Source organism: Nicotiana tomentosiformis, chromosome 1, assembly GCF_000390325.3.
Source record: "Nicotiana tomentosiformis chromosome 1, ASM39032v3, whole genome shotgun sequence".
NCBI lineage: Eukaryota > Viridiplantae > Streptophyta > Magnoliopsida > Solanales > Solanaceae > Nicotiana > Nicotiana tomentosiformis.
In genome coordinates, this window is record NC_090812.1 from 111982441 (window position 1) to 112053131 (window position 70691).

At 39.0% G+C, this 70691-nt stretch overlaps 9 protein-coding genes and 1 pseudogene across 11 annotated transcripts in view; 5 read left to right on the plus strand and 5 right to left on the minus strand.

The window, feature by feature from the left end:
- Positions 1-6373: 6373 nt before the first annotated feature.
- LOC138908818 (uncharacterized) lies at positions 6374-7301 on the minus strand. Its single transcript, XM_070199444.1, has 2 exons — positions 7197-7301; positions 6374-6979 (listed from the first exon to the last, which is right to left on the minus strand). The coding sequence occupies exons 1-2, from the start codon at positions 7299-7301 to the stop codon at positions 6374-6376; spliced, it is 711 nt and encodes a 236-aa protein (XP_070055545.1).
- Positions 7302-26363: 19062 nt separating this feature from the next.
- On the plus strand, positions 26364-35092 carry LOC104119693 (probable GPI-anchored adhesin-like protein PGA55). The gene is made up of 3 exons (XM_070189788.1): positions 26364-27015; positions 32772-32858; positions 32935-35092. The coding sequence occupies exons 1-3, from the start codon at positions 26659-26661 to the stop codon at positions 34693-34695; spliced, it is 2205 nt and encodes a 734-aa protein (XP_070045889.1). The 5' UTR covers positions 26364-26658; the 3' UTR covers positions 34696-35092.
- Positions 35093-36810: 1718 nt separating this feature from the next.
- Positions 36811-46581, plus strand: LOC104119689 (uncharacterized). Of its 2 annotated transcripts, XM_009631263.4 has the most exons (9): positions 36811-37077; positions 41550-41762; positions 41866-42057; positions 42139-42339; positions 42514-42594; positions 43684-43822; positions 44716-44805; positions 44899-45006; positions 46451-46581. In XM_009631263.4, exons 1-8 carry the CDS (start codon positions 36973-36975, stop codon positions 44976-44978), a joined length of 1101 nt encoding a protein of 366 aa, XP_009629558.1. In that variant the 5' UTR covers positions 36811-36972; the 3' UTR covers positions 44979-45006; positions 46451-46581. The 2 variants fall into 2 exon arrangements, with proteins under 2 accessions (XP_009629558.1, XP_009629557.1); XM_009631262.4 differs by lacking the exon at positions 46451-46581 and having other exon boundaries at positions 44899-45369.
- LOC104119690 (ammonium transporter 1 member 1-like) lies at positions 45489-48653 on the plus strand (annotated as a pseudogene).
- Positions 48492-53119, minus strand: LOC104119691 (alcohol dehydrogenase class-3). The gene is made up of 9 exons (XM_009631265.4): positions 52905-53119; positions 52584-52720; positions 51865-51911; positions 51424-51749; positions 50443-50525; positions 50286-50361; positions 49335-49492; positions 48913-49074; positions 48492-48810 (listed from the first exon to the last, which is right to left on the minus strand). Exons 1-9 carry the CDS (start codon positions 52936-52938, stop codon positions 48694-48696), a joined length of 1140 nt encoding a protein of 379 aa, XP_009629560.1. The 5' UTR covers positions 52939-53119; the 3' UTR covers positions 48492-48693.
- Positions 53120-55964: 2845 nt separating this feature from the next.
- LOC108949140 (uncharacterized mitochondrial protein AtMg00240-like) lies at positions 55965-56423 on the minus strand. Its single transcript, XM_018778866.1, has one exon. The coding sequence runs from the start codon at positions 56421-56423 to the stop codon at positions 55965-55967; it is 459 nt and encodes a 152-aa protein (XP_018634382.1).
- Positions 56424-56649: 226 nt separating this feature from the next.
- On the minus strand, positions 56650-60188 carry LOC104119694 (uncharacterized). Its single transcript, XM_070199445.1, has 4 exons — positions 59222-60188; positions 58767-59131; positions 58287-58610; positions 56650-56979 (listed from the first exon to the last, which is right to left on the minus strand). Exons 1-4 carry the CDS (start codon positions 60186-60188, stop codon positions 56650-56652), a joined length of 1986 nt encoding a protein of 661 aa, XP_070055546.1.
- Positions 60189-63691: 3503 nt separating this feature from the next.
- On the plus strand, positions 63692-64132 carry LOC138908820 (secreted RxLR effector protein 161-like). Its single transcript, XM_070199446.1, has one exon. It carries the CDS (start codon positions 63692-63694, stop codon positions 64130-64132), a length of 441 nt encoding a protein of 146 aa, XP_070055547.1.
- A 3764-nt stretch (positions 64133-67896) lies between these two features.
- On the plus strand, positions 67897-68743 carry LOC104119688 (uncharacterized). Its single transcript, XM_070189819.1, has 2 exons — positions 67897-68179; positions 68302-68743. Exons 1-2 carry the CDS (start codon positions 68064-68066, stop codon positions 68522-68524), a joined length of 339 nt encoding a protein of 112 aa, XP_070045920.1. The 5' UTR covers positions 67897-68063; the 3' UTR covers positions 68525-68743.
- Positions 68744-69749: 1006 nt separating this feature from the next.
- The window catches only part of LOC104119687 (WD repeat-containing protein WDS homolog), a 10038-nt gene continuing 9096 nt past the window's right edge, over positions 69750-70691 (minus strand). For both annotated transcript variants that reach the window (XM_009631260.4, XM_009631259.4), the window contains 2 exons: positions 70519-70691; positions 69750-70197 (listed from right to left, as the gene is read on the minus strand). The exon at positions 70519-70691 is cut by the window's right edge. In XM_009631260.4, the coding sequence (XP_009629555.1) occupies positions 70030-70197; positions 70519-70691 (341 nt within the window). In that variant the 3' untranslated portion in view covers positions 69750-70029. The remainder of the gene's footprint in view (positions 70198-70518) is intronic.

Sequence of the window (70691 nt, forward strand, 5' to 3'; positions counted from 1 at the left end):
CTACATGATTGCTTTTTTTGACAGGCTTACAAGTAGTTAAGTTTCATTTATTTAAAAAATTGATAAATAGAGAGTTAAATGAATAAAATGAAAGCATCTGAATGAAACCATAAATATGTAAATACTCTAAAATCATAAAGTCTACTAGTGTGTGTGTCAAGACCTGGTGTCACAAGTATATGAGCAACTAGTAGAATATACAAAACTCTAACTATTGTCCGAAATAAAGTACACAGAATATAAATACAAAAGAGAGACTCTAGGGGTTGCAGAACGGCTCAGGAAGCAACTCACCACTAGGCCTCAAGATATCTGGGACGCGCGCCGGTAAGACCGCCAGATGCACCTGCCTCAGATCATGCACGGTTAGTGCAGAAGTGTAGTGTGAATACATAAACAACGTGTACCCAGTAAGTATCAAGTCTAACCTCGAAAAAGTAGTGACGAGGGGTCGACATCGATACTTACTAAGGGTTAATAGTAAAGAAATATGGAATTCTAAATGAGCATGGGTTATGTATTTAATAACAATAACTAAATATTAAGCAAAAGTAAATAAACCTTTCACACATGGTAAGTCCCAAATAAATTTCCATCTTATAATATTTTTTTTGCCTCTCAAGTCAGGGAAGGATATCAAATATATGATTACACATTGAGTGTTATCACGCACGATTATGCCAAGGTCATATGGCCCGATCCAGAATAATGTGTACACTGCCGAGGGTCGAGCGGCACGAACCATAGATGCATCTATCTATTGCCGAGGCATTCGGCCCGCTTCACAAGAAGAGACGATACTTTATAATTATTTGACTTAAACGTTATAAAAATTTAATACACAATGTAATACAAATTCCATTAACGGTCTTTCACAATTCCTCTAACAAGTTTCAATATAATTTAGGTACTTTAATTAACAAGTAGGGTGCACACATCTCGAATAATTCATGATTTGGGTCCTAACACAACCGGACATAAGCATAATTAGTAGCTACGCACGGACTCTCGTCACCTCGTACATACATAATCCCCAAAATTAGAAGGAAACATTAATTTAAATCACTTATGGGGTAAATTCCCTCTTACAAGATTAGAGAAGAGACTTACCTCGTCTCAAGGCTGACTTTCCGGTCACAATTTTGCTCTAAAGCCTCAACTTGGTGCCGAACAATCCAAATCTAGTCAAATGTTATATAGATTAATCAATACATGTTCAAATGTTCATATTCTAACTATTAGAGTGATTACCCAACCCCAATATTAGGATTCTTAAAAATTCATCTCCGGGCCCACGTGCCCGGATTCCGGAAATTTTCAAAGAAATTTTTTACCCATAACCTCACGAACTCATATATATAATTTTTACTAAATTCCCTAACCACTTTTGTGGTTAAATTCTATTTTTATCAAAACCTAAGTTTTTCATCTAAACCCATGATTTCATAAATTTTACATGTTAAATTTACCCATAATCTATGTATTTAACTCACATTGTACAAAAATTACTTACCTCAAAGTTCTAGGTGAAAAACCCTCTCTAAGAGCTCCAAAAATCGCTCAAGGAATGCAATAAATGAATTCAAAATGCTTAAGTCTCGACTTAAATGAAGGTTCTGCCCAGCTGTTTTTCCGCTTCTGTGGTTCATTGGCTGCATCTGTGACTTCGCATCTACAGAAGTCTCATCGCAGATACGGTCCTCCCTTGGCTGGCCTAAATCCGCATTTGCGGAATAATGGCTCGCTTCTGCGATGCCACTTTTGCGGCAGACGAGACGCACCTGCGCTTGCTCCCACTTCTGCGGTCGCGCATCTGCGCCCACCTTGTCCGCATATACAGTTTCTGGGATGCCTATGCTACGCCGCTTCTGCGGTTGCTATCTCACTTCTGCGAGCTCGCACCTACGGCTAGGCCTCCGCATGTGCGATTACACCAAAAGCCTAGTGCTTCAGTTGTTCTTCCAAGTCCAAATGAGTTATGCGCCTCGTCCGATTAACACCCGAGGCCCCCGGGGCCCCGCCCAAACATACCAACAAGTTTGAAATCATAAAACGAACTCGCTCGAAACCTTGGAACACATAAAACAACATCAAAACTAAGAATCACACCCCAAACCAAATTGAATCAACTTATGAACTTCAAGTTCTTCCAACCTACTTCGAATGCGTCGAAACATACTTAAACTACTCAGAATGATACCAATTTTTGCGTGCAAGTCTCAAATCACTATACGAAACTATTCCCATTCTCGGAATCCCAAACGGACCTCGATAACACCAAAACCTACTCCAAACCAAATTTAAAGAACTTTAAAAACTTTCAAGGTGCCAACTATCAATATTTAAGCGTCGAAACGCTCCCGGGTCATCCAGAACCCGATCCGAACATATACCCAAGTCCAAAATCATCATACCAACCTATTAGTCCGTCAAATCCCGATTCGATGTCGTTTACTCAAAACGTTGACTCAAGTCAAACTTAGCCTTATTTAGCCCACATTAAGGAACTAAGTGTTTCGATTTCAACCCGAACCCTTCCAAACCCCGAACTAACCATCCCTGCAAGTCATAAAACAGTAAAAGAACATACGGGGAGTCTTATTTAGGGGAATGGGAATCTAGAAGGCAAAATGATCGGTCGGGTCGTTACATTCTCTAACTCTTAAACAAACGTTCATCCTCGAACGGGTCTAGAATCATACCTGAAGTGCCAAATGGGTGTGGATATCTGCTCTGCATGTCCTCCTCGGCCTCCCAAGTCATCTCCTCGACTGGTTGGCCCCTCCACTGAACTTTTACCGCAGAAATCTTCTTGGACCTCAACTGGTGAACCTGCCTATCAACAATGGCAACTGGCTCCTCCTCATAACCCAGGCTATCATCTAACCGAATCGTGTTGTAGTCTAACATATGCGACCTGTCGGCATGATACCTCCAGAGCATACACACGTGGAAAACCGGATGAACTCCCGATAGACTGGGAGGCAAGGCAAGATCATAAGCAACCTCCCTAACTCGCCTCAACACCTCAAATGGACCTATAAACCTTGGACTCAACTTGCCCTTCTTCCCGAACCTCATGATCCCCTTCATCGGCGAGACCTTCAAGAGGACTTTCTCGCCCACCATAAATGATAAATCACGCGCCTTCTGAACTGCATAACTCTTATATCTTGACTGTGCTGTGCGAAGTCACTCCTGAATCAACTTTACCTTTTCCAAGGCATCCTTCACCAAATCAATACCATATAACTTAGCCTTGCCGGGCTCAACCCATCCGATGGGAGAACGACATTGCCGACCGTATAAAACCTCAAATGGAGCCACCTCAATGTTGGAATGATAACTATTGTTGTAAGAAAACTCGGCCAAAGGCAAGAATCGATCCCACTACCCTCCAAAGTCTATCACACATACTCTAAGCATATCCTCCAAGATCTGAATTGTCTGCTCTGACTGCCCGTCGGTCTACGGATGAAAGGTTGTGTTAAGCTTAACACGGGTCCCCAACTCACTCTGTACTGCTCTCGAGAAATGCAAAGTAAACTGAGGGACCCTATATGATATGATGGAAACAGGCACACCATGCAACCGAACAATCTCCTGAAAATAAATCTGGGCCAACCACTCTGAAGAATACGTGGTCACAACCGGAATAAAGTGTGCTGACTTGGTCAGCCTGTCGACAATGACCCAAACTGCATCAAACTTCCGCAAGGTCCGCGGCAACCCAACTACAAAGTCCATAATAATGCGCTCCCATTTCCACTCAAGTATAGTCATCTAGTGAAGTAGGCCATCTGGCCTTTGATGCTCATACTTGACCAGCTAGCAATTTAGACACCTCGCAACATTCTCAACTATGTTCTTCTTCATCCGCCGCTACCAATAATGCTGCCTCAGGTCGCGATACATCTTTGTAGCCCCTAGATGAATAGAATATCAAGAGTTGTGTGCCTCCTCTAGGATCTTCTGCCTCAATCCATCAATATTAGGAACAACATAGATGACCCTGGAGTCACAGAACACCATCCTCACCGAGAGTAAACCTTCTTGGCACCATCTTGTAGTACCGTCTCTCTGAGAACTAACAAGTGTGGATCATCAAACCGGCGAGTATTGATCTACTCGAATAGTGAAGACTGAGTGACGACGCATGCAAGAACTCAGTTGGGCTTTAAAATATCCAACCTCACAAGTTTGTTAGCTAACAACTGAATGCCCAAAGCTAGTGGCCTCTCCTCCGCTGAAATGAATGCCAAACTACCCATACTCTCCGCCTTTATACTCAAGGCATCTGCAACTAAATTCACCTTGCCCGGATGATAAAGGATGGTAATATCATAATCCTTCAGTAACTCAAGCCACTTGCGCTGCCTCAAATTGAGATCTCTCTGCTTGAACAAATGTTGCAGGCTGCGATGATCGGTGTAAACCTCACATGACACCCCATAAAGATAATGCCTCCACATCTTATTATCATGAACAATCACGGCCAACTTCAAATCATGTACAGGATAATTCTTCTCGTGGGGCTTCATCTGACATGAAGCATATGCAATAACTCGCCCCTCCTACATCAGTACACAACCCAAACCAATGCATGAAGCATCGCAATACACAGTATACATTGCTGAACCGGAAGGCAACACTAGCATTGTGCTGAATTTAATACAGTCTTGAGCTTCTGAAAGCTCGCCTCGCAATCATCGGACCATCGGAACAGAGCACCATTTTGGGTCAATCTAGTCAAAGGTGTTGCAATAGATGAGAAGCCCTACACAAACCAACAATAATAACCTGCTAACCCCAGGAAACTCCTGATCTCAATCGCTGTGGTAGGACGAGGCCAACTCTGAACTGCCTCGATCTTCTTGGGATTAGCCTTAATACCCTCGCTTGATACAACATGTCCCAAGAATGCCATAGAATCTAGCCAAAACTCACACTTAGTGAACTTAGCATATAGCTTCTATTCCCGCAAGGTCTGAAGTACCACTCCCAAATGTTGCTCATACTCCTCCATGCTACGCGAGTAGATCAAAATATCATCAATGAAGACAATGACAAATAAATCGATATATGGCCTGAACACCCTGTTAATCAAATACATAAACGTCGTCGGGGCATTAGTCAAGCCTAAGGACATCACTAGAAACTTATAATGACCATATCTAGTCCGGAAAGTCATCTTTGAGACATCAGAATCCCAAATCTTCAGCTGATGGTACCCCAATCTCAAGTCGATCTTACAGAACAACCTAACACCCTTCAACTAGTCAAACAAGTCATTAATACGGGCACTTGTTCTTAATTGTAATTTTGTTCAATTGGCAGTAATCAATGCACATCCACATAGTCCCATCTTTCTCTTTCACAAATAACATTGTGCACCCCAAGGAGATATACTCAGTCTGACAAACTCTTTTGCGAGCAACTCCTCAAGCTGCTCCTTCAACTCTCTCAGAGCCATGCGGTAAGGTAGAATAGATATAGGCTGGGTACCATGAGCCAAATGAATACAGAAATCGATATCGTGATCTGGTGGCATGCCTAGAAGAACAAAAGGAAACACATCGAAGAACTCCCGGACCACAGGCACTGAATCAATCATCGGAGTCTCTGTGGTAGTATCCCTAACATAGGCTAGATAAGCCAATCAACCCTTCTCGGTCATGTGTCAAGCCTTCAGAAAAGAAATAACCCGACTAGGTGTACTGACAGACGAACCCTTCCACTCCAATATAGGCAACTCTGGCATCGCCAAGAAAACAGTCTTGGCATGGCAATCAAGGATGGCGTGATATGGAGATAACCAATCCATGCCCAAAATGACCTCAAAGTCGGTCAGATCAAGCAACAGAAGATCAGCTCTAGTCTGATAACCACAGAATGTAACAATGCAGGACTGATAGATCCAATCCACAACAAAAGAATTGCCCCCGGTGTGGACACATTAATAGGAGTACCCAAGGACTCACGAGGAACACCCAAGTAATGAGCAAACATAGATGAAACATATGAATATGTAGACCCTAGATCAAATAGTACTGAAGCATCCCTACCGTAGATAGAAACAGTACCTGTGATCACGACATCTGAGGCCACTACATCTGGTCGGGCTGAAAAGGCATAGAATCTAGCTGGAGCGCCTCCTGGGTGGCCTCCACCTCTAGGACGGTCCCTACCCACCTGCCCTCCGCCTCTGGGAGGTCGGATAGCCGGTGGGGCAACTGGTGGTGGAATCATAGGCTATTGACCCTACTGTACTGCCTTGCCCCGAAGCCTGGGGTAGAACCTTCGCATATGACTAAGGTCCCCCCCACTTGAAATAACCTCTCGGTACGGTGGACTGCTGACTTGAAGTCTGGCCCTAATGGCCTAAATACCCACTTGAGGATCCCTGAATAGCTGGTGAGTGGTAAGAAGTCTCTGGCATGGTGCTAAAATAAGGTCGCGCTGGATCACCCCGAGGAGGCGGCGGTGCTGGATATGTGGGCTTGCTAGACTGACCCCTCACAAACTGACCCTTACCCCCAGCCGGGGCACCACTGAACTCTCCAGAATATCGGAACTGCTTATCCCTCATAGCCTGCTCCTGACCACGCTGACGTGCACCCTCGATCCTCCGAGTTATCTCTACAACTAGCTCGTAAGAAGTCCCCATCTTCACCTCTCGGGCCATAGTGGCCTGGCTAGTAGAGTGAAAACCGTCAACACACCTCTGCACTCTCTCTACATCGGTCAGAAGTATCATAAGTGCATGGTGAGACAACACATAGAATCTCGCCTCATAGTCAGTCACTAACAGTTGGCCCTGTTGGAGTTGCTCGAACTGAAATCGTAGCTCTTCCCTTTGAGAGGGTGGAATATACTTGTCCAAGAAGAGGCGTGTGAACCGGTCCCAAGTCATGGGAGGAATACCTGCTGGTCTGTTGAGAAGATATGACTGCCACCACCTACGAGCCCTGCCCTCCAGCTGGAAAGTAGTAAAATGCACCCCATGGCACTCCAATATCCTCATGTTGTGCAGTTTGTCCCTACACCGGTCAATAAAGTCTTGGGGGTCCTTGTGTCGCTCACCTCCAAAGACAGGAGGTTGTAGCCTGGTCCATCTGTCCAATAGCCTATGCGGATCACCAGCCACAGCTGGTATGGGCTCTGCCCACGGGTAGTGCGCCCGGGGTCTGATATACGGCAGTTGCGTGCACTGGAGCCTGAGCAGTAGGGTATGTGCTCACTCCTGCTTGAGATGTGGCAAGGTCTACTGGAAATAAACCAGCATGAGTCAAAGAATCCATGAACCGTAGCATATGGCCCATGACCTCCTGGAATCCCGGTGCAGACATGAAATCCACCGAGGCTCGTCCTGCTACAGGCACCTCACTCTGCTCCTCAATAATGGGATCCTCTACTAGATCCACTAGTGTTGTAACTGGAGAAACTCTAGGATGCCCTCGTCCTCTACCACAAACTAGAGCCCTCCCTCAGCCTCTGCCTCCGCCTCTAGCAACAGGGGGAGAAGCTCCTCCATGGTCTGGAACATCCGATGCGCGCATTCTCACCATCTGTGAGAGAATGAAAGAAAAATACAAAGGACTACATTCACTGCACGATAGGAGATGAAGAAAGAGTAGTTTCCTAACACCTTATAGCCTCTCGAAGAAAAGTACAGACGTCTCTGCATCGATCCACAAGACTCTATTAGGCTTGCTCATAACTTGGGGGACCTACGTAAACCTAGTGCTTTGATACCATATTGTCACGACTCAATTTCTCCTATAGGCCATGATGGCGCCTAACGTCATCGCTAGGCAAGCCTACAATAAATTTACTACGTGATTACTTCTTTTGAAAGGCTTACAGGTAGTTAAGTTAGATTTATTTAAATATTTGAGAAATAGAGAGTCAGATGAATAAAATGAAAGCATCTGAATGCAAGCATAAATATGTAAATACGCCAAAACCACAAAGTCTACTGGTGTGTGTGCCAAGACCTGGTGTCACAAGTATATGAGCAACTAATAGAATATACAAAACTCTAATTATTGTCTGAAATAAAGTAGACAGAATATAAATACAAAAGAGAGACTCTAGGGGCTGCAGAACGGCTCACCACTAGGCCTCAAGATATCTGGGATGCGTGCCGGTAAGACCGCCAGATGCACCTGCCTTAGATCCTGCACGGTTAGTGCAAAAGTATAGCATAAGTACATAAACAACATGTACCCAGTAAGTATCAAGTCTAACCTCGAAGAAGTAGTGACGAGGGGTCGACATCGACACTTACTATGGGCTAATAGTAAAGAAATACGAAATTCTAAATGAGCATGGGTTATGTATATAATGACAATAACTAAATATTAAGCAAAAGTAAATAAACCTTTCACACATGGTAAGTCCCAAATAAATTTTCATCTTATAATATTTATTTTTTGCCTCTCAAGTCAGGGAAGGATATCAAATATATGATTACACATCGAGTGTTATCACGCTCGATTATGCCGAGGTCGTACGGTCCGATCCAGAATAATCTGTACACTGCCGAGGGTCGAGCGGCATGAACCATAGATGAATCTATCTATTGCCGAGGCATTCAGCCCGCTCCACAAGAAGAGAAGATACTTTATAAGCATTTGACTTAAACGTTATTAAAGTCTAATACACAATGTAATACAAATTCCATTAACGTTCTTTCACAATTCCTCTAACAAATTTCAATATAATTTAGGCACTTTAATTAACAAGTAGGGTGCAAACATCTCAAATAATTCATGATTTGGGTCCTAAGACTACCCGGGCATAAGCATAATTAGTAGCTACATACGGACTCTCGTCACCTCGTACGTACGTAGCCCCTACAATTAGAAGCAAACATTAATTTAAATCACCTATGGGGTAAATTCCCTCTTACAAGGTTAGACAAGAGACTTACCTCGTCTCAAGGCTCACTTTCCGGTCACAATTTCGCTCTAAAGCCTCAAGTCGGTGCCGAACAATCCAAAACTAGTCAAATATTATATAGATTAATCAATATATGTTCAAAAGTTTAAATTCTAACTATTAGAGTGATTACCCAACCTCAATTGTAGGATTTCTAAAAATTCATCCTCGGGCCCACGTGTCTGAATTCCGGAAATATTCAAAGAAAGTGGTTACCTATAACCTCACGAACTCAAATATATAATTTTCACTAAATTCCCTAACCATTTTCGTGATTAAATCCCATTTTTATCAAAACCTAGATTTTTCATCTAAACCCATGATTTCACAAATTTTACATGTTAAATCTATCCATAATCAATGTATTTAACTCACATTGTATACAAATTACTTACCTTAAAGTGCTAGGTGAAAACCCCTCTCTAAGAGCTCCAAAATTCACCCAAAGAATTCAACAAATGAATCCAAAATGCCCAAGTCTCGACTTAAATGAAGGTTTTGCCTAGCGGTTTTTCCGCTTCTGCGGTTCATTAGCCGCATTTGTGACTCCGCATCTACGGAATTCTCATCACAGATGCGGTCCTCCCTTGGCTGGCCTAAATCCGCATTTGCGGAATAATGGCTCGCTTTTGCGATGCCACTCTTGCGGCAAACGAGCCGCACATGCGCTAGCTCCCGCTTCTGCGGTCCGTTGACCGCTTCTACGGTCGCTCATCTGTGCCCACCTTGTCTGCATCTGTGGTTTCTGGGCTGCCTATGTTGGGACACTTCTGCGGTTGTTGTCTCACTTTTGCGAGCTCGCACCTACGGCTAGGCCTCCCGCAAGTTCGATTACACTAGAAGTCTGATGCTTCAACTGTTCTTTCAAGTCCAAATGAGTTCTACGCCTCGTCTGATTAACACTCGAGGCCCCCGGGGCCCCGCCCAAACATACAAACAAGTTTGAAATCATAAAACGAACTCGCTCAAACCCTCGGAATGCATAAAACAACAACAAAACTAAGAATCATACCCCAACCCAAATTGAATCAACTTATGATCTTCGAGTTCTTCCAACTTACTCCGAAAGCGCCGAAACATACTTAAACTACTCGGAATGATATCAAATTTTATGTGCAGGTCTCAAATCACCATACAGAACTATTCCCATGCTCGGAATCCTAAATAGACCTCGATAACACCAAAACCTACTCCAAACCAAATTTAAAGAACTTTAAGAACCTTTAAGGTGCCAACTATCAATTTAAAGCGCCGAAACGCTCCCGGGTCATCCAGAACCTGATCCAAACATAAGCCCAAAAATCATCATACGAACCTATTGGAACCGTCAAATCCCGATTTCGGGGTCGTTTACTCAAAACGTTGGCTCAAGTCAAACTTAGCCTTATTTAGCCAACATTAAGGAACCAAGTGTTCCGATTTCAACCCGAACCCTTCCAAACCCCGAACTAACCATCATTGTAAGTCATAAAATAGTAAAATCACATACGAGGAGTCTTATTTAGGGGAACGGGAATCTAGAAGGAAAAATAATTGGTCGGGTCGTTACATGCACCTACTTCAGATCCTGCACAGTTAGTGCATAAGTGTAGCGTAAGTACATAAATATGTACCCAGTAAGTATCTAGTCTAACCTCGAAAAAGTAGTAACGAGGGGTCGACATCGACACTTACTATGGACTAACAATAAGAATACAAAAAATTTAAATGAGCATGGTTTTTGTAAATAATAATAATAATATCGCAATAACAAGCAGGAAATAATTAATTCTTTCACAAATGGTAAATCCCAAGTCAGTTTCAGTCATATATAATTTTCTTAACCTCTCAGGCCAAAAAATAATATCAAATATAATTAAGCTCTGAATATTATCACGCACGATTATGCCCAGGTCGTACGGCCTGATCCAGAATAATGTGTACATTGTCGAGGGTCGAGCGACACGAACCATAGATGTATCTATTCTACTGTCGAGGCGTTCGGTCCATAAGAAGAGATGATACTTTATGAACATCCAATTTAAAAGCTATTACAAGGCTGATACACGAACAAGCACAATTTCTATTAATGGTCAAATAACCCGCCAAAGCTCAAGTAAGTGAAATTCGGTCTTTTACAGTTCTTTTATCAAGTTCCAATATAATTTAGGCGCTTTAATTAACAAGTAGGGTGCAAACATTATAAATATTTCATGATTAAGGTCCTACACTACTCGGACATAAGCATAATTAGTAGCTACGCACAAACTCTCATCACCTCGTATGTACGTAGCCCACACAATTAGAAGCAAATAGTAATTTAAATTACTTATGGGGTAAATTCCCTCTTACAAGGTTAGGCAAGAGACTTACCTTGTCGCAAAGCTCGCTTTCCGGCCTCAAATTCACTCTAAAGCCTCAACTCGGTGCCAAACAATTCGAAACTAGTTAAATGTTGTGTAAATTAATCTTCATAATCTAACTATTAGAGTGATTATCCAACCCCAATTGGAAGTTTCCTAAAATTTATCCTCACGCTCACGTGCCCGGATTCTGAAAAATTTCGAAGATAATTGTTACCCATAAACTCACGAACTCAAATATATAATTTTCACCCAATTCCATAACCAACTTCGTGGTCAAATCCTATTTTAATCAAAACTTTGGTTTTTCATCTAAACCCAAAAGTTTTACAATTTTTCATGTTATAATTTACCCATAATCTATGTATTTAACTTACATTGGATAGAAATTACTTACCTCCAATAGCTAGGTGAATCCCTCTCTCTAAGAGCTCCAAAATCGCCCAAGGAATGCAATAAATGAACTCAAAATGGCCTAAGTCCCGTATTAAAAGGACATCACTACCTCTAGCATTTCCGCTTATGCAGACCTGGGGCCGCATCTGCGGCGCCGCACCTGAGGAAAAGTCATTGCAGGTGCGGTCCTAGCCCAGGCTAGCTAACTCCGCTTCTGCGGAGGGTGGAGTGCATCTGCGGCCTTCTCACACATGCAAACTTCTCATCGCAAAAGCGTTTGTGGACCACTGCCCAAATGTCTAAAACCGCTTCCGCGGCCAAGAGCTCGCACCTGCAGCCAAAAGCTCGCAGGTGCGGGCACACCAGAACTGGTGCACCAACAACCTCTTTTGAGCTCTAACTCGATCTGTGCAATGTTCGAATAGCACCCGAGGCCCTCTAGGCCTCGTCCAAACATACCAACAAGTTTGTAAACATAATACAGACTCTCTCAAACCCTCGGAACGCGGAAAACAACACCAAAACTAAGAATCGCACCCCAAACCAAATCGAATCAACTTATGAACTTCAAGTTCTTCCAACTTGCTCCGAACGCGCTGAATCATACTAAAACTGCTCTAAATGATACCAAAATTTGCGTGCAAGTCTTAAATCACCATACAAAACTAACCACGGGCTCGAAATCCCAAACAAACCTCGATAACACCAAAACATTCTCCAAACCAAATTTAAAGAACTTAAAGACCTTCAGTAAACCAACTTTCAACTTTAGGCGCCGAAACGCTTCTGGGTCACCCCAAAACCCGATCCGAACGCACGCCCAAGTCCGAAATCATCATACAAACCTATTGGGGCCGTCAAATCCCGATTTCGTGGTTGTTTACTAGAAATATTAACCCAAGTCAAACTTGGCCCCTTTAAAGCCAATAAAAAGGAATTAAGTATTCCGATTTTAACCCGAACTAACCATCCCCTCAAGTCATAAAACAGTAAAAGAATATATGGGGAGTCTTATTTAGGAGAATAGGGATCTAGAAAGCAAAACGACCGGTCGAGGCGTTACATTCTCCACCTCTTAAACAAACGTTAGTCCTCAAACGGGTCTAGATTCGTACCTGGAGAGCCGAATAAGTGTTGATATCTGCTCTGCATGTCCTCCTTGGTCTCCCAAGTCGCCTCCTCGACTGGTTGACCCCTCTACTGAACATTTGCCGCTGAAATATTTTTGGATCTCAACAGCAAACTTGCATGCCAACAATGGCAACTGGCTCTTCCTCATAACCCAGGCTCTCATCTAACTGAACTGTGTTGTAGTCTAACACATGCGACCTGCCGGCATGATACTTCTGGAGCATAGACACGTGGAAGACCGGATGAACTCCCGATAGACTGGGAGGCAAAGCAAGCTCATATGCAACCTTCCCAGCCCTCTCAACACCTTAAATGGGCCTATAAACCTTGTCTCAACTTCCTATTCTTCCCGAACCTCATGATTCCCTTCATCCGTGAGACTTTAAAGAGAACCTTCTCGCCGACCATAAATGATAAGTCACATGCCTTCTGATTCGCGTAACTCTTATGTTTGGACTGTGCTGTGCGAAGTCGCTCCTGATTTAACTTTATGTTTTCTAAGGCATCCTTCATTAAATCAGTACCATATAACTTAGCCTCATCGGGCTCAAACCATATGATGGGAGAACGATATCGCTGACAATATAAAGCCTCAAATAGAGCCATCTCAATGTTGGACTGATAACTGTTGTTGTACGTAAACTCGGCCAAAGGCAAGAATCGATCTCACTGCCCTCCGAAGTAATGACCGGAATGAAGTGTGCCGACTTGGTCAACCTGTCGACAATGACCCAAAATGCATCAAACTTCCGCAAGGTCCGCGGCAACCCAACTACAAAATCCATAATAATGCGCTCACATTTTGTCTCAAGTATAACCATCTGCTGGAGTTGGCCACCTGGCCTCTTATGCTCGTACTTAACCTGCTGGCAATTAAGGCACCTCGCTATATACTCAACTATGTCCTTCTTCATCCATTGCCACCATTAATTTTGCCTCAGGTCGTGATACATCTTTGTAGCACCTAGATGAATAAAAAACCTAGAACTGTGTGCTCCTCTAGAAACTTTTCCCATAATCCATCAACATTAGGGACACATAGGCGATCCTGGAGTCGCAGAACACCACTCTCATCGACAGTAACCTCCTTGGCACCACCCGATAGTACCGTCTCTCAGAAAACTAACAGGTGTGGATCATCAAACTGACATGCCTTGATCTGCTCGAATAGTGAAGACCGGGCGACGACGCATGCAAGAACTCGGCTGGGCTCTGAAATATCCAACCTCACAAGTTTGTTAGCCAATGACTGAATGTACAAAGCTAGTGGCCTCTCCTCTGCTGAAATGAATGCCAAACTACCCATACTCTCTGCATTCCTGCTCAAGGAATCCGCAACTACATTCGCCTTGCCCGGATGATAAAGGGTGGTAATATCATAATCTTTTAGTAACTCAAGCCACCTACGCTGCCTCAAATTGAGATCCATCTGCTTGAACAAATGCTGCAAGCAACGATGGTCGGTATAAACCTCACAGGACACCCCATAAAGATAATGCCTCCAGATCTTGAGAGCATGAACAATCGCGGCCAACTGCAAATCATGTATGGGGTAATTCTTCTCGTGGGGCTTCAGCTGACGTGAAGCATATGCAATAACTCGCCCCTCCTAGATCAATACGCAACCTAAACCAACGCGTGAAGCGTCGCAATACACAGTATACATCCCTTAACCGAAAGGCAACATTAATACCAGTGTTGAAGTCAATGTGGTCTTGAGCTTCTAAAATATTGCCTCACAATCATCGGACCATCAGAACGGAGCACCCTTATGGGTCAATCTAGTCACAAGTGTTGTAATAGATGAGAAGCCCTCCACAAACCGACGATAATTACCTGTTAACCCCAAGAAGCTCCTAATCTCGATCGCTGTGGTAGGACGAGGCCAACTCTGAACTGCCTCGATCTTCTTGGGATCTACCTTAATACCCTCGCCTAATACAACATGTCCCAAGAATCCCACATAATCTAACCAGAACTCACACTTTGAGAACTTAGCATATAGATTTTATTCCCGCAAGGTCTGAAGCACCACTCTTAAATGTTGCTCGTGCTCCTCCATGCTACGCGAGTAGATCAAAATGTCATCAATGAAGACAATGACAAATGAATCAATATATGGCCTGAACACCTGATTCATCAAATCGATAAACGTCGTTGGGGCATTAGTCAAACCGAAGGACATCACTAAAAACTCATAATGGCCATATCTAGTCCGAAAGCCATCTTCGGAACATCCAAATCCCGAATCTTCAATTGATGGTACCCCGATCTCAAGTCGATCTTAGAGAACACCCTGGCACCCTGCAATTGGTCAAACAAATCATTAATACGTGGCAACGGGTACTTGTTCTTATTGGTAAATTTTTTCGATTGGCGATACTCAATGTACATCCGCATAGTCCCATATTTCTTCTTCACAAATAACATCGGTGCACCCCAAGGCGATACACTAGGTCTGATGAACCCTTTTGCTAGCAACTCCTCAAGCTGTTCCTTTAACTCTTTCGGCGCCATGCGGTATGGTGGAATAGAGATAGGGTGGGTACCTGGAGCCAAGTCAATATAGAAATCGATATCACGATCTGGTGGCATGCCTGGAAGATTAGAATAAAACACATCGGAGAACTCCTATATCACGGGCACTGAATCAATCACCGGAGTCACTATGGTAGTATCCCTAACATAGGCTAGATAAGCCCAAAACCCTTCTCGACAATGTGTCGAGCCTTCAGAAAGGAGATAACCCGACTAGATGCACTGATAGATGAACCCTTTCACTACAATCTAGGAAGCTCTAGTATCGCCAAGGTAACAGTCTTGGCATGACAATCAAGGATGAAGTGATATGGGGACAACCAATCTATGCCCAGGATGACCTCAAAGTCGGCCATATCAAGCAACAGAAGATCTGCTCTAGTCTCATAACCACATAAAGTCACGATACAGGACCGATAGACCCAATCCACAATAACAGAATCGCCCACTGGAGTGGACACATAAACAGGAGTACCCAAGGACTCACGAGGAACTCCTAGGAAATGAGCAAAGAGGGATGAAACATATGAATATGTAGACCCTAGATCAAATAGTACGAAAGCATCCCTACCGCAGATAGAAATAATACGTGTGATCATGGCATCTGAGGCTATTGCATCTGGTCTGGCTGGAAAGGCATAGAATCTGGCTGGAGCGCCACCTGGATGGCCTCCACCTCTAGGACAGCCCATACCCACATACCCTCCGCCTGTGGGCGGCCGGATGGTTGGTGATGTAATCATAGGTTGCGGACCTTGCTACACTGCCTTACCCCGAAGCTTGGGGCAGAGCCTCCTCACGTGACCAAGATCCCCGCACTCGAAACAACCTCTCGGTACGGCAGACTGCTGACTTGAAGTCTGACTCTGATGGCCTGAAGGCCCACTAGGGGAGCCCTAAATAGCTGGTGGACTGTAGGAGCTCTCAGGAATGGCACTGAAATAAGGTCGCACTGGAGCACCCCGAGGAGGCGGTGGTGCTGGATATGTGGGCCTTCTAGACTGACCCCTCACAAACTAACCCCTGCCCCCCAACTGGGGCACCATTGAACTCTCCAGAATATCAAAACTGTTTATCCCTTGTCGCCTACTCTCAGCTTCGCTGGCGGACACCCTCGATTCTCTAAGCTATCTCCACAACTAGCTTGTAAAAAGTTCCCATCTCAACCTCGCGGGCCATAGTGGCCTGAATGCCAGAGTGCAACCCTGCAATAAACCTACACACTCTCCCTGCATCGATAGGAAGTATCATAATTGCATGTTAAGATAACTCAGAAAGTCTCGCCTCATAGTCGGTCAATGACATCTGACCCTACTAGAGCTTCTCGAACTGAAACCGCAACTCTTCCCTATGAGAGGGTGGAATATATCTGTCAAAGAAGAGGCGTGTGAACCGGTCCAGAGTCATGGGAGGAGAACCTACTGGTCTGCTAAGAAGATAGGACTTCCACTATCTACGGGCCCTGCCCTCCAGCTGAAAGGTGGTAAAGTCCACCCCGTGGGACTCCAATATCCTCATGTTGTGCAGTCTGTACCCGTACCGATCAATAAAATCCTGGGGGTCCTCATGTCGCTCACCCCCAAGGAAAGGAGGATGTAGCCTAGTCCATCTGTCCAATAGCTTCTGCGGATTGCCGGCCGCAGCTGGTCTAGGCTCAGGTATAGCTACTGCAACTGGCTGAGCTCCGCCCACGGGTAGTGCGTCGGAGGTCTGATAGCAGCTGCATGCCCTGGAGCCTGAGCAGTAGGGGTATGTGCTCCCCCTCCCACCTGAGATGTGGCTGGGTCTGCTGGAAAAAATCCAGCCTTAGTCATAGAATCCATGAACCACAACATACGGCCCATGACCTCCTGGAATCCCGGTGCGTACATGAAATCCATCGGGGTTGGCTCTGATGCAGGCACCTCGCCCTGCTCCTCAATAATAGGATCCCCTACTGGATCCACTAGTGGCATGACTGGAACAACTCTAGGACGCCCTCATCCTCTACCACGCGCTCGGCCTATGCCTCGGCCTCTAGCAATAGGGGGAGCAACTCTTCCATGATCGGGTACATCTATCGTGCGCGTTCCCACCATTTGTGAGAGAATAAGAGAAAGATACTTAGCACAACATCAACTGCATGATAGGAGATGAAGAAAGAGTAATTTCCTAACACCCTATAGCCTCTCGGAGATAAGTACGGACATCTTCGCACCAATCTGCAAGACTCTATTAGGACTGCTCATAACTTGTGAGACCTACATGAACCTAGTGCTCTGATACCATGTTGATATGACCCAATTTATCTTATACGCAGTGATGGCGCCCAACATCGTCACTAGGCAAGCCAGCGGTAAACTAACCATATGATTGCTCTTTTTAATTAGTTTCCAAGTAATTAAATTCCATTTATTAAGAAATTAAGGAATAGAAAGCACATACGGGGAGTCTCATTTAAGGGAACAGGGTACTAGAAAGCAAAACGACTGGTTAGATCGTTACATTCTCCACCTCTTAAACAAACTTTCGTCCTCGAACGGGTCTAGAATCATACCTAGAGTGCCAAATAAGTGTGGATATTTGCTCTGCATGTCCTCCTCGGTCTCCCAAGTTGCCTTCTTGACTTGATGACCCCTCCACTGAATTTTTACCATAGAAATCTTCTAGGACCTTAACTGGCAAACCTGTCTGTCAACAATGGCAATTGGCTCCTCCTCATAACCCATACTCTCATCTAGCTGAACCGTGCTGAAGTCTAACACATGCGACTTGCCGACATGATACCTCCGAAGCATAGCCATGTGCAAGACTAGATGAACTCCTGATAGACTGGGAGTAAAAGCAAGCTCATAATTAACCTCCCTAACTCGCCTCAACACCTCAAATGGACCTATAAACCTTGGGCTCAACTTGCCATTCTTCCTAAACCTCATGATTCCCTTCATCGGCAAGACTTTTAAGAGAACCATCTCGCCCACCATAAATGATAAATCACGTGCCTTCAGATCCGCGTAACACTTCTGTTTGGATTGTACTGTGCGAAGTCGCTCCTGAATCAACTTTACCTTTTAAGGCATCCTTCACCAAATCAGTACAGTATAACTTAGCCTCGTCGGGCTCAAACTATCCGATGGGCGAACGACATTGCTGACCATATAAAGCCTCAAAGGGAGCTATCTCAATGCTGGACTGATAAATGTTGTTGTAAGCAAACTCGACCAAAGGCAAGAATCGGTCCTACTGCCCTCCGAAATCAATCACACATGCTCTGAGCATATCCTCCAAGATCTTAACCGTCCGTTACGACTGCCCATCGGTCTGCAGATGAAAGGTTGTGCTGAGCTCTACGCGGGTCCCCAACTCACTGTGTACTCCCCTCCAGAAATGCGAAGTATATTGAGGGCCTCTATCCGATATGATGAAAACAGGCACACCATACAACCGAACAATCTCCTGAATGTAAATCTAAGCCAATCTCTCTGAAGAATACGTGGTCACCACCGGAATGAAGTGTGCCGACTTGGTTAACCTATCGATAATGACCCAAATTGCATCAAACTTCCCCAAGGCCCGCGGCAACCCAACTACAAAATCCATAGTAATGCGCTCTTATTTCCACTCAGGTATAATCATCTGCAAGAGTAGGCCACCTGGCCTCTGATGCTCGTACTTAACCTGCTAGCAATTAAGGCACCTCGCTACATACCCAACTATGTCCTTTATCCACCGCCACCAATAGTACTACCTCAGGTCGCGATACATCTTCGTAGCACCTAGGTGAATAGAATCTCATGAATTATGTGCCTCTTCTAGAATTTTTTTTTCCCTCAATCCATCAACATTAGGGACATATAGACGACCCTAGATCCACAGAACACCATCCTCACCGATAGTAACCTCCTTGGCACCACCTTGTAGTACCGTCTCCCTGAGAATCAATAAGTGTGGATCATCATACTGGCGAGTCTTGATCTGCTCGAATAGTGAAGACTGGGCGATGACGCATGCAAGAACTCGGCTGGGCTCTGAAATATCCAACCTCACAAGTCTGTTAGCCAAGGACTGAATGTCCCAAGCTAATGACCTCTCATATGCAGAAATGAATGCCAAACTACCTATACTCTCCGCCTTTCTGCTCAAGGCATCCGCAACCACATTCTCCTTGCCCGGATGATAAAGGATGGTAATGTCATAATCTTTTAGTAACTCAAGCCACCTGCGCTATGTCGAATTGAGATCCCTATGTTTGAACAAATGCTACAAGTTGTGATGATCGGTGTAAACCTCACAGGATACCCCATAAAGATAATGCCTCCAGATCTTAAGAGCATGAACAATCGCAGCTAACTCCAAATCATGTATGGGGTGATTCTTCTCGTGGAGCTTTAGCTGACGTGAAGCATATGCAATAACTCACCCCTCCTATATCAGTACATAACCCAGGTCAACGTGTGAAGCGTTTCAATACACTGTGTACATCCTTGAACCGGAAGACAACACTAACACTGGTGCTAAAGTCAAGGCGGTCTTAAGGTTCTGAAAGCTCACCTCACAATCATCGGACCATCGGAAAATAGCACCCTTCTGGGTCAATTTAGTCAAAGGTGTTGTGATAGATGAGAAGCCCTCAACGAACTAACAATAATAACCTGTTAACCCCAAGAAGCTCCTGATCTCGATCGTTGTGGTAGGGCGAGGCCAACTCTGAACTGCCTTAATCTTCTTAAGATCCACCTTAATACCCATGCCTGATAAAACATGCCCCAAGAATGCCACAGAATCTAACCAGAACTCATATTTGGAGAACTTAGCATATAGCTTCTATTTATGCAAGGTCTGAAGCACCACTCCCATGTGCTTCTAGTGCTCCTCCATGCTGCGCGAGTAGATCAAAATGTCATCAATGAAGACAATGACAAATGAGTCAATATATGGCCTAAACACCCGGTTCATCAAATCCATAAACGACACCAGGGTGTTTAGTCAACCCAAATGATATCACTAGAAACTCATAATGGCCATATCTAGTCCGAAAAGCCATCTTCGAAATGTCTGAATCACGAATCTTCAACTGATGGTACATTGATCTCAAGCTGATCTTAGAGAACACCCTGGCACCATGTAACTGGTCAAAAAATCATCAATACATGGCAACGAGTACTTGTTCTTAATGGTAACTTTGTTTAACTAAATCAATGCACATCCGCATAGTCACATCTTTCTTCTTCACAAATAACACTGGTGCACCCCAAGGCGATACACTCGATTTTACGAACCCCTTCGCTAGCAACTCCTCAAGTTGTTCCTTCAACTCTTTCGAATCCATGTTGTACGATGGAATAGAGATAGGCTGGGTACTTGGAGCCAAATCAATACAGAAATCGATATCACGATCTGGTGGCATGCCTAGAATATCAGAAGGAAACACATCCGAGAAATCCTGGACCACGGGCACTGAATTAATCGCTGGAGTCTTTGTAGTAATATCCTAAATATAATATAGATAATCCAAACAACCCTTCTCGATCATATGTCGAGCCTTTAGAAAAGAGATAACTCGACTAGATGCACTAACAGACGAACCCTTCCACTCCAATCTAGGTAACTCTAGCATCGCCAAGGTAACGGTCTTGGCATGGCAATCAAGGATGGCATGATATGGAGATAACTAGTCCGTGCCTAGGATGATCTCAAAGTCGGTCATATCGAGCAACAGAAGATCCGCTCCAGTCTCATAACCACAGAAAGTAACAATGCAAGACCGATAGATCATATCCACAACAACAGAATCGCCCACTGGTGTGGACACATAGACATGAATACCCAAGGACTCACGAGGAACACCCAAGAAATGAGCAAATAGAGAGGAAACATATGAATATGTAGACCCTGGATCAAATAGTACCAAAGCATCCCTACCGCAGATAGAAATAATACATATGATCACGGCATCTGAGGCCACTACATCTGGTCTGGCCGAAAAAGTATAGAACCTGGCTGAGGCACCATATGACTAGTCTCCACCTCTAGGACGGTCCCTACCCACCTGCCCTCTGCCTCTGGGCGGACGGACGGCTAGTGCCGTAATCATAGGTTGATGACCATGTTGTATTGCCTTGCCCCGAAGTTTGGGACCGAACCTCTTTATGTGGCCAGGATCCCCGCACTCGTAACAACCCCTCAGAACGGTGGACTGCTGACCTGAAGTCTAACCCTGATGGCCTGAATACCCACTGGAGGAACCCTGAATAGCAGGTGGGCGGTAGAAACTCTTTGGCATGGCGCTGAAATAGGGCCGCACTAGGACACCCCGAGAAGGCAGCAGTGCTGGATATATGGGCCTGCTAGACTGACCCCTGCCCCCAGCCAGGGCACCACTGAACTCTCTAGAATATCGAAATTGCTTATCCCTCATTACCTGCTCTCGTCTCCGCTGATGGACACCATCGATCCTCTGAGCTATCTCCACAACTAGCTCATAAAAAGTCCCCATCTCAACCTCTCGGGCCATAGTGGCATGGATACCAGAGTGAAAACTGGCAACAAACCTCTGCACTCTCTCTGCATCGATGGGAAGTATCATAAGAGCATGGCGAGACAACTCAGAGAATCTCGCCTCATAGTCGGTCACTAACATCTGACTCTACTGAAGCTGCTCAAACTGAAATCGCATTTCTTCCCTATGAGAGGGTGGAATATATCTATCCAGGAAGAGGCGTGTGAACTAGTCCCAAGTCATGGGAGGAGAACCTGTCGGTCTGCCGAGAATATAGGATTGCCACTATCTACGGGCCCTGCCCTCTAGCTGAAAGGTGGTAAAGTCCACCCCGTGGGACTCCTATATCCTCATGTTGTATAGTCTGTACCCGCACCGATCAATAAAGTCTTGAGGGTCCTCATGTCGCTCACCTCTAAAGATAGGAGTATGTAGCCTGGTTCATCTGTCCAATAGCTTCTGCGCCTCATCGGCCGCAACTGGTATGGGCTCAAGTATAACTGCTACAACTGGCTGAGCTTCGCCCACTGGTTGTGCGCCTGGGGTTTGATATACGGTAGTTGCGTGCCCTAGAGCCTGAGTAGTGGGGGTCTGTGCTCCCCCCACCCGCCTGAGATGTGGATGGGTCCGCTGGAAATAAACCAGCCTGAGTCATAGAATCCATGAACCGCATCATACAGTCCATGACCTCCTGAAATCCTGGCGCGAACATGAAATCCGTTGGGGCTGGCTTTGCTGCAGGCACCTCGCCCTGCTCCTCAATAATAGGATCCTCTATTGGATCTGTTGGTGGCATAGCTAGAGCAACTCTGGGACGTCATCATCCTCTACCACGGGCTGGAGGCCTCCCTCGACCTCGGCCTCTAGAACAAGGGGGAGTAGCTCCTCCATGATCGGGTACATCTGTCGCACGCGTTCTCACCATCTGTGAGAGAATAAGAGAAATATACTTAGCACAACATCAACTGCACGATAGGAGACGAAGAAAGAGTAGTTTCCTAACACCCTATAGCCTCTCGAAGATAAGTACGGGAGTCTCTGCACCGATCCGCAAGACTCTATTAGGCCTGCTCATAACTTGTGAGACCTACGTGAACCTAATGCTCTGATACCATGTTGTCACGACCCTATTTCCCCTTTAGGTCGTGATGGCGCCCAACGTCGTCGCTAGGCAAGCCAACGGTGAACTAGCCATGCACTTATTCCTTTTAACATTTTAGAAATGGTTGAATTTAATTATTAAATAAGTGAGGTGAGAAATTGAATAAAAATAAAGTGTGAGCAATTAATAGGTCAAGTGTAGTGAAGTAAATACCAAAAGAAATTTATCAAATGTCTACTAAGCATAATTCCAAGACCTGGTGTCACAAGTGTATGAGATACTAGTAGAATATATAAAATACTAACTACTGTCTGAAGTAGAGTAGACAGAAAGTAAATACAAAAGAGAGACTTCAGGTGCTGCAGAACGGACTCAGAAGCAGCTCACCACTAAGTCTCGGAGTATCAGGTTGCGCGCCGGGATGAATACCAGATGCACCTGCCTCAGGTCCTCCATGGTTAGTGCATAAGTGTAGCGTGAGTACATAAACAACATGTACCTAGTATCCAGTCTAACCTCGAAAAAGTAGTGACGAGGGGTCGACATCGACACTTACTATGGGCCAATAATGAAATGCAAGAATTATAAACAGGTATGGAACATGGAAATAATAATAATAATAATAATAATAATAGTAATAATAATAATAGTAATAATAATAATAATAATAATAATAATAATAATAATAATAATAAGAAGAAGAAGAAGAAGAAGAAGAAGAAGAACAATAACACAACAACAAACAATGAATAAATGGTTCCTTAACTAATGATAAAATTCCAAGAATTTCCTTTAGTCAACTCCTACTAATCTCAATTCAATTTCTGTCATTTAATGAATTATTATTATTAAATAATAATAATAATAATAATAATAATAATAACAACAACAACAACAACACAATAACAAACAATGAATAAATGGTTCCTTAACTAATGATAAAATTCCAAGAATTTCCATTAGTCAACACCTACTAATCCCAATTCAATTTCTGTCATTTAATGAATTATATTCTCACAAGCCATGAAATAATATTAAGTGTAATCAGGTTCCGAGTAATATCACGCATGATTTATGCCGAGGTCATACGGGCCGATCCAAAAATATACTGTGTGCATTGTCGAGGGTCGAACGACACGAACCATAGATGTATCTATTAACCTGCCAAGGCAAACGGCCCGCTCCCATGAGAGTAGAGAAATTTACCTCGCTCGCAGAATACTTGCGACGCAAGTGGACATGGATTTATCAGAATTATTATATATATTCCTCAATTCTTCCCAAAAATATGAAATCTAAATTGGAGAGTTTCAACCTTAAAATCCCAAATCTCAGCTTTAATTAAGATAATTAATATGCATAACAAACATGACTGTACAATCAAGGCATAGTGTAAATCTAAGACTATCCAAACATCTCATGGAATATAGCTACACACGGACTCTCGTCACCTAGTGCATACGTAGCTCCCCACACAAGTAATTCACAACGAAAATACACCTAAGGGGATGAGTTCCCTCTTATAAGGTTAGGCAAGAGACTTACCTCGTTCTCAAGCTCACTTTCGAATTACAAATATGCTTTAAATCCTCAACTCGATGCCAAACAACCCGAAACTAGTCAAATGTTATATAAATTAATCAATACATGTTCAAAAGTTCATAATTTAACTATTAGAGTAATTACCCAACCCAAATTAGAAGATTCCTAAAATTCATTCCCGGGCTCACATACCTGGATTCCGAATTTTTTCAAAGATAGTTGTTACCCATAACCTCACGAACTCAAATATATGATTTTTATCCCATTCCATAATTATTTTTGTGGTTAAATCCCATTTTTATCAAAACTAGGTTTTTCAACTAAACCCTTCATTTTTACAATTTTACTTGTTAAAATCTACCCATAATCTATATATTTAACTTACATTGGATAGAAATTACTTACCTCCAATAGCTAGGTGAAAATCCCTCTTCAAAGAGCTCAAAAATCGCCCAAGAGATGAAAGAAATAAATCCAAAATGGCCTAAGTCTCGTATTAAATGGACCTCACTGCCTCCAGCATTTCCGCTTCTGCGGACCTGGGGCCGCATCTGCGGAAAAGCCATGGCAGGTACGGTTCTAACCTAGGCTAGCAGACTGCGCTTTTGCGGACAAGCTCCCGCTTTTGCGGTCTCGCGTTTGCGGTCCCGCTTCTGCGAAGAGTGAAGCGCATCTGTGGCCTTCTCGCACCCGCAGACTTCTCATCGCAGAAGCGAGGCCGCTTCTGCGCATGTTTCTCCGCTTATGCAGACCACTGGCCACACACCGAAAGCCGCTTCTGCGGCCAAGATCTCGCACCTACGGCCAAGAGCTCGCAGGTGCGGGCATACCAGAACTGGTGCACCAGCAGCCCCTTTCAAGCTCTAACTTGATACGTGCAACGTCCGAGTAGCACACGAGGCCTCTTCTAAATATACCAACAAGTTTGTAAACATGAGACGGATTCGCTCGAGCCCTCGGAACGCGAAAAACAACACCAAAACTAAGGATCGCACCCCAAACCAAATCGTATCAACTTATGAACTTCAAGTTCTTCCAACTTGCTTCGAACGCGCCGAATCATACTTAAACTATTCGGAATGATACCAAATTTTGCGTGCAAGTCTTAAATCACTATACAGAACTATCCGCGAGCCTGAAATCCAAAACGGACCTCGATAACACCAAAATCTACTTCAAACCAAATTTAAAGAACTTTAAAACCTTCAATAAGTCAACTTTCAACTTTAGGCGTTGAAACGCTCCCGGGTCATCCAAAACCTGATCCGAGCACACACCCAAGTCCAAAATCATCATACGAACCAATTGGGACTATCAAATCCCGGTTCTGAGGCTGTTTGCTAGAAATGTTGACCCTAGTCAAACTTATCCTTTTAAAACAAATATTAAGGAACCAAGTGTTCCGATTTCAACCCGAACCCTTCCAAAACTGAACTAACCATCCCTGCAAGTCATAAAAACAGTAAAAGCACATACGGGGAGTCTCATTTAGGGGAACGAGTTCTAGAAAGTAAAATAACCGATCGAGTGGTAAAAGTGGTGGCCTGATTGTCCCCACACCCCCTTACATACAAGCCATCATACGATGGAGATCCATTTATCATTCACAAAAACTTGTACGTACTTTATTTTTTCATGAATGATTACTCATTTAAAAGTTTGTTTTAATAATTTGATATTATTTTACGTATAATATATAACTCGACGTACACGTACAACAAACTAGAAATAATTAAAGTACCTAGTACTTTTGCCTACAAAATTAAGAAACGGCAAACGTAACTCGTAATTTATTTACTTTTCCCTACACGTACTCGCCCCCCTCCCCCCTCCCCCTCCCCCGAGTTGTGACTCAACCAACCAAAGACTTAGCGCAGAAAAATAAAAACAAAATAAGTGAAGAGGAGTGAGAATGAGCAAAATAGCTCCATAATCCAAAAAAATTCTTTTGAAATTTGTTTTAAATTGGGTAAAATAGGGTTTTAATTTATCACTTTCTCTTCACCTGTGTACACTTCTGAGCTATTGTCCACAAACCTTAGTATTCTCTTTGTTGTTCTATTTAAAACCCTAGATTATTTTTATTCAAACAAAATCTTGATTATTTTGTTTGAAAATTGGGCAATGAGAAACGTGTGACATTTTGGGGGGATTGAAGAAATTGAGGAAATTCGATTCACGGGTCAATGGGCATGATGGTTGATCCGGAGAGAGTGATATTCGATATAAGCTCCGATGAAGAAGTGGACGGCGGCGGTGACAGCGAAAGGAGCGATGACTATTCATGGATAATGGAGCTTTTGGATGAAGGGGATGGATGCAAAAAGGACGATTCTTCTGACGATGTGGTGGTAGTGGGGGAAGTTATTAAGAACCCATCGAGGCAAAATTTGAAGTCTGTAAGTAATGCTACTGCTAAGCCTGACGATGATGATGATGATTGTGTAGTTTTGGAGGAAGACCCAGATAAGCCTGTTGAAGTTGAGAACGAGAGAGGTGGTGATGATTCTGATGATTTGCTTGTTGTTAGCGAAAAGGGTCAGGTAATTTTATTTTATTTTTGCAAAGATAGCACCTTTTTTTTTGAAATTTTCCCAATTGATGTTATTTTCGTTTTTGTTTGCTTATTTCCTTCTTGTAGTGTATTGATTTAGTGCTGGCAAGTTCTAGTTTAGTAACAAAATGGCAAAGGAAATAAAATATAAAAGAATAGATGGAAAGATTATGACTGTGTAGTGTTCCAAAAGAGCTGATATTTCTGATTTTACAGTTAGACTTTTTGCTATTAGCTTCTAACATTTGCCGGAAATTTATTTTGGTGATATGGAAATGGAAGAATCCTCTAATTATTAATTCTGTGAATGAACAGAAAAAGAAATTTCTCCATCTAAAACCCTATTGAAGTTCACTAGCTTTCAAACACATAAAGATCTTAAATTGAGATACCTCCTTATGCATATATCATAACAAGGCTACAAAGAAAGGCTTAAAGGTAGAAAACAGGGGTGGGGGGTGGGGGGGTGTTACTAGGCGGAGAAAATGAGAGGGTCACTATGTAATGTCTGTCAAGGAGGGATATATATATATATATATATATATATATATATATATATATATAGATAGATAGATAGATACTTTGGGTTGAGAAGTTAGAGGTCATATGTTTGGAGAATAAAGCAAAATAACAAAGGTCCATTGGAGAATGCCTGGGGGGAGGTGGGAAGAGAGTCCAGTGTTATCAAAGGCGAAGATAGAGTCATATGTTTAGTGTCGCCTCTTTAGGATTACGCTCATTGGCAAGGAAAATTATGCCTTAAAGCCTTGATGACGACACTGAAGCGCCTTCTAAGCGAGGCAAAGCGCTCAACCTTGCGTAAAACCAGAAAGCACATGTCAACCTTGGTATGCATTCTGAGATTTTGAACAATTATCGGCAAAAGAATCTTCCAATGTTGATTTTCTTTTTAATTAAAACCAACATTGAGTTTGGGGTTTTCAAACTTGCTCTCTTTTATGGAAGTACCGGGTTGTCTTTATGATTTACCTGCATTAGCTAACTAGTGGTATCGTATTGATAGACGTAGAGATGTTCTTTCTGTATTTCCTTAATTTTATTCTTTGTTACTATGCATTTGTGTTGATCCTGACACATGATATGTTTCTTCGTGGTGCCAATTTGTTTCAATTCACAAGTAATTTGGACTTATTTGTTTTTTCGTATAAACTTAATAGCCAAGCCAGTGTTATTTTTACCTCCCCGACATCTCTGAGTATGAAGTTTTGCATCTATATTAGTTGCAGGTGAATATAGTCACGGGACATAATTGGGATATAAAAATAACATATATCATTTGACTGTGCAAAAAATTTGTCTTGCCATCTTGTCCATAGCCATTAGCTTCTATTAATTTTCTAGCTTGTTACACTATGGATTATCTCAATTTCTTTCTTTCTTTAACCATTTCTCGAATTAGAGTATACCTTTTCATGTCAGGGTAAGCTTCTTTTTTAACATTGTCATGCCACCTCTTCTTCATTTAAGAAAAACACATTGTTATTAAGGCAAAGCACAAGTGAGATGCATCGTTTATTTATGTTGGTTACGGCTTTTTCCTCAAAATCAATATTTTTACAGTTATGGCTATAAGGTTCTTATTGGATGATAAGCTAACATGATTGTTACTAGTCGATAAGTGGTATATCTATTTTTTATTCCTACAATCAATTAGGGGGTCAGTATGGTTGCTACTTTGAATTTTTCTTGAACTTTTAGTATCACAATTTTCATGGTAGCTTCATCATCTTGCCTAAGTAATAAAAGACTGGTTAAGGGATGTGCTTATTAAATAAAAGACTTGTTATGGGACGTGAAACAAGAAAGAGAAACTAGAGTGGAAGAGAGAAATCTAGAGAGAACCTAGAGAATTCTTACTTGATGATCCTTATGTTACAAAGCACACCTATTTATTGGTGTAATCCTATACAAAACTTAAAAGTTTGTGTAAATGTAATAAATTATTGGGGCTATACTTTAATTGTGATTATTCATTAATCATTCCTTGACTTTGGTTTTTTTTTTTATTTGGTATTTTTGACTTTACCATTAATCTCCATGTGGGTGAGCTAATCTTCTTGACCTTTATTCATGTTATCACTTATTCAATGTGGATGTCTTCTAATGATCCTTCTCAAGTTAGAGCGTAAAAATATAGGCTCCAAGTTTACGCACCTGTGCTCGATTCTTGGACCTTGGGGTGCTTTGGTAAACATGTCTGCAAACTGATCATTTGAAATAACAAAATTGGTAGAGATAATCTTGAGTAGTATTTTCTTACGTATAAAATGACAATTGATCTCAATGTGTTTTAGTTCTTTGGGAATTACTGAATTATACACAATGCACATTGCAGTTTGATTGTCACAAAACATTTCCTTTTCTGTAATTTTTCAAATTTTAACTCGAGTAACTGCTCGACCACCTAATTTCTCATATTTGCAAGGGCATAGTTCTATACTTTGCTTTGAACCACATTTTGCATCTTACTTCTTCAAAAGATTTACGTTCCGCCATTTAATACGATGTAGCTGCACACGGACCACCTGTTAGATGGAGATCCGACCTATCCTCCATTTGCATAATAGAAAATTTTGTTGGTTCCTTGATCATTGTATAAAATTATATGGAAGGAACATCCCGTGACTATCATTTAGGATCTTGTGGAAATTGACTAATCATTAACGACACTGACTTCAGATGAAATATCCGGGCAATAATTTGATTTCCCTACTAATTACTTATGGTGTTCTGGTTCTGATAGGGGCTCCCCTGTTCCCGAAGTGTGCTCATTGATCGTCAGTTAGTCATACTAGTTTTATCCAAAATCTAGAGCAAGAGATGACTACATTCTAGTTGGACTGAACAACGTCTATGCTGAGGCGAAATTTAAGCCTCCTAATTTCTTGGTTTGAAAGCGAGTAAAGAGCTGACTCTTTAGCGCCTCAATCTCTTTTTGTTCATCTCTAGCTCTGACAACCATATACGACAAGGTATAGACTCAAACCCTGTGCCTTGTGTCAACAGAAGTGAAATGATCCAGTTTACCAAGGACAAATCCAGATTGATGACTGCAGAACTGAAGTGTCCGGACTATGCTCGTGAAGATTGTCTCAAATCATAAAGATGATCAATGAAGTTGACATGCTAAACCAGGCTATATCTTAAGCAACAAAAAAGGTGTTTGCTCATTTATAGACTTCTTCCTCTAAGCCACCATGCACGTTTGCTATCAAGTTGATAAACATGCTAATGTCTCATGGCAGCCACAGATACGAATGCTCATAGATACAATCTTAGCAACGGGAGAGAAATAGACATCATCCTATCCATAAACTTGAGTGTATTCTTCGTTCAAAAGATTAGCCTTGAGCTGATCAACTTGTCCATTTGGCCTAATATGTACATGTTACCAATGATAGCTATGTTCAGCCAGTAATGGTACTAATTCAAAGACTTATTCACATATAGGGCAGGTGTTTTATCAACAACTTACATCATAAAAAAGGCAGGTGCTTTATCAATCATCACATGTTTCCATTTGGGACACTTGTAGACCTAAAAATAGACTAAGAAGTTAACGATGGAAACTTAAGAAGATATAAGTGGGGAGAGGGTAAATACTTTTCTTACGGCATAGAGAAATCCTATGTCAGAGCGTAGTCCTTGTTGAAATAGGCGCCGATAAAGACACTACAAGATTGATCCTTGCGCCATGTAAACTAAGCCGGCTATTTAAGTAGAGAAGGGTAGAGCGGCAGACCCATCATCCCCAAGTTCTGAGGGTTGCGGTTGGTCTTAAGGGTTGGACGACTTTCTCGGTCATCTAAAAAAAAAACTAATCTGACACTAACTTGACTCAGAACCCATTCATTAGTATGAACAAGTTCAAATCGATATGCACGATTATTAACTCATCTCAGAGAGGATGTGTTTTTTTTCCCTTCAAGCTAGCAAGGCTCACTAGACATTCACTGAAGTTTTGAAAGATGTGGATGTCCACGACTATGGATAAGTGGAGGAGTGTACATCAGTGGCCGCGCATGGAAGATGAACTAGCAGAGAGAAGTAAAGCCCTTGTCCACTCATGCCTCTATATCATACCTCGTTCCTGCACAAGAACATATGTATTGCTAAATTGATAGAACAATCAAAGTCTTTGGCAAGTTTACTGATTTTAGAGTTTTAGGCTTCTGAATAAAAAAATCTAGTAGGTATGAGACAAAGAGTTGGTGAGGCAAGAGACTTGAGTTGACTTGTTTGTGCCACATAGGTAATAGATGATTCCTTAGCTATAGGAACTTATCTTAATTAACACTAGAAATCATGGTGGTGGATTTTGATTTTCTATTTGGACTACAGTTGCAGCACCAGATGACAACACCATATGTAGAACATGTGTTTTTGATATTTCCTCTACCGAAGTGGGTGCAGTTAAATGGATCCCTTAAAGGATGGGGTCCTTTATCTCGACAAGAAGCTTCTATCATTTATCTGGTGGGAAGTCAGTTCAGAGGTTTCCATAACGCTGGCTCAAGCCTCAGTGACTTTAAGGTTTATGCTTCAAAGAGATAAGCTCAGAACAGACAGATAAATAACATATACCATGGAATGTCTATCATGTTGCTTCTTCCATTTATGTATTTGGTAGTGAATGCCTGAATGGCATTGATGAATTGAACTGCACCATTACCTGTTTGTTATTCCTGATGTGTGTGGACATATCATCATCTCTCTAGTTGAACCCTAGAAATTCATAACGGACATTGTCATACTGTTGGATTTCACTTATATACAACATTTTGTAATATTCCAACCCCTGTAGTGAGGAAATTGTATACAAGGTAGGCACCTTACATCAGTTAGGATTTTGTCCACTCTTGCCTTCTCTCTCTGCTATAAACTGTGTTTCTTACAAAAAGTCAAACATGAAGCTTGATTAACTTTTAACTGTACCATTTCCATGTAACGTTCTCTTAGGAAGTGAAACTGACTGAGTGATAGTAGTCTCCCTATCACATTAGCTAGATGGTGAATCAGAGCATACCATGGAGTTACGTGATTCGGTGAATAACTTTATTTTAGATCCCCCCCCCCCCTCTTTTTTTTTCCTTTTTCCGCTCTCCCTCCCTCCATACAATGTAACATATTTATTTTTACCTATGTATGACAGAGGATATTTTCAACAAGGTAGCCTTAAATCAATTCGGTTTTGACTGCCAAACCTCTTGACTTTTTTTCTTTCCTCAATATGAATTATGTGGATAAGGTTACATCCCCTGCCCCTGTTCGGCAATTTTTCCATTCTGGAGATGAGATTGTCTGCACCTTCATCTTAGTAAGATAACCCATGTAATTGGGGGAATGACCAATACATAAGTCATGTCTTACCTTGTCCCTCTATCGAGCTTGCTTAACTTGTAGTCGATACTGAAATAGCTGTTTATGCAATAGTTCACCTGCATGGTCTTTCCACATGATGAAGGCTGGCTGTGTCCACTATGAGCATGCACAAAGACACAATGATGACTTATTCAATGGCTAATGCACTTAATGTAATCAGCATCATTGCAATTTTCTGTGGAGTAAGAAGTGCCGAATGGAAAATTCTCCTTGTTTGTTCCATGTACATTTTTACAGAATTTATTTTTACAATTGTCCAATATATGGCTTACATTCTTTCACTTGGGAGTTTGGAGATGTTTTTCTGCCATTGATTTCTTCTGCTTGTCTTACTTTTTTCAGATTGCCTGCAGAGATTATCCACATCCACGACATCTTTGTGCTAAATTTCCCTTTGGTTCTACTCCACATGAAAGGCACTGTGATCAGGTAATTATATCCTTTGTTTGAAGTCCATTTTTTGTGCAAAAATTTGTAATCTTGATCACTATTCTCTTAATTTCAGTGCCATTGTTACGTTTGTGACACACTTGCTCCATGTGTCTACTGGTGCACTGGTGTTGCCCATTGTCATGCTACTGACAAGGAGAAGTATTGGAAATCACAGAGACAAAGCACAAGGAAAATTGATATACCGCTTTTATTGGTTCCTCCAGGCCCTAATACTTCAGTATCTGTTCACCCGCCCGTATCTAACCAAGCTCCTGGTTTGGTTTGGAAATCACCTAATTATCCGCCACAGAACCAAAGAATTAGACAAGCCCCAATTCGTCCTTGTTCTATGTCAAGCAGTCCTGGGTTACCGAATTTAGCGAGACAGCGACTTACTGATCTTAGAGACAATTTTCATAGCCGTGTTGTCTCTCAACAGTTGCACAATGCAAGCATTAACGTTAGTCCAAGGGACAAAAGGCACAATGTTAGTCACATGGGTCCCCAGTTTTTTACTATCCGAACAGCGTTCAAAAGGGCAGGGTCATCTGGACAGGCTTTGGCAACTGGTAGATCGGGCTATAATTCATCCAGTGCTAGTTCTGTGCCTCAATTTGGTGGAAATCATTCTTCAGTGGCTAGGTGGCAAGAGCTTTATGGCAGGGTGCCTGTAGGCTCGAATAAATATCTCGCTTCCTCCCAGCCCAATGCTGGTATACTTGGTGCTAGTTCTGTTTCTTGCCAACGTCAACTACATAAGCAGCCTGGTCTTGTGCGTGCCTCTGCAAATTATGTATTAACGGAACCAGAGATACTCTCTCAGCCCAATGCTGAGATACGTGGTGCTAATGCTGTTTCTTCCCAACATCGACTACATGGGCAGCCTGCTCTGGTTGGTGTATCTGCAAATTATGCACCAATGGAGCCTGTGATTCCCTCTCAGCCCAGTGCTGGCATAGCTGGTGCTAATCCTATTTTTGTCCAAGCTCAATTACCTAGGCAGCCTAGTCTTGTGGGTGTATCTGCAAATTATGCACTGATGGAACCTGAGATATCCTCCCAGCCCAGTGCTGGCATGCTTGATGCTAATGCTGTTTTATTCCAACCTCAATTACCTAGGCAGTCTAGGTTTGTGGATGCATCTGCAAATTATGCACCAATGGAACCTCAGATACCCTCTCAGCCACAAGTTAGTGTATGTGCAAATTCGGCGTCTTCGGAAGCTCCAGCATTCTCTCTACCCTATGCTAATTCATCACCTTCTCAACCTCACTTATCTACACTTCCTAGTGTTCTAAGTGAATTTGAAAGTTTTATTTCATCTGAAAATGCAGTATCCTCCCAGTCAAAGGTGGGTAATATGTACAATAACCCATTATCATCTGAAGCCCAAATGTTCTCTCAACTTTATGCAGCCGGAAACTCTACTAACAATTTGCCTCAGCAATCTTCGGTGTCCCAGTTGTCCAATCAGCCAGATGATGGAACCTCATCTAGAAGTTCAATCCCCTGCAATGGCCATTTGCCTTCCCCTGCTAGGACAGGAAGCGCCTCTGGAAGCAGGCACGAGAACACTTCTGCTTGCCAGCCTAAACTATGTAGACAGCAAATTTCATCATCTGATAGCCAAAGTACTTCCCAACATGGATATCAAGGCGAAAATGCTTTTCTTCTAAGTTTCGAAGAATTTGACTTTGGTTGGGAAACACATGTTAGCCAAACTAACAATTTGGGTAAGGTATATAATCCTAACCTTGCAAAGTCAACGGAGATAAGTAGATTTTCTCAGTCAATTGAAAGCACACCCGATTTGGACATTCAGTTTGATGATTGATGATCTTCTGGACCTTCAGAGGCACCAGTTTCCACAAGATTCAACATATTGTCCCCTGAAGTTCCTCCTGTAGATTCTGGATTCTTTGTTGACTTTTAAATGTTGGAGGAATTCTTGATGAAACATGGCCTTTTCGTTCCTTCAAAGTTTTTTCTTTTGAAAACAAAGTTAGGAATGCTTCTCCCCTTTAAGGGTAGAAGAGTACATATTGTTTTGAAGAGGGGTTAACGGGTTAAATATTCTTTTGGTGTAAACTGCTTTTGCATCTAAGAGACCAATTTCATCGACCTGTACATGGTAGTACTAATTTCTTATGTAAAGCTATATTAATAGCAGATGTTTTCACCAAAAACTGACTTCAATGGAGAGATGATCTACAATTGTCAATTTTTATGGATATCAGTGCTTGGCGTAGACCTGATTGGTTTTATGGCTACTGGTTTTTAGCAGTTTTGCATTAAGATTTCACCTGAACATGATACTAATTTCTTATGTAAAGCTATCTTAATAGCAGCTATTTTTACCAAAAACTGACTCTACTGAAGAGCTGATCTACAATTGTTAATTTTTATGGATATTAGTGCTTGGCTTAGACCTCATTGGTTTTATGGCTACCAGTTTTTACCAGTTTGCATCAGTTAAGATTTCACCTGTACATGGTACTATACCGGTGCTTGACTTGGACCTCATTGGTTTCATTTGCTACCAGTTTTGTAACAGTTAGGAGAATTTTTCTTTAATCTGACGGTGAACGTGATATGGCGTCATCTGTCTAAGCTCTAATGGAAATCGTTCCATGGTAGTTGTGCTAGTGGGAGGTAGCAAGTAGTGGCGGAAGCAGGATTTCCACCAAGGAGATTCAAAAAATTATAAAGGTAAACACGCGAAAAAGCTAAGGGGATTCAACATCTAATATATGTACTGATTTTATATACATAATGTAATTTTTGGGCGAAGAGGGTTAGCAACCTCCTTCTGCCCGCCTAGCTCCGCCTCTGGTAACAGGTACTTGCAAGCTGACTCGGATAACCACTGCTATAAAAAGAAAAAAGAGAAACGGCACTGGTTGGATAGTAGTTGTACTATGAAAATAACAGGTTCTTGATAGCATGATGTGAAATTTCTATCTAATTAGATTATGGAGATCATCTAGTCAACTCATTACTTAAGATAGAAATAACGTGACATTATATTAATTTCTGGTATTACTAATCTCCGCATATTTTATTTTTAAGCCAAACGATCTGCTAATGTATGGAAGCTCGAAACCAACAGATATCCAGTCAATTTTTTTGATAGACTTGTAAAAGTACAATATTGTAAAGAAAACGTAAGTCTTTTTCAAAATAAAAGAGAGAAAAGTGATAGTGAAAATATATTAATTAGCATAACTATGAGAGTGTGAGCCCTGAAAATAATAAAAAAATCTAATAGATAATGCTATAATCCTTCATTTGCAGTCAACCTCAACCTTTTGGCTTTGTCCCTTGGCAGCTGAATATTTTGATCTGGTTCGATTCATGATTGCATCTGCAAATCTTATCCTATGGGCTTAACAAGCATCTTTCATTCTTCACCCGGTCCTTAGTAGCCTTTGCAAAGTCAACTTAATGGATTATATCTAATGGATGATGAGGTTCGAATTAGTGGGGTGGAAAAAAAGAGCCAAAATACCATGGGAAAATCAGTTTTTAAACTAGTAATTAGAAAATAGTTAATGTTTGTAAAGTAATTAAAATATATCCACTATTTAACACGGAGATAAAATCTTGACACGAATACCTTTAGCCGAGACACGAGAAAATATGTTAGATTATAGAACTCCTGTATATAAACTCCATCATGTTATGAATTTCAGCACATTATACTTGAATTTCATATGTAAAATTCAAACTCCAGCATAATGCTGAAATTTTTTTGAACTTTAACTAAGGTATATTTTTGTTCACATTTAATTTTCGCATGAAAAATTGATTAAATTTTATTTAATTTTAAATTATGACTAATTTTTAATTAACAATTATAAAGCAGGCTAATCTTAAATTTCTTCCAAAAAAAAAACAAGAAACTCAAATTACTGTGACGGGGCCTCATACTGGTAAACGATCCAAATGGAAGTGCCGGAAGCCCATTTATTAAGAGTCTTCAAGAAAGTTCGACCCAATTTGTCTTGCCGGAGCCTGAGGTCTCATCGCTGTTCATCTCAGTTTTGAACTCTGCGTCTCCATTTCAGCTCCGAGTACATAGAATAGAAGTTCCGTCAATCAAACAATAAGGATGGCGTTATGGATGGAGGCAGGTTCGGAACCAAAAACTGAGAAAGAATTGGCTGACCTCGATGCTATCTCCGCTCTCAAACAGTCTACCGCTGTTGAACTTAAGGTTTTTATTCGTATACTCTACTTTGACAACTCTACTTCGTTTGTATTCTCTTCCTACTTTTATATCCAACTAAACACTGGAAATGCTTACGTCAAAAGTTTTTCGCTGAATTTTTTAAATTTAAAACAGTGGTGTCCGCACAAACTTTCATTTTCCGTTATTTTATTTTCTTTTGACACTTAATTCTTCCAAGTTCAACCAACCATAGCATTCATATATGTGTTTTTTCTGGTTGCACATTTTAAATATGCCCTTTCTCTAGCACCCAAGGGTGTGGCCTAGTGATCAACGAAGCAGATTGAGAACCATGACATCTCAGGTTTGAATCCCAGTGGAGATAAAAATACTACTCCCGCCGTTTTAATTTATGAGTTAGTTTGATTTTGCATGAAGTTTAAGGAAAAAAAAAGACTTTTTAAACTTACCGTCCTAGAGCGTAAGAGGTAAAAGCTTAGTAGGACCATGACATTTGTAGGGTTATAAAAGCTTCTCATTAAGGGAAAAATGGATAAAATAAAAAGTTTAAACTTAAATTATTTTCAAATATAGAAATGTGTCTTGTTTTTTAATGGACTAATAAGGAAAGTGTGTTATATAAATTGATTTCTTCCCATCTGTCCAAGCCTTGGTGTATAGAGTTACGTTGTACCTGTTGCTAGTGGGAGCTAGGAGGTACCATGTGTAATTAGTCGAGGTGTGTGCAAGCTGACCCGAACACCATGATTATCAAAAAAGAAAATATTGTTTGTCTATGACTTTCATGTTTGATTCTCTTATCTGGAATATGAGTGAATATCCTAGTCTTTCTAAAATTCATATTGGGTTATTATGGTAGAAGCCTTTAAACGTATAAGGCAGTTATACTTCCATAAACTCTAGAATGAAGAGGGTGACAGTAATATTGTGTCGGGGGATTTAGAGCACTCCGAAAGTCGTCGAGATTTTGAGCATTGTAGGTGTATAAAGTTTGAGGAGGCTAAGGGGGCAATACGTAAGATGAGAGGGGGGAAAACGACTGGGCCATGCGAGATTCTTGTGGAATTTTGAAAGAAAGCAGGCAAAAGTAGGTATGGAGTGGCTAATGGGGTTGTTTAATGTCATTTTAGGATGGCTAAAATGCCCGAAGAATGGAGGTGGAGTACGATGATTCCGTTGTACAATAACAAGGGTGATATTCAAAATTGTAATAACTATAGGGGTATTAAACTATTAAGCCACACTATGAAAGTGTGGGAGAGGGTGGTAGAGAGGATGAGGAGAGATATGTCTGATTTCGAGAACCAATTCGGATTCATGCCGGGGCAATCAACTACGGAATCCATCCATCTTTTAAGGAGATTGTTGGAGCAGTATATGGATAGGAAAAAAGACTTACATATGGTGTTCATTGACCTAGAAAAGGCACATGACAAAGTTCCAAGGAGGTTTTATCGAGATGCTTGAAGTCTAGAGGTGTGCTTGTGACATACATTAAAGCGATTAAGGACCTGTATGATGGAGCCAAGTCCCGAGTGAGAATAGTGGGAGTAGACTCAGAACACTTCCCACTTTCCAGTCTAGATGGGATTGCACTAGGGATTAGCTCTTAGCCTGTTTTTATTTGCCTTGATTATGGATGAATTGACACGATATATTCAAGGGGAGGTACTATGGTGTTTGTTATTTGCAGATGCTATAGTATTGATTAACGAGACACGCGATGAAGTTAACGATAGGCTAGAGGTTGGGAGACAAACCCTAGAGTCTAAATGTTTCAAGTTAAGCATGACTAAAATAGAGTACATGGAGTGCAAGTTCAGTGATGCATCACATGAGGCGGATGTTGAAGTGAAATTGAAACTTAAGTCATCCCCAAGAGAGGACTTCAAGTATCTTGGGTCAATAATCCAAGGAAATGGGGAGATCGACGATGATGTCACACATCATATTAGAGCAGAGTGGATGAAATTGAGGCTTGCATCCAGTATCATATGTGATAAGAATGTGTCACCAAAACTTAAGGTTAGTTTTATAGAGTGGTGGTTAGACCAATTATGTTGTATGTGGTATAGTAGCCAGTCAAGAACTCATACGTTTAGAAGATGAAAGTAGCGGAAATGAGGATACTTAGATGGATGTGTGGGTATAATAGGAAAGGTAAGATTAGGAACAAAGATATATGGGGCAAGGTGGGAGTGGCTTCCATGGTGGACAGCGGGAAGCGAGACTGAGATGGTTCGGGAACATGAAGAGGAGGAGCACAGATGCCTCAATGAGGAAGTGCGAAAGATTGGCGGTGATAGGTCTAAGGAGAGGTAGAGGTAGACCGAGGAAGAATTGGGGAGAGATGATTAGACAGGACATAACATGACACATCTTCAGTTCACCGAGGACATGACCCTAGCTAGGAGAGCATGGAGGTCGAGGATTAGGGTAGAAGGTTAGTAGGTAGTCGACCAATTTTTCTCTTTTTTGTGTGAGAGTATGATTCTAGTTTAGAGCGCCTTATATGCTCCCTCTTCTCCCTATCAATATTATTATTATTATTATCATCTTATTTTTTAATTATATTACTCCCTCCGTTTCAATTTAGATGAGGTAGTTTGACTTGGCACGGAGTTTAAGAAAAAAAAAGACTTTAGAAACTTGTGGTCTTAAAAGCTTAAGGGGTAAAAGTTTTGTGGGGCCATGACATTTGTGTGGTTATAATAGTTCTTATTAAGGATAAAATGAAGAGTTTAAAGTTGAATTATTTCCTATTGTAGAAATGTGCCATCCTTTTTGGAACGGACTAATAAGGAAAATGTGTCATCTAAATTGAAACAGAGGGAGTACTATTGTTGTTTCTTTTACTTTGGATATCGTTACTATTTGTTGTCATTAGTTTTCTTTTCTTCACTATTTTTATCTTAGCTTTTTCGGAAAAGAGCCAAATATATCCCTCTACTTTTGTTTATTGTTCAATCCTATACTCCGTTATACTTTCCGTTCATATATACCCCTGCCGTCCAACAAAGTTCTATATTTACCCTTATTTTAACGGACATAACACGTGGTGCCATTTAAGCACAAGACCCGACCCACATCTTAAAAAACCCTTGCCCACTTAAAACCCACGACCAAAGTACCACATTAAAGAATTCTTTGACCCGAAAAAAGGAAAAAGAGAAGCGTTTGACACTTATGCTCTGAGATTTCTCTGATGACTATTGATAGTCGTTTCCTTCATCTTGTGGGGTTTTGGGGGCCGTGAAGGGGAGTAGAGGAGAGAATGGGGCTACACAGGGTCAGTTATTGACCGAAAATGATGGAGGATCTGTGGTTTTTCCGGTGATGGTGGTCATTTCCCGGCTAGGTAACTTCCGAAAAAGAGGTAGAGAAAACAATGGGCGCAAAATGCGATGTCGTTTTTAAAATTTTCACACTCTCAATGGGCTAATCTTACTCCACTGACTGTCCGATTTTAGAGCCCTGTAAACATCGAGATTTCATTGGATGAATAGGCGTTGCTACTACTCTTAATTCTCTTGAATGGGTGTTTGTCTATTTTATGTAAAGTTTTTGACTTTATTGTTGAATTGGATTATTTCCTTCTTTCAATTATCTGCTTGCTAGGCTTGTCTGATTTTGATTTAGTCTTTTAGTTCATGCTTTGTATTAATTTATTTGAAAAATTGGAAGATTAGTATATATTACGTGTTTGATCCTTCTTTACTCGCCAAATCTTTTTTGAAATCTGATGCTTTATGTTTTGGAAATTACAGTTTCGATCTGATGCATTCTTTTTTTTAAGAAGATTGCAGCTCATTGTAATGGTTGTTGGAAAGGGAGGAGGGGAAGAAGAAATGAGTTTTAATTTTAGGTAAAATGTTAAAAAGGGAACTGGGTCGGATGGGTCATATTTTAGGCCTGATTGGTTTTTTTTGGGAGGGGATTTGTTCTTTCAATCAGTCGGTGCCACATGTCATGTCCGTTAAAGTAGGGGTTAATATAGAACTTTGTTGGACGGCAGGGGTATATATGAACAAGAAGTATAACAGGAGATAGGAATGAACAATAAATGAAAGTAGAGGGATATATTTGGCCGTTTTCCGTAGCTTTTTTTACTCTGGTATTTTTCAAACCTGTTTTGAAAATGCTTTTCTTGAGCCAGGGTCTATCGGAAACAACCTCTCTACCTCACACAAGGTTGGGTAAGGTCTGCGCACATCACCTCCGCCCCATACCCCACTTATAGGATCACACTGGTATGTTGTTGTTGTTGTTGTATGGTAGAATATTGTTAGCAATATCCTCATTGGACAGCTATATGCACTTTACCACATCTATCATTTTCATCCTTTTGGATATCTGCCGCTTGAATCAGCCTTTATGTTGTCTAACTTGCCTATCTTTATGCTTTCCTTGGTTTGGGGGGGGGGGGAGGGCAGCGCCTGTTTTTGTCCAAAATATTATGAGAAAGTGAAACATTTCTTGTCCTACCAACTTTGCAGGAAAAAGGCAATGAATATGTCAAGACAGGCAAGAAGCATTATTCGGATGCTATTGATTGCTATACGAGGGCAATAAATCAGAATGCTTTAAGTGATACTGAACAGTCAATTCTCTATTCAAACCGAGCTCATGTCAATCTTCTCTTGGGAAATTTTAGACGTGCACTCCAGGATGCAGAAGACGCAGCCAAATTAAATCCAAGTAATTTTAAGGTATGCTTTTCAATATGCATCATGTGTCGTATTATGGGCCATAGTTTCCTGCAAGTGCTGCATGTTCTTGGAGTATGTGACATGTCTTGTACTTTATGCATAGGCACTTTATAGAGCAGCAAAGGCATCATTTTCTCTGAATCTGTTGGCTGAAGCAAAAGAGTTCTGTGAGAGAGGTCTTCAGCTGTCGTCATCTAATGAAGAACTGAAGAAGCTTGCTAGGCAGATTGATATACAAAATGCAGAAATGGAACGGCGTGATGCTGAAGTGTCTAAAGCAGTATCTTCTGCTAAGGTCTAAAACTATAGTTTTATCTGCATATAGTAACAATTCTTCATTCTGGTGGGTTCTCACCACTTAATATGAACTATACAGGCCCTTGTTTCTGCATTCGAAACTAGAGGATTGAAGATTGGGAAGGCCATGTATCAAGAACTCACTGGACGAAAAAAGCCAACATTAGACAGAAATAATATTCTTCATTGGCCCGTTCTTCTGCTGTATCCAGAGGTTATGTCCAGCGACTTCATAGAGGACTTCTGTGAGACTGACATGTTTTCAGCTCATCTTGATATGATATCCTTTGCTATACCTCCTATATATAGATATACAAATAATAAATACGAATTTTTAAGCCAAATGTGGTTCTCTCTGCTTAACACCAATTTGACTAATCATTCTTATGTAACTGAGGCAAGTTATTGTTTTTCCATTATTATGAAGGATTTTGGTCATCCTTAGCTTCCATACATGTTTTCAGAAGGTTGTCCGCCTCTGTCATGGGATAGAGAAAATGCTTACACTCGTGATGCTATTGAGTTGTATTATGAGGTATATAACTGTTTCATCATCTCTGGTGGCAACAATTCTTTTACGTTTCTATTTTTCATGTCACACAGAGAATCATTCCAATACATAATCGTAATACGAGCACCTATTGGGCACCATTGAACATGGTTTTGCTCTACATTGGTGTCTAACATACTGCTGTGTGCCCAAAATCTGGCACATTAAATTAGAAAGAATCTCATTATAATGAAGTTTTCTTAAAAAATCACCTACGATGGTGTTAATTGAATTTTGTGGTTTGATTTGATGAAATTAATATGATTGGAATAGAATTTTTTCAAGTTTGAGTTCCATTAGATAAAGATGCATAGGTACAAATGCTTTTTGGTTCCGTTTGATCTTATTGTCAAATTTAAAGTAAGAGGTCTAATTGGTGCATCCCCCTAGAACTTTTTTATCTATTCTACTTCATGAAAAGGCAAACCTTCTGAGAAATTCTTTTGTGAAATTGGGCATGTAGTCACCACAGTCAATTGGGTGAAGGAGCTTTAGATCTGTAGTAGCGCAATGTTGGAGGCTGGGGCATCTGCCCCTTTGGGTCTTGAAATATATCATCAGGGTAGTTGATAAGCTCTTAGGGGTCGTTTGGTTTAAAAACAAGTTATACTAGGATTGTAATATAAGGATTAATGATGCAGGGATTGTAATACAGAGATTACTTTTTATCGAGCCTCTGGTTCATTGTATTAAAAATTGTATATATAGTGTATAACTTAAACTTGTGATTGGTTTAAACTGTATAAGAGTTTGGAGAAGGGTTTGAGGAGACCCACATGGGTAGTTTTGGCATTTTGAATATTTTATCCACGTATAACTGCAATACTGCATCATGGTATTGTCATACCACATTAGTCTTGGTATAAAACAATACACCAATTATACCAACCAGAAAGAAGGTCATACATGATTCAAAAGACAATCCAGACATTGGATAAAACAGTACCAAATCTTATACCATGATTATTTCATTCAATCCGTCAAAATAAACGAGCTCTTAATGCTTTCCTTTTTAGTGCCACCAGTTCAAGCGGATGTAATGTGCTTCTCTGTTCTGAACTTGTGATTGAGCAGGCTTGTGCTGGAGTCTGTTTATCCAAGCGAGATATTCTTCGCTATCTGCTGGAAGGAACAGCTGCTTCTCATGTGGAAGACTTTGGTAATGAGGAGAACGGTTCTGCACAGAGTTCAACCAAGGATAGCATTTCACAAGGTACACTCCCCCATCTCTATATTCGGACAGATGAAAATTTGAGGAAGCTCCACTTTCAAGACTATTGCAATCTTTAGTAGATTTTCTGCCTAGTGTCTGAAACAAGAGACCCCTTGTACTAATTCGAAACATAGTGCAGATTATAGTGTGTGCTGGTCTTAGGTGGTCCGCTGAAGGGGTTTCCATGGTTTGGTTCAGCCTTCTTTTTCCAAAATACTTGGACTTTATCACATTTTTGCTTGTTTATTGAGTATAATGAAAGTTAGACTCTCCAAACCATCACTGTTGTCTCGGCTTTCCTTTGATATGGGTTTGCACCTTTTTATTTTTTAAAAATATGGAGTTGCACTTGATTGTCGACTTTATATGTCTATGGGTACAATTATCTCCTCTCCTATAAACCGTAAGGATACTAGGACCTCTCACTTATTATATAAACAATGGCATACTTTTTAGCGGTAGTTATTACAGTCTTGGTTCAAATGTACAAGTAGAGTGTTTCTGCAGTAGTTGCTTTTACTTTCAACGACCTTAGTCTAGTGGTAGATAATACAGTCTTGGTTCAGATGGTGTACCTCTTCTGCTCAGTGGCGGAGCCAGATTTTTCACTAATGGGGGGTCAAAATATAAAGAAGTAGACCCATAAAGAAGCCAAGGGGTGTCAATATGTAATATATATATATATATATATATATATATATATATATATATATATTAAAAAAAATTATTACGTAGCTACACTGTAATTTTCCGACGCCCCTTGAATACATGTGGCTTCGCCACTGCTTCTGTAAAAAATGTGGTGCATCTTGATCCATGTCACTAAGCTGTCTTTTCCCTTTTGCCTTTATGGACTAATTTCGTTCTTATTTTTCTTCACTCGATCTTTTCAGCGGATGCTCCTAGATGGGTCAATATTAATGAGAAAAGAACACTTTATGATGTTCTAAAGGAACAGAGTTTTGTTGTTACTGGAATCCCTGGTATGCCAGTTTATTTCCTAGGATGTATTTGCACTTTATGCCGTCCCATCGCGCTCATCTAATGTAAGATTATTTTCTTATCTTTTGCTGTAGTGTTTTGGGTTGTCTCAAGGAACTCCAGCTTCCATAAAGACTTCAAATCGGGAAATTGGGCTCCTCCAGAACTTGCATGAATTTGTGGAGTATAGTTGCAAGTCCCTTGTGAGTTCCTATTGACATGTGCACAATACACCGTTAGTTAAGTCTTTGATAATGTAACTTTGGTATAGTTGATTTTGTCCATGTAGAGTAGAGAGAATTAGGATTCTTGCTCATATTCTGTAGACTGCAGCTGTGCAAATCATTAAGGTTTCAGCTGTTTGTAGGTGTAAAATTAGGGGTAGGAGGGGAATTGTGTTGGTGTTTACCTGTTAACAAAATGAAACATGTTTTATTCATTTATTAAAGGACATTATGGGAGAGAGTAGTTGTGATCATATAGAAGTCTAGACTGGTTAAAATTATGTCTAGTCACTAGTGTTGGCAACATAGACTTGGATATGCAATAACATCAAATGTTTCTTATCGTTGCTCTTTAGTCTTTACTACTTTAATTGATTTTTCAACAAACATCCAACTTAATGACTTCATTCTGCCACGTGTAATAGAAATACGGTATATCTGCCAAAAACTAATACAATAGACACAGTTTATAGTCTCTACTATTTAACAGTTCTATTTTGTCCTGATTAGGGACTGACGTGATAAAATTAATAATTTGCTAATCTACAAGATAGTAACTTATTTAAAAGAACCGTATGTTCTACTTGATATAATGATTTGTAAGATCAATAATCTTTTTATACGTCAAGTTATATTCTGATAGAGAATGAAGCAATCAGTTGATTTTTAAGTAGAAAAGGTTTTCAATGTTATGCGTTAAAGTAAAACTCCGTGGTAATTTACCTACCAATTTACTAGTAAAATTTGATTCTTTGTTTAAGTGATCTAAGATTCTGCCTCAAGAATCTCCAGGAATCTCGTTTCCAATTAACCTTTCTCCGATTTCCACTCTTGAAAATCTTTCACATTCCTCCTCCATATATACCACAGAAACTCTACCTCTTATAATTCACATACACATCATTAGTATTTAGTACTATGGCTGCTCCCATGAGCTCCTCCGTGGATCTCAGCCCCCTCTTAGGTGGCGCCACCAACGCTACCGCCGCGGCCGAGTACATTTGCCACCAGTTCAACAACGTTTCTGATAAATTCATTGACACAGGCTTTGCAGTTGACACTACTTTTTTACTATTTTCTTCCTGTTTAGTCTTTGCAATGCAACTTGGTTTTGCAATGTTATGTGCTGGCTCAGTTAGAGCCAAAAATACAATGAACATAATGTTAACCAACGTTATTGATGCCGCGGCAGGTGGTCTTTTTTATTACCTATTTGTTTTTGCCTTTGCATTTGGTAGCCCATCAAATGGTTTCATTGGTCATCATAATTTTGGCCTCAAGAATTTCCCTTCAGAGGCTTCTGATTTTGGCTATTTCTTATACCAGTGGTGTTTTGCAATTGCTGCAGCAGGAATAACAAGTGGTTCAATTGCAGAACGTACCCAATTTATCTCCTATTTAATGTACTCTTCATTTTTAACAGGCTTTGTATATCCAATTACAGCCCATTGGTTTTGGTCTGGAGATGGTTGGGCCAGCCCAGGAAGAAATGATGGGAATCTTTTATTTGGGTCAGGGATAATTGATTTTGCTGGTTCAGGGGTTGTTCATATGGTAGGTGGAATTGCAGGTTTATGGGGTGCTTTAATTGAAGGTCCAAGAATTGGGAGATTTGATCATGAAGGAAAACCAGTAGCAATGAAAGGACATAATGGACATTGGTTGTTCTTGGAACTTTTTTGTTATGGTTTTAATCCTGGTTCTTTCATGAATGTTTTGAAGGCTTATGGAAATAATGGGTCATATTATGGACAATGGAGTGCTATTGGAAGAGCTGCTGTTACGACCACTCTCTGTGGATGCACAGCTGCTTTAACAACATTATTTGGAAAAAGGTTATGTTAAAGGACAATGATCTTGAATTTCCTGAAATTGTGTCTTTTGATTAGTTGCATGATTTTGATCTATATATATATTTTTAAGTGCATAACATTTATGTTATTTTTTATAAGCTAAAGTTCACTGTGTACACAAGTGTTTTGCACACAATATTCTCCTGAGATACATGCAAGTTGATCAAGACACCACCACTAAAAATATTCTCTTTATACCTTTGTAAGAAAGACTAGTGTGCTCTGGTCTAACATTCCTCTTCATCTAACACTAACAGGTTACTCATTGGCCACTGGAACTTAACGGACGTCTGCAACGGTTTGCTAGGCGGCTTTGCGACAATCACAGGAGGCTGCTCAGTGGTGGATCCATGGGCAGCCATAATTTGTGGATTTGTTGCAGCTTTGGTTCTCATTGGTTGCAACAAGCTCGCGGAGAAATTCCAATACGACGATCCACTAGAAGCAGCACAACTCCACGGTGGTTGTGGTACATGGGGTATTATTTTCACAGCATTATTTACTGAAAAAAAGTACATAAACAAGATATATCCAGACAAAGATATGGATCGCTAAGGGGTGGAGGAGCAAAGATTTTAGCAGCACATGTAGTGCAAATAGTCGTGATTGTGGGATGGGTGAGTGACAATGGGGACATTGTTCTGGATTCTACATAAGCTAAATCTTTTGCGGATGAAATTGCAGGAATGAATCTCACTAGTCATGGGGGTTATGCTTATTACAACGACGATAACAATGAGCAGACACTGGCTCCCAAGTTGGAGATGACTGGTAGAGCAATAGTTTAGTTTAGGTGATGATCATGCTGCACTAGTTTAGATGAAATGAAAACATGTTATTGTACATAGAATTGCAGTAGTATATGTATATGAGTAGTTTTGAACTAACTTTTGCATGTCTAACAGCGACAGTACATTTTGAGCCTTGGAGGGGCCCAAAGAATAGACGAGAACTAAGCAATCTTCGCACCTTACGATTGGCATTTGAGTTTATAATTAGAATTTTTATATGATTCTCAATAAGCTAGTCATGAACAAATTAATGAAGTGGACTTGTTATAAAACTCCGTCCAAAATATTGAAAATTACTAGTAAATGAATAACAAGTAAACATCAGAATGTGGAAGGAATGAAAATTAAAATAGACGCTAGATGATGCACCGATCATGAGAGAGAAAGCCCTTTTTCCTCATTTTCTTTATCCTTCTACAAAATACCTTTTGGCACTCTGCACAATACATTTTCTCGTTTTCATTTTTCCTTCTTATTTTAACAACCATGTCATTTTATGGGTCCATTGTACAGTAAAATAGGGAGGATCCGTTGATAACTTGATATGACAGTAAAGATATTCCTTCTATGCCAATTTATGTATCACACCTTTTTTTTAATCTGTTCCAAACAAAAAATTATACTTTTTATTTAGAAATATTTTACTTGAGATGATTTATAGTAACTTGTTTTGGACCACAAATATCAATAGTCTAACTTTTTTCTTAAACTTTGTGTCAAGAGAGGGATAAGATATTGTACTTTAGAACAGGGAGGATCCGTTTGATGCAAAGATGCCAGAGTTTGTCCAAAATCAGCAATGGTGGTTCAGTCTTGGAAGTAGAGCATTAACTTGAAAGATGCACTATAGACCACCAGAACATAATAAAAACCATCCATTTTAAAAGAGTTACTCTGCCCTCTTGATACTCTTTTTTCCACTTTCTTTTTATTCCACACAGATAATTAGGGAAGGAGAGAGCAATACTGTCCGAGCAATAGCGTCAAACCAGCAAGTCAGCAACATAAAGAACATAAAGACTTCATACGAACATATCCAGGACAACACGGAGGCAATCTCCGTCATGCATCAGGTCAAAAGCTTTGTTTATGTCCGCAAGCGTCATATTATGAGTGATGTATTCATCCACCTTGATTTCCTGCAAGTATGGAAGCATTGATTGAATGAAAGGTGTAGGAATTGCAATAACTAAATGAAAAAGAAATGAAGAAACATATAGAAGAGGAAAGACAAAACTGACCTTCTTCAAATACTTGTCCACGAGCCAAGGAACTTGTGATCGGCTTTTGAAACCACCAAATGCGGTTCCCTTCCAAACACGGCCAGTCACCAGCTGAAATGGACGAGTGGATATCTCCTGACCAGATGCAGCAACACCCACAATCACCGAGGTTCCCCATCCCTGCAATTTCAATAATATCGGACACATTCAGCATCAGTATCAGTATTCAGTATCTTGTACGGGGGTTGGGGCATGGATGATATTAAAAAAGGAAAATGAATACAGAACGTGAAAAGCGAACAGAAGCTCAAAAGATAAAGAGAAGGTTGGATGGGGTAACGGAGCGATTTCAAGCGGAGTGAGGCAGATGCAACGAAACAAACACCCCTCCCCCCCAACTACCATCCCAATATTATTGATAAGACACTAGCATAGTTTACCTTGTGACAGCACTCTAAAGCAGCCCTCATAACCGAGACGTTTCCAATGCACTCAAAACTGTAATCAACACCACCATCTGTAAGATCCACAATGACTTGCTGTATTGGTTTCTCATGCTCTTTGGGGTTGATGAATTCAGTCACACCAAATTTTTTGGCTGCATACGACAGTTTAATATATGATGAGAGACGACGTGACAAATTATACACCAAACAACTGGATAAAACTAATGACACAAGCATAATAACGGTTGTGCTGCTCAAGTTTGATTGGAGTGCTATTTCTTGAATCAGATTAAATTTAATCAGACGTCTTTTCAGCATGATTTCCAGTCTGGCATAAGCGTCAAATATATTTAGTGGGGAGGCATGATTTGGTACGGAATATTATCTCTTGCTTTCAAAATTTTAAAGGTTGAATTGAAATCAATCTTGATGGGGGTGATGGAATGATATTGAGCTTGCGCATTGAAGTAACGCACCTATAGGGGTTGAAAGCACAAGGCCTTAAGGCCTAAAGGTAATGGTTGGCATCCTTTCTTAGTTGGAGGAGTGGCTGATGCATTTTATTTTGTAGAAAGGTTGAGGGCAATCGAGACAAGGAATTACTGCAAGGCTTCCTTTGCTTTTCCATTATCATTATATTCCATCCCATAAGGGAGCTCTCCACACAGTTTACTGGCATAGTGATAATACATAAAAGTTCCTCCAAACAGTGACAAACATATATATATATATATATATATATATATATATATATAAAACGGAAATCGCTTATCAGCTTTTGATGAACATTAGTAACTTGTATTTGAATTCTCAAGAAAGCAATCTTAGGAGTAGCTCAGATTTTGACAAATCTTCTGTAAAAGATTCTTGGAGCCTATTCAAATCCTTACTAATCCTAAAAGTTCAACTAGTCCACAATCTTAGACAGAGTGGATGAAGCTGTACCTCTATCGAACTTTTTGCTGTCAATATCAATCCCAATAATTCGCGAAGCACCAGCAGCTTTTGCACCCTCTGCCACCTAACAAGCAAATTGATAGATTACATAAATATATTAAAGGAACCTAATTATTGACACACAATCAAATTGTTAGGAACTTACAGCAAGACCAACTGTGCCCAGGCCAAAGACAGCAACAATGGAACCTGGTTCAACTTTTGCAGTGTTCCAAACAGCTCCAAGACCTAAAGACAGCAAATACCCAATGTAAAATACGAGGGGATGGTAAGAGTGCACATTAGCCATTAATTGAAAATAAATAAAACACAAGGTATTGGCAAAAGAAAGGGAACAAACGAACATAGTAAGAAAGGCAATCTATGATTTATGATTTCTTCCTCAGCTTTTAATCTAGGGAATAAACCAGCGTTGAAGTTTCAACTAAAAGGATAGATAAGATGGACGTTTGGGTTAAACCAACCAAAAGGCACTATCTAGTAACTCATATAAATCAAATTACTATGACGATCTGCTCCCTAACAATATATTTATATGCATTACCATCCTCGTTGTATCAAACATCTATACTAAGAGCCCCACTATGATACTTGGTTGATTTCCCTTGTTAACTTTCCATTCTTCTTTTACTTCTCTTTCTTTAGCTTTTATTTTGATGTGTTTTATCTCAAAATCCTATCTTCCCTCGAATGCATTACATGGTCCCGGAAGTTGCTCTCAATTGACTGGTGTCAGGTGTTGCAATCATTATAGCAAAAAATGAAAGAGATTGGGGGATCAATAAGAACAAGAAATAGAATAATGATGAAGTAAACGCAGGACCAATCCAACAATTTATCGCACTAATAAATTATTGATAAATAAAGATCTTGAAGTACTTTTAAATTTTACTTTTCTTATTTTTTTTATTTTGTATAATATTGACCTGAAATGAATTTAAATGGAGTAAGACGATCAGTGAGGATTCATATAGCCGAGTGCAACTTATTTGGAACTAAGGCATAGTAGTTGTATATATTATTGATAAAGAACAGCTTGGAAATGGAGTAAGAGCCAGCATTAAATCAGAGATACTACAGAAGAAGTTTTATGAATTAGATTGGAGGAAACCACAAGAAGAGTTACCAGTTGGAACACCACATCCAAGAAGGCAGACTTTCTCCAGAGGAGCTACTGGGTCAATCTTTGCAACACTAACATCATGGACAACAGTGTACTGACTGAAGGTTGAAGTTCCCATGAAATGATAGATTGGCTTTCCGTTGATAGAAAATCGACTCTTGCGGTCGTTCATCATAACTCCTACTCCAGTAGCTGCCCTTACTTTACCACAAAGGTTGGTCTTTCCTGATTTGCAGAACTTGCATTCTCTGCATTCTGCCTGGTAACAAGGTATAACATGGTCTCCTGGCTGAACCTCAGTAACTCCTTCACCGACACTTTCTACTATCCTGCAAATTTTAGAGGGCTAAGAGCAAGAAAGCGGGCATCCAGACAAAACTCTTGTGTAGCTTCAACGGAAGCTAATGTTCAATAAAAATGCTATGACATAAAGCGAGCACGTACCCTGCAGCCTCATGACCAAGAACACATGGGAAGAGACCTTCAGGATCCTTCAAGGAGAAAGAAACACATGTCAGATAGTGACTGACAATAACACACAACAACCATTAATTCAATAAACTAATGATCTTAAACCATTGACTCCAACCTTATTGTTTCCCAAAGTACCAATTTCCACATAAACATTACGAATTGGGGATGCAATTTTCTAAATAAGAAGGAAAGGGCTACAAATTCTTGGTATTCCAAGATATCCTTGAGCATAAATGTTTAGAGGAAGAGAGAAAATTTGAGAATGCATGTTTTAATGAAAGTCCATACTTTTGCACTAGTTTTATTGTTTATCATAAGAATGTAATGATATGTTCATAATACTTATTAGCCACCCAAAAGCAAATGAACATTGTTGCAGGAATGCAGAACTCTTCAACTCCATTTGATGATTAATCCATCAACCAACTATGCCACGATCCCAAAGACCAAACCAGTTGTGGTTAACTTTATGAATCATTTGCATCCATTCTACTCTATTCGACAGGTATTCCCCGAGGATTCATCACATTTAGACCACATAACCACACCTTTATCAGGCTTGAGACTGACTATGCTCGTAGCAACTCACATAACCATAGTTCCATATCTTTGATTGAGCACTTAAGAGTAAAATCGGTAGTTCATAAATAAGAGAAAAAATAATACATACGGATATAATATAAGATTACCTTGCCACTCCAGGTATAAGCATCAGTGTGGCAGAGAGCAGTATAGAGAACTTTAACACGGACTTCACCGGCCTGCGGCGGAGCCACCTGCACATCCTCGATCACCAGAGGCTTGTTGGGTTCCCAGGCCACCGCAGCTATACGCCCATTTCACAATCCATAATCACAAATTAAAGCTCAAAACTTAGGGTTCACACAAAGCATAAAAATTGCAAGTAACAAACATACATTTCTATAAGTGGTATACTGGTTTAAATATTAGATCCGCCTTTGATATTGCTTTAAAGTGAGAATTGAATACATAGAATATAGAAAAAGTACCTTTGCAGGTGATGACTTGACCTTGTGTAGCCATGATTTAGGAACTCCAATTCGGACCACAGAATCAATTTGTGAGAGAAAATACTACAGTGTTTTTCTGGCACTTCAAATAGATCCGATTCTATATAGGAGCTTTTAACTTCAATTATTACTAAGCCATTCTTTTCTATGTCAAAGCCCAGCCCACTTCAATTCTCATCCCCCTCCTAACTTTGCAATTATTTTCTTTCCTTACTTTCATTTTTCCCTTCTTCTTTTTTTAAGCATTTTTGGTCAACCTTCTAAAATTAGTTTATTTTGAAAAAATAATTAGAGAAGTATTTTCGGTGAAAAACAGTTTATGTTTGGCTAATTAATTTAAAAATTACCTTTGAACAGCAATTAGTGTTTGATCAAGCTTTTATAAATTATTTCTAAATGCTTTTAAAAAAAATACTTTTGGAGATAAGCTATTTTTTTTGCTTTTCAAAAAATACTTATGTTTCTACTCAAAAATACTTTTTTTATTCCTAGAAGTTTGGTTAACACCTCAACTTTGAACAAAAGAACACTTTTCTTGGGGAAAAAAAAAGTGTTTTAGGCCTTTGAAAAGGTTGGCTAAATAGACTATAAATATATTCTCTTCGTCCTAATTTATGTGGCGTATTAAATGAAAAGAAAAAATGAACACTTATAACATATGTAATCCAAAATAAGTTTGTGTAATTATAAAAGTAAAACATTCTTTATTAGGATAAACTAAAAAGAAAAGTGTACCGAGAAGAAAAAAGAATATATATTAGGAGAATATATTACTTCATCAATTAACATTTCGGGACAAGGGAACTGTTTTTAATGAAACTCGTCCCTTTCAAATCTTGTATATAGTATTTTAATACAAAAGGAGCAGGGCATCAAAAGACTAGAAAACTACTACAACAACAACGAGCCAGTGAAATTTCACTAGTGGGTCTGGGGAGGATAATGTGTACGCAGACTTTATCCCTACACCGAGAGAGTAGAGAGATTGTTTCCGAAAAACCCTCGACTCAAAAAACGAAAATAGACAAAAGACTAGAAAACTACTTACTTCATTTCGCACCATGCCCATTCCTGCCAATGTTTCGATTAATTGGTTGTCCACTCTAGCAATTTGAGTAATTTTTATTGTTTTAAGCATATTAATTAATTTTATAGAAGTATGTTTACTTCAAAAGGGATGTAATTATAATTCATCTTCCAGTGAGCTATTTGTTGTCTTGTGGAGATAATTTCAGTGAATCCCTTTTGCCATTTTTGTTTCCTACTTACAATAATTGGCTAGTAGGAAGGTCGCGAGGAAGTTTATTTAATCATTTTTGTTCTAAATATCTACTTTATTCTACAATTGAAAAATAAGGAGCAAGTAGCATTTCATAAAATATCCAGTAATAATGTGAAATTATACCTTTATAGCTGAAGTTGATTGGCATTTTTTTATTACAAGAGTCAGTTTTACCAATGTTAATAGTTAAAATGAAGAATATAAGTTTACATCAGTTAAGTACTGACTCAATTAATGAAATAAATGTACACATATTCCATGTTCACACCAACTCAATAAATATATAACACATACTTTTATATATATTATTGTCAATAAATATATATTAATTAATGTATATTTTTACCTTAAATTTTCACTACTTAAAGGTGATCAAATCAAATTATAAAGGGAGATTTCCTTTTTAAAAAGGATGCATGTGCCTCTTATGGCGATCCAAAAGTACGACAACAAATGTAGACGATATTTTATGTGGTCAAACAGTTACATGATCTCACAACAATAAATTAAAGAAATGCATTACAACTCATGTTTAGATCATGTCTCCAACTTTGATTTAATAGGACAATGTAAACCACAATATCCCTCTTTTTTATTAGTTATCCCTTTTTAAAATGCTACAAAATGGTTTTCAAACGAGTCCTATAATTCTCAGTAGCATATACGATTGGTCTCTCCCTTATCCTCCCCTTTTGGCCTTATAGTATTTAGTAACCAGTAAATTTGCCGCGCTTTACGCGGTTAAATTAATGATATATATTTTTTTATAAATACCTTAATATTGCACTTTGAGGTGCTTGGTTTCTGTCATCCGTTGCTGCCTTAAACATGAATAATGTATATCATGTGACATGTCATGGGGTTGAGTTACCATCGAGGATTCAAGTTCAGTGCTTTTGATCCATATAGATATTTTATTTATGACATCCAAAACCTTATGAGAATTTTACGGGAACAATTACAGCAAACTGCTAGGTCGGCCATACACACGTGCACAGTACGAGCACATGCCATCTAGTATATATATATATATATATATTGTACGAAATTGAAGGAAAAAATCTGATTGAAAAACCAATCTTCCCTCTGTTCTTTACATTGAGTTTTGTACATGTATATATTATACCCTTACATATATATTTATTCCTCACACACTAACTCACTAACTTATGTCTCCTTATATTATAATCATCTTACTAACCTCATTAATTTATGTCCCATAACCCATTAATTATGTCCCCATATATTCTAAACACTAATATGCACGACATTCTTCTCCCTTCTTCTTCTTCACCCTTCTTTTATATCTCTAAGTAAATCTCCACAGATTGTTAGAATTAGGATATGGTTTCTGGTTTCTTCTTCCCAACATCCCCCCTCAAGTTGGAGGGTAAATTTGTGACCCCTAACTTGCTCAAAATTTCGGAGTGAGAAACCCCAGAGAAATGGCTTTGTGAAGAGATCCATCAGTTGGTCTTTAGATGGAACAAAAGAAAGAGTAATTAAACCGGAAAGGAACTGTTGACGCACAAAACGACAGTCAATTTCTACATGTTTTGTTCGTTCGTGGAAGACGGGGTTACGGGCGATATGAATGGCTGCCTTGCTGTCAGAGTGAAGAGGTATGGGAACACTTACTAGTGCAGAGAGATCTTCAAGAAGTCGAACTAACCAAGTAAGTTCTGCAGTTACTCTTCTCATCGATCTGTATTCTGCCTCTGCAGAAGATAGAGAGATTGACACTTATTTCTTTGATTTCAGGAAATGGGTGCTCCTCCTAGTGTGATGAAAAATCCACATACGGAACTCATAGAATCCTTGCAAGAGGCCCAATCAGCATCGCAAAATGCAAGCAAGGAGAATGAGTGTTTTGCTGAGAGAAGAATTCCTTGTCCTGGATCACAACTCAAATATTTGAGCACTCGTAAGGCAGCAGAGAAATGAGATTTATATGGTCTCTCCATGTATTGACTGAAGGTAAGGACTGCGAAAGAAAGGTCGGGGCGAGTGTTAGTGAGATAGTTTAACTTGCTAACCAGATGACGAAATACTGTTGGATATTGCAAAGGGTGCCCATCATCAGCTTGAAGCTTGGAGGAAGGATCAAGAGGAGAACTGACTCGAGGTAAATGAGATACATCAAATTCCTTCAGCATATCTAGGGTAAATCTCCTTTGTCTTACAATAAAACCTTCCTTTTCTCGCAGAATTTCCATCCCTAAAAAATAATATATGTCTCATAGATTTTTTTACCTTGAATTCACTGTTTAGAAAACCCATGATATGCTAAATTTCTTCCAAGTCATCTCCATTAAGCAGTATGTCATCTATATAGACAGCTAGGATAGAAATCAGGTTTCCTGTCCGTTTAAAAAATAGTGAGTAATCGTTTAATGATGAAGAATACCCTTTAAAACTCAAAGCTCGTGCAAGCCTAGCATACTATTGTCTAGAAGCTTGTTTTAAACCATACAATGACTTCCTTAGTAAACAAACATGCTTAGGACTAGGAGGTGTTAAGCCTGCTGGAAACCTCATGTACACCTCCTCTTGTAGATCCACATACAAAAATGCATTGTTGACATCTAATTGACACACATTCCAATCTCTTTTGGCTGCAATAGTGAGTAAACACCTTATGGTTGTCATTTTCACCACTGGTGAAAAAGTCTCACTATAATCTATTCCTTCTCTTTGGACATCCCTCCTGATCACCAGCCTTGCCTTCAACCTTTCAATTCTTCCATCCGACAAATGTTTTACCTTGTACACCTATTTGCAAGGTAGAACCTTGTTTCCTTTAGGTAATTCAACCACATCCCATGTGTGGTTGTCTTCTAGAGCTTTAAGCTCTGAATTCATAGCTTCTATCCAACATGGATGTTGACAAGCCTGTCCAAAACGGTTAGGATCTATGACAGTAGAGAGGGATTGCAACACATGTTGATTATTGGGTGACAGAGAAAAGAAACAGAATTCCCTAGGCTTACTTGGTTGAGTGAAACAAGTTGTTGCTATATTTGTGAATATGATATTACTGCATACATAATCTTTCAAGTAGGTTGGTTGATTGGAAACTCTTCCTGACTTTCTCAATGGTGTAGGTTGCTTGGGGTATAGAAACTTGTGAGGTAGTGTGTGGTGTATCTAGGATAGACTGAAAATGAATTGGGCTAATAGACAATTGGTGATGAGAGGGAGTGTATGAAGAACTTGGTGATGGTAAGGAGAAAATATCATAAACTTCAGGTTCTAAAGAAAGTGAGGATTGATCCTGTGATGAAGGTGAATATGTGGGTTCTGTAGTAAATGTTGAGCTTGGGAATATAGGATGTTGTGATGTGCGGTTTCAACAAAAGGCAAGTGTGATTCATGAAATTTCATATCCCTTGACACAAATACTCTTTATGTGGACAATTCCAATAGCTTATATCTCTTCTGATGAAGTGGATAACCATGCAAAACACAAGCAGTTGCCCTATCATCGAACTTGACTCTTCCATGGGCTATTGTATAAGTATAACAGAGGCATCCAAAATTCCTTAAATGATCATACTTGGGTTTCTCTTGAAATAAAACCTCATATGGTGTCTTTCCTTTAAGGACACTAGAAGGCATCCTATTTAATAAGATGTGTGGCAGTTAGGATAGATTCACCCCAATATGATATGTGTATCTTGGATTGAAACATTAACCCTCTTGCAATCTATAAGAGGTGTCTATGCTTCCTTTCAACAATTCCATTATGTTGAGGGGTTGCTACACAAGACAGTTGGTGTAGAATTCTTTCTAAAGCTAGGAAAGCTGCCTTCTTGTGTACCTTTTCCCAATTCTAATACATTGTCAGATCTTATCATTCTGACTTTCACATTGAATTGCCTTTCAACCATAAACAGAAAAGATTTAAGCATAGAAAAAGCATTGCTTTTTGCACTTAATAAAAATGTTCATGTTCCTCTGCTATAGTCATCTACTATAGTTAGGAAATATCTAAATTCATTATAAGTATTTGACTTATAAGGTCCCCATATGTCTACATGCATAAGTTCAAATATATGCTTGGATTTTATGCTACTGACAGGAAAAGGATTCCTGGTTTGCTTAGCCTTATGACAAACATCATAGATAAACTCAGAATTTGACTTACAATGAAGGAAATCTAAATATTTCATTGCTGAAAATGGAAGTTGTCCCAATCTTACATGCCAAATTTTAACATCAGGAGTACCATTAATTTGAACTGGACTAGAAAAAGAAACAGACTTTGAAACGGAACTTCTTTCTTTCAGAATTGAAGGTATATTACTATTGAATAGCCCCTTAGACTTAAGTCCACTTGGTTCCAATAAGTAGAGTCCCTCTCTAACTTCACCAAAAATGTGTGGACTCTTCATTAAAAGGCCCTGCAACACACAAGATGTGAATAAGACATCATACTTGAACTAAACACAAAACCTATTAATTGATAATAAGTTACATTTGAAATCTGGAACATGTAACACATTATTCAGGATATGACCTGGCAGAATAGAAATACTCCCTATATGAGTAAAAATCACCTTGAAAGAGTTAGGTAAACTGATATTCAAAGGTACAGGAAGTGGAGTTAGAAACAGGAAAGAATTATGATCAAAACACATATGCTCTGAGGCACCTAAATCAATGATCCAGGTATCTAATTTTAGACTAGTAAACACTGAACATGAGTATTTTAGAATAGTACCAGCAACTGCATTAGCATTGATTCCTTTATTTTCTGTCTGTGCTAACTTTTCCTGCTTATACATGTGCATTATTTCTGCAATTTGTTCCTTGCTAAGTTGCTGTCCAAAATTACTGTTGTTGAGCTCAGTGCTTTGTCCTGCTGAATTCTCACGTTCCTCATGTGTTAAGACTGCATTTCCTTTAATTTGAGTATGCTGACCTTTGTGATTGGTGAACTCAAAATTTTATGGAAATCTAATAATTTTATAGCAATCCTCTTGTGTATGCTCTGTTTTTCCACAATAAGTACAAGACACATTTGGATTGTTCTTCTTTTTTCCTTTAAACCTTTGCTGAAATTTAACAAACGTTTGCCCTGAGTTGTTATATTTGGGTGATATGGCTGCTCCTCTTTGTGTTTGGCTTCTAAGTTTCTGATAATTCTTCCTTTGTCCTGTGATCATAAAAGCTGCAAAATCAGCTAGAAGTTGTGCATTAGGCTGCTTGGCCTCTCTAGGTGCCATGAATGATACTGATTCAGAATTAAAATGTGCATTTGCATAAACTTCTCTTTGATTTTCATCATGCAAGAGAAGTGAATAAGCAACATCTATGCTAGGCAAAAGGTTCATCATGAGGATATTTCCTCTTGCTTGTGCATAGATGTTATTTAATCCCATTGGGAATTGGATCAATCTCTGATCCTCAAGAGACTTAGTCAACTTTGCCTTTCCTTCACAAACACAAACACATGAATAACATATGATAACATTTAAAGCATCTAATTCATCCCACAGTCGTTTGAGCTTAGTGAAGTATGCTGCAATGTTACTGTTTTCCTGTACTAAACCTGATAACTCCTTCTGTAGATGATAAAGTTTGGCTCCATTTGATCTCCCAAATCTCTGCTCCAAGCTGTCCCAAAGTTTTTTTGCAGTTTTGGAGTATATCACATTGTCTGCAATATCCTTTGAGAGAGCATTTAGGATCCAAGAGATGACCATACCATTCATATAACTCCATTGTTCATGGTCTGGAGATTTCAGATCTGGAGGTAGACATGCTCCATTGATGAAACCAAGTTTCTTCTTGGCTGACAAAGACAGGAGAATAGATCTCCTCCACCCTGGGTATCCTCTCCCATCAAACATAGTGTTGACTAGAGTCATTCCAGGTGAATCAGAGTTGTTGAGATGATAAGGGTGATTGGCATCATAGCTGACTGGTTTTGCAGCATTGCTCGTATCACCAGTATACGTGATGGTTATTTCATACATTTTAGGTTACTAATTATGATGATGAATCTGATGTAAATTGATTTGATGGTTGGACTGTTGGATCGAGCTTATTGCTCTGATACCATGTACGAAATTGAAGGAAAAAATCTGATTGAAAAACCAATCTTCTGTGTGTTCTTTACATTGAGCTTTGTACATGTATATATTATATACTTACATATATATTTATTCCTCCCACACTAGCCCACTAACATATGTCTCCTTATATAATAATCATTTTACTAACCCCATTAATTTATGTCCCTTAACCCATTAATTATGTCCCCCTATATTCTAAACACTAATATGAACGACATTCTTCTCCATTCTTCTTCTTCACCCTTCTTATATATCTCTAAGTAAATCTACATAGATTGTTAGAATTAGGATATGGTTTCTGATTTCTTCTTCCCAACATATATATATATATATATATATATATATATATATATATATATATATATATATATATAGATAGAGTTAATGGTAGTGTACTTATCAAGGTTGAAGTTGAATTCTTAAATATTGCTCATTCATTATATGTTCTTCTCTTCGTCACTCCCTGACCAATAAAAGTTATGCACTAATTTTGTGTATGACAAATAATTCTGGCAAAAACACCAACAATGGGAAGAAAAAGTCAACAAAAAAAATTGTACAAAGAATTTCGAATGAAAACGAGAAAAATGGTCAATGAAGAAAAAGAGATGAAAGTAATGCAAAGAAGAAGATGTGCTTTGTATTTATAGTAACCAATAACTTACATTGAGTAATCGAAAAGGAAAGTGTAACGTATTTATAATAGAATAGATAATAAGTGTATATTGAGTAATTGTAATAGAATGGATAATAAGAGTATTAATAATTATATTGAGCGTATTTATTAAGAATGGGAAGAATGGTTAACTGAAGCTTTAAGATAATGAGATGTAATAAATAGGATAGAGAATGATCTAATTTTCAATTATTAAACAACTTAAATGAAAAGAATTAAAGGGAAAAGGAAAAAAATGAGAAAAGAGATAAATAGGATCATTGGCCAAAGAGATGTCAAGTCACATTTTTCATTTCCTCATTTATATATATGTTCAGGCTGCATCTTTGTGATCGTTAGTTATCGTTATCGAGATTTTACATTGTACAACATTTATATAAGATTAATATTAAATAATATTACTTTTAGTTAATTTCAAAAAGAACAAATGTATTCACAATTATAACATATTTCACATATTTTAATAATACATTTACCCACAAATTAAGGGATGCTTAATGTTCCCCTTTCCCTTCTTTGTTCATTAGATGGCAGCCTCCCCTTCTCTTTCCTTTCTCTCCCCCTCAACCTCAGTCACCTTCCATCTACGTACTCTCTTTTTCCATCATTCGTCTTTTCACTCCATTTTCGAAAATTCGATGCATATGTGAACTGCCACCTAAATTCAAGATGTATTGATCTATACATCTTTTATACTTTATACATTAAGTGCCACTTTAATTCAAAATATATTTTTATATTTTTTTTTTGTATATTTGTATGTCAAGTATCGTCTTAATTTAGGATGTATTCTTATGTATACTTTTGTATATTTATATTTTAAGTGTCATTTTAATTTAATTTAAGAAATATTTTTTTATGTATATTTCATATGTCAAGTGTCATCTTAATTGAAGGTGTAATTTTTTATGTATATTTTATATGTCTTAATTCAACATGTATTTTTTATGTTTACGTTAACGTATATATTAACGTCTTAGTGTCAAAGTAAGATCTTTATGCTTATAAAGGGACGAAAGAAGGAAAAGAAAAACTTAAGAAAGAAAATTAAAAAAAAAGAATGGAACAAACTTAGAAGATCTATTGGTTTTGGTGGAAAACAAAATTAAGAATGAAATCCCAAAAGGTAAAGAAGGAAAGATGAAGAAAAAGAAGGAAATTTAATAGATAAAGAGAAAAAAGACATGAATTTCATACAAAAAATTATTGATTTTTCATTCAATTTGCTTATTTTTAGGAATTAATAATTGATATTCTCATTTTAATGGAAATGTGTGCAATAAATATACTACCACAGCTGTAATGCTGAAATTCATGCTAAAAATTTGTTATATCTTTTAAAATTGTGACAGTATTGTAAAGTTCGTGTAAACTCATTACCTATCAAGGTTGGTCCATCTACCCTTCTTGAAATAGAAATTTTCTCAAATAGGATCATTTGGAGTTGTGTCTTCTTTAAGAAGTTTCTGCGAAAATAATATTGGGGCATTAATTTGATATACAAGTTTTGTCAAATTGAGAAATCTTGTTATTCACAAGTTATGGATCATAAAGAAATGGGGCATAATTATAAAATATTTTTATTTAATAGATATAACTGAAGGTAAATTGAGACATAAGGTAATTTGTATTTGGATTATTTTACGATTAGAAATCTGGTAATAATAAGCTTCTTATTAGTGAAAACAACTTTAATGGCATATGAGTCATTTTAACAGAAAAAATACAGTGTATCAGTATTTTTTCACCAAACACTTCAACAATTTATTATCAGCTTCATCGTTTTTATCCAAATATACAACTGCTTATTTATAAAATTAATTCAACACTTGATACTTATCAGCTACTTTTAATCAACTAAACCAAACAGGCTCTAAGTATTTTATCTGAAGTTGCTCAAATCAGGTATAGGTTAAGAAAATTTACAAAATTAGATGCAGGTTAAATAACAGAGTGCAAATTAGGTGCTCTATGAAATTTTTACCATGAAATTTTGGCATCTTGAAATTCGTTAAGTACTCTCGCCTCTTAGATTTGGGCTCTTCAATTTCAACCCAAAAGTAAATTAACACTTGCTGAATAGCTACCTATTGTAGTTTATTGAGAAAATTACGCGACACGTCAAACATATACCCTGTATTTACCATTTGTAGTTATATTTTTAGCATGTAGATATGAATGTGGCCCAAAGACCTATTTAGGCCCAGTCTAGAAGAACTGAAAAGAAGGCCTAACAGTAAGTGTTGACCCGATTCAACTGGTTTTAATACTAAGCATCTCATTATTCATTGTATAGTAAAAAATAAAAAGGATAGTTGATTACATTTTGTAGAGATAATTCATTTTACAGATAATAGAAAATATCTTTCTCTCTCTTTGCTCATTTCCCTTTTGTTCAGTCTTATGGATTTTCCCCAAATTCCATCTTTTGTCTTAAATCTCCATGTTCTAACATGGTATTAGAGTTGTCATGCGATTAATCAACATCCCGATGGCTACCTCATGAGCCAACATAAATACACTTCTGATTTGTTGATTTTACTCCTTTTGTCACTCCTCTTGACCCTTCTGCCAAGCTTTTGGTTGACATGGGTTAGCCTCTGGCTGATGCTAGCACATATAGGAGGTTTGTTGGCAAGCTGAATTTTCTCCCCGATACTAGGTCAAATATATTCTTTTCAGTACAATATCTCAGTCAGTTCCTCCAAAGCCTCAAGTTCCTCATATGATGGATGGGATTCATGTCCTAAGGTACTTGATGTCTGACCCTGGACAAGGTATTCTTCTCTCTAGGTCTGCATATTTCTCTCTCAAGGCATACTCTAATTCTAATTGGGCTGCTTGTGATAACTCTCGAAAGTCAGTCACTTATTTCTTCATCACACTTGGAGGTAGTCATGTTTCTTGGAAGAGTAAGAAACAACTTACCATCTCCCTTTCCTCTGCTGAAGCTGAATACAAAGCTTTGAGGATGGTAGTAGTTGAATTGTCTTGGCTTTGCAGACTGCTTGGTGATATTGGCTCGTTCATTTCTGCCCATGTTCTTGTTCACTGCTATAGCCAAGCTGCTCTCTACATTGCAAAGAACCATTTCACGAGCAGAGAACGCACATTGACATTGACTACTATTTTCTTCGTGATTGTCTTCAGTCCGGTCTCATTTCCTTGAACCTTATTCCTTCTGATAGGCAGCTAGCTGATCTCTTCACTAAGTCTTTGTATGGTGTTGTTCATCGAGATATTTTGTCCAAGCGGGGAGTGTTTTCACCCTCCAACTTGAGGGGGTGTAAACATAAATGTGGCCCAAAAACCTATTCAGGCCCAATCTGGAAGAACTCAAGAGAAGGCCCAACAATAAGTGTTGACCCGGTCCAGTTTATTTTAATATTAAGCATATCATTATTCATTGTATTGTAGAAAATAAAAAGGATAGCTGATTACATTTTGTACAGATAATTCATTTTACAAATAATAGAAAATATCTCACTCTTCGCTCATTTCCCTTTTGTTTAGTCTTAGGGATTTTCCTCAAATTCCATGTTCTGCCTCAAATCTCTATGTTCTAACACAACAAATTAACCATTTTTAGCTATATTTGAATTTTATAGCAAATCTATGAAATAAGAGATTAACTGTTTTGAACTGAAACAAGAGATATAGCTCAGCTGGTTAGAGCGCCCGCTTAGTTAGTGGAGGTCTTGAGTTTGACTCTCAACAAGAGCATTTTATTTTTCTGTATTTCTTTATTTTGCCTTGGTTGTATTCGTTGTGCGAACAAATACAGTCGATGCAAGTTTATCCTTTCTATACACCCTTGTATATACAAGTTGTATTCGTTGCGTGAACGAATACAGTTGTCACAGAGTGTATTCGTTGCGCGTTTGAACAAAAGTGATACAATATGGTAACAATTGAATAAATGGTAATTAGGCAAACTATATTTACTAGACTAAACTACAGTGCTTTATGAAAATCACTCTAGTTTATTTAGACATTGGGCTGATAGATGGTTTGGACCAACAACTCATGTAGGCTTTAGCTTTGTAAAAATTGCACGGGCGCTCTATTTGGTTGCCCATATTTAATCTATACCCACTTTTTAAAAAAGTTGTAACTTGTACCCGTTTTTAAAACAACTTCATGCATCTTTCTCCTCCTCCTTCTCCTCCTTCATTTTCTTCTTCTTCTTCGGGTGACAATGATTTCATATGATGGTTGTGAACATATTTTAATGTAGTTTATGATGTTTTACAATGGTGAGCTATTATGATGCTTTATTTTTTGTTATTGCTTAGGGTTTCTTCTTCTTCTTTTTCTCAATTGCAAAATGGGTTCATTAGATTTATTGTTGTTTTGATAAATTAATGATTGGGGTTTGTTCCTGATGATATTCGGAGGTTATGTTTCAAATTTGATCTCATTTGGAGTAGATTTAGGTATTAAATCGTAAATTGGATTATTATAATTTGAAGAACAAATTTCTGCTTCTGGGCAATTTGCACTTCAGGCCTATTTGGCCTTAAGTGCATAAAAACCTTGGTTGTACTTTAGATCTTTTGGCCTTAAGTGTATCTGAAGTGCAATTTTTTACTTTAGACTTATTAGTCATTAGTTGCACTTCAGAGCTGAAGTTTGTGTGCACACTTAGAACTTCAGCTCTAAGAATGGTGAAGTTCAGCAAATATAAACAAAAACTTCAGCTCCTAGAATGTTGAAGTTCAGCAAATACAAAACAAACTTCAGCCCTAGAATGCTGAAGTTCAGCAATTACAAAACAAACTACAGCTCCTAGAATGCTGAAGTTCAACAATTACAAAACAAAAATTTCAGCCAAAACATGTTGTAGTTTTATTGAGCTGAAGTTTTCCATTGCACTATGAACTAAAGTTTGCGTGATTGCCTTTGCAAGTCAGGCCAAACTTCAGGCAAAAATATCTGAAGTTTTGCTACACTTAAGGCAAAATATTTTGAAGTTCAAACTTCAGACATAAATTTTTGCTACTTCAGGCCCGTATGTCTGAAGTTACCCGAAAAATGGGTACGCTTGTAATTTTTTTGTAAAGCGGGTATAAATTAAAAGTTGACCCAAAACTAGGTATAGATGCAAATGCCCCTTTAGCTTTTCCGGCTTTGTGAAGGACCAATGAAACTTGAAGTTACAATTGCAGATTGTTAACCTTTATTAAGTTTGTTCCCTGTATTTTTTTTATAATCCTACTATATATCGGAGGGTGATTTTATACATGTTAGCTATCAGTTACGCTCACGGTACACATCCGGTAAATTTACATAACAATTGCAAATATAGAAAATGAGTGGATTTTTATTTTAATTCTGAATTAAAAAATGCAGCAAATCATAGTAGGCCACGTGGCTATTTTAAAGAGGTAAATTTGACCAAGATTTAGGCCGTTAATTTGAGGGGCATCCATGAGCCAAAAATAAAGATTGGGGATATTTTTAGACCAAAAGGTAGAATGAGAATATTTGTGAGTTATTTTTCATAAGTTAAGAGTATTTTTGGTCCGCTTAAAATTTAATGTTTCATACTTGGAACATGCGGCATGCCACCACTTAAATAAAATACTCAAAACATGCTACTCGTTTGAACAATTAAAAACTAAAAGGTGTTGATGCTAGAATAAACAATTAAAAACTAAAATTAAGGTGTTCAGACTTCGTTTTCCTATTTGTTAACTTTTAGGTGAAGTTAAACCTTGTAAATTAACATTGTAACTTGTCATGATACCCTGGTCAAACGGATGCTTGCATCGTCCAATATAATCTTGCCACGTTTCCTTAACTCTCTGGCCTTTGAACGGAAACAAAAATAAAAGTTATATTTTTCTGGTCAACTTTTTGACCAGGGGAATCCTATACTCGATCTATATCAGTTTTTACTGATCTGTTAGCTACTGATATGTTCCTTTGGGGAAGGGCTCACAATCTTTACAATGTCATCTCAAGGAAAAAAAAATACAATAATGATGAAAATGGGATTCTCTATTTTTTCTATTCTAATTTTTATCTTTCCAGTTCATGCTAAAAATAGAAAGAAAAAGAGAGAAGAGAATAGTTTTAAAATTATCAGACTCTGATTACACAAGGATTGGTTTCCGAAAACCATTTCTTAGTACAATGAAATACTAGTAATAGTTTAAGAGATGATATTTTTTACGTTAGAACATTGTCATTTTCTTTCTTTTTTCTCAAATAAGGACGTATGAAATAAAATGAAACGTTATTACAATAACAACTCAGTATAATCTCACTAGTGAGACATATGAAATAAAATGAAACGTTATTACAACAACAACAACAACAATCCAGTATAATCTCACTAGTGAGACGTATGAAATAAAATGAAACGTGATTACAACAACAACCAAGTATAATCCACTAGTGGGGTCTGTGGAGGGTAGTGTGTACGCAGACTTTACCCCTACCCTGGGGTAGAGAGGCTGTTTCCGATAGACCTTCGGAAACCTCCTTCCAAGAACTCTCATTTTGCTCTTGGTGTGATTCGAACTCACAAACTCTTAGTTGAAAGTGGATGATGCTCACTACCAGAGCAACCCAATCTTGTCAATATATATAGAACTAGTAGTACAAAGTATACTACCACAAGTACAAGCCAATTTAAGTTTCAGATCGAAATTACCGGTGACAACAAATAAAAACGACAACAACAACAATAATAATAATAATAATAATATATAAAAAAGTAAAAAAATAAAAAATTCTCAACAGATAATAACAATAACAGTGCAAGAATTAAGCAGCTAAAATTCCAATTATTTTCTGACCCCGACAGGTGACATGGTTGGAAACTTGGATGTAATAAATCAAAGAATGTTACTACTCCTACATTACAAGGAAGTACTTATACTATATAAAACCGAGTGTCTCACAAAGTACTCATCCCCACTCCTCCTTGATATAATTATTGCTTTTTATTCCTTAGTAAAAGATTCTTCCTTTACCTTAACAAATAATTTTAGAAGATTGGATTATTACCTGAGAGAGATAACAAGAAAGGCTACATATTCTAATTAATTACTCATCTTCATAATTTTAATTTGGTTTTTTTTTTCCTTCCCATGGATGCTGATCAGTCCAACTCAGACTCTTTTTCGTCATCAAATCTAAGAATCATCGTCCAGGAAAACCCTTCAGAAGCCCAACTCTCTGAATTAGGCATAAAATCTTGGCCAAAGTGAGTACATATATTCTTGATTGGTTTATATATAACTTTTGTTGTCTCTATTTCATTAAAGAAGTAATTTATTAGACTCATGAGTTTTGCTTTTTCTCCTTTTGATTTATATATATAAACAGATGGGGTTGTTCACCAGGGAAATACCAATTAAAATTTGATGCAGAAGAGACATGTTATTTGTTGAGAGGGAAAGTGAAAGTGTACCCAAAGAACTCAACAGAAACATCAGTGGAGTTTGGAGCAGGGGATCTTGTGATTATTCCCAAAGGACTTAGTTGTACTTGGGATGTGTCTGTTGCTGTTGATAAACACTACAAGTTTGATTCTTCTTCATCCTCCTAAACCTTGATATTATTTTTTTTGTTAGGAGAAAACCCGCGACCGCTACACTTGATGCGCACCGGATAAACCTCCTTGTGTAGTAGCCTGCAAACACTACAATTTCGATTTGAACTCTACACTATGATTTTATATGTTGTAGTAGTTTGGCTGCTTTATCTTTCCTAATTTAAGACAATTACTAACATGAAAGTGTATAGAAGTTTAACGCCTATTTCTTGGTTTACTTTCTTGAGACTGCAGCTGAGATAATTTAACTTATAATTGTATCGTTTTACTATCCTCCATCCAGAGATCCTTCATCATCTTAATTTTTCTTTCTTCTTTTTCCTATTTCAAGCAGTAAGAGGTGGATTTCAGTGTTTAAACTTTATGGCTTTAACTTTTAAGACTTTTAATATTGAACCTATTATATTTATAAAGTTATGAATTAATATTATTTTTTTTGTAATTTTTTATAATTTTAATAAATTTTTACACATAAATATTTACTTGTCATCAAAGTTAGTTATGAGTAGTTTGCTTTTACGTTTTGATTCTTTGGCAATTAATCTTTAATGGGTAGTCAAAGAGAGGAAAAAGCAATTAGTCAATGTATATTCCTTTCAAACTCAACCTCCCATCTCTATTTATAATCCCAGAGGTAATTGTAATATGACACTACTGGTATCTCCTTTTCCTAAAAAGAAGAAAACTTTAAAATGTTTCTTTGACTGGTCAACTCCTTCATATTTATATCATATCAGGTAAGCACATTACCCTTTATCAACAAAGATGATTTTTGCTTGAATAAGGTGTATGGTGCAGCTGGTGAATCAAATTAACATTTAATTGATGGGTTTGACACTATTTTCGGAAGACCCTCGACTCAATAAAGCAAAATCACAGTAGTTATGATAATAAACTACGGAAAGCAAAATAGTAATAATTGCAAACATCAAGTAATAATATTGATCTAAAAAGTGAAACACGAGAATAACACTAGTACTACAGCTATGAAAGGAAGTACAGGTTTGGAAAGGAAAATAGTAGTAGTACTCGCGTTGATTGAGAACACTTTAAAGAAATGGGGATGCAGTTTCGCCACTTCTTCCTCAAATGAAACTACAATTTACAAACTTCAACTGAGACAGAAAAATCGCTTCCAGATTGTTGATTTCATGAAACTGTGTAAAGAAGAAAAATAAAGGGAGAAATTTCCCCAGCATTTCATAGGCTAACCAACGTCTTCATAGTTCATACTCTTCTTTATAAAAGTGGAACTTATTAGCATCCAAAATGGAGCAGGGTGGGAAATCAACCCTGCCCTTGTACAAATACAAGGAGTCAAAATTCTTCTCACTACCTACCCTATTGGAAGGGATAGGGGAAAAAATCAACCGTGGCAATTTACAGGGGATCGACACGCCAAAATTTGGAAAAATATCGAGTGGAAAACTATCAGATTTACATGGCAAACGAAAATCCCAACTGAGAAAAAATCCCATTTACATACAACAGCTTACTCATTAATGTCTACTTTGAACGTTAGGCCCCCATATGCGAATAGTTTGATCATCACTCGCTGAAGCTAACATATGAGGCCTTTTAGGATTCCAGCTCACACAGTTCACAGTCATTGTATGGCCACACAAGATCTCAATAGGCTTTGAACCTCGACGATTCCATATATACACCTGTTACAACTCAAACATCATTTCCTTGCATCAATATACAAAATGAAGGAATTGGCTCTACCAAATATCGGCATGAAAAATAATATGCTGAATCATGCATAGATATGATGTAGCTACTTCGCAAACAGTGTGTGCTCGCCTTTGCTGCAAAAAATGCAGTCTAGGACAAAAGGCCAACATATGGCATGAGACTATTAAGCTTAAAGAAAAGTAGTCGCCAACAAATCATTCACATTAAACTTTGAAGTTCTGGAATTTCATGCTTATTTGTAGTATTATTTTTTTCTTCTTTTGATGATGGGGATTAAAGAACAAGCATACCTTTGAATCTTCACTACCACTGGCAATGAAAGTGCTATCCAATCCTCCGAAACAGGAGCGTATCACGTACTTATGTTGTCTGTGGCTTTTATATTTCATGGGGCTAAACCACTCGCCTGCAACATCCCACATATGAATCTCTTGACTATTAAGGTTTACTATGAAGAATTTAC

Coding starts and splice junctions, on each gene's coding strand:
- LOC138908818 (XM_070199444.1), bottom strand. CDS start 7,301: ATGGATTCTTTGACTCATGCTGGTTTATTTCCAGTAGACCTTGCCACA. Junction 6,980..7,196: donor CTCCAGTGCACGCAACTGCC/GTATATCAGACC, acceptor ACTACTTTCCAG/CTGGAGGGCAGGGCTCGTAG.
- LOC104119693 (XM_070189788.1), top strand. CDS start 26,659: ATGGGCATGATGGTTGATCCGGAGAGAGTGATATTCGATATAAGCTCC. Junction 27,016..32,771: donor TTGTTAGCGAAAAGGGTCAG/GTAATTTTATTT, acceptor TACTTTTTTCAG/ATTGCCTGCAGAGATTATCC. Junction 32,859..32,934: donor ATGAAAGGCACTGTGATCAG/GTAATTATATCC, acceptor TCTTAATTTCAG/TGCCATTGTTACGTTTGTGA.
- LOC104119689 (XM_009631263.4), top strand. CDS start 36,973: ATGGCGTTATGGATGGAGGCAGGTTCGGAACCAAAAACTGAGAAAGAA. Junction 37,078..41,549: donor CTACCGCTGTTGAACTTAAG/GTTTTTATTCGT, acceptor CCAACTTTGCAG/GAAAAAGGCAATGAATATGT. Junction 43,823..44,715: donor CAAGGATAGCATTTCACAAG/GTACACTCCCCC, acceptor CGATCTTTTCAG/CGGATGCTCCTAGATGGGTC.
- LOC104119691 (XM_009631265.4), bottom strand. CDS start 52,938: ATGGCTACACAAGGTCAAGTCATCACCTGCAAAG. Junction 52,721..52,904: donor TCAAGTCATCACCTGCAAAG/GTACTTTTTCTA, acceptor ATGGGCGTATAG/CTGCGGTGGCCTGGGAACCC. Junction 49,075..49,334: donor CTTTAGAGTGCTGTCACAAG/GTAAACTATGCT, acceptor TTGAAATTGCAG/GGATGGGGAACCTCGGTGAT.
- LOC108949140 (XM_018778866.1), bottom strand. CDS start 56,423: ATGGAAATTCTGCGAGAAAAGGAAGGTTTTATTGTAAGACAAAGGAGA.
- LOC104119694 (XM_070199445.1), bottom strand. CDS start 60,188: ATGTATGAAATAACCATCACGTATACTGGTGATACGAGCAATGCTGCA. Junction 59,132..59,221: donor GAACAATCCAAATGTGTCTT/GTACTTATTGTG, acceptor CCAATCACAAAG/GTCAGCATACTCAAATTAAA. Junction 56,980..58,286: donor AAACCAGGAATCCTTTTCCT/GTCAGTAGCATA, acceptor CCTTGCAAATAG/GTGTACAAGGTAAAACATTT.
- LOC138908820 (XM_070199446.1), top strand. CDS start 63,692: ATGGATGGGATTCATGTCCTAAGGTACTTGATGTCTGACCCTGGACAA.
- LOC104119688 (XM_070189819.1), top strand. CDS start 68,064: ATGGATGCTGATCAGTCCAACTCAGACTCTTTTTCGTCATCAAATCTA. Junction 68,180..68,301: donor GGCATAAAATCTTGGCCAAA/GTGAGTACATAT, acceptor ATATATAAACAG/ATGGGGTTGTTCACCAGGGA.